The sequence below is a fragment of the Podarcis pityusensis genome (genome assembly GCF_964106645.2).
Source record: "Podarcis pityusensis genome assembly, chromosome: 5".
Lineage (NCBI taxonomy): Eukaryota > Metazoa > Chordata > Lepidosauria > Squamata > Lacertidae > Podarcis > Podarcis pityusensis.
This window is the reverse complement of record NC_138032.1, coordinates 84856822-84928910: the sequence shown is the minus strand read 5'-3', so window position 1 is coordinate 84928910 and position 72089 is coordinate 84856822. Positions and strand designations below refer to the sequence as shown.

General features: G+C 42.6%; 2 long non-coding RNA genes across 4 annotated transcripts; one reads left to right on the top strand and one right to left on the bottom strand.

Annotated features, from left to right (window-relative positions):
- Positions 1-21560: 21560 nt before the first annotated feature.
- LOC308478249 lies at positions 21561-25379 on the top strand. 3 transcript variants are annotated; one of them, XR_013986969.1, is made up of 4 exons: positions 21561-21718; positions 22080-22373; positions 23286-23724; positions 25321-25379. It is a non-coding gene; the product is annotated as an uncharacterized lncRNA (long non-coding RNA). The 3 variants fall into 3 exon arrangements; XR_013986970.1 differs by lacking the exon at positions 25321-25379 and adding an exon at positions 22761-22865 and having other exon boundaries at positions 23286-23389; XR_013986971.1 differs by lacking the exon at positions 25321-25379 and having other exon boundaries at positions 22761-23380.
- Positions 25380-42844: 17465 nt separating this feature from the next.
- On the bottom strand, positions 42845-45123 carry LOC308478273. The gene is made up of 2 exons (XR_013987009.1): positions 44364-45123; positions 42845-43203 (listed from the first exon to the last, which is right to left on the bottom strand). It is a non-coding gene; the product is annotated as an uncharacterized lncRNA (long non-coding RNA).
- Between the last annotated feature and the right edge of the window lie 26966 nt (positions 45124-72089).

Sequence of the window (72089 nt, the reverse complement as noted above, 5' to 3'; positions counted from 1 at the left end):
ACTCCTTCGGGTAGTGATAAAGCAGGATATCAAATCCAAACTCCTCCTCTTCTTCTTCTTAAAGCCTATGGGCATCCCCTGTTTCTGTCTCTGAGAACATTCTAAAATAGCTTCTCAGTGAGAACCAGGAAGTGACCTATCAGACAACTAGATGATTCCATCTACACTGTTTATATCTCCGTGTCTCTGCAGTTCTTTCTAGACACTCCATTTCAGTCACTTCACCCTCCCAGTTGTCATGGTTCCCCTCTTATTCCTTCTCAGTCGCTCAGCATTCTGTGTCCTAGAGTCCTTACAGGGCTATTTTGCCCCATTCCTCACAGTTTATTCTCTGAAGATGGTTTTGTTTATTCGTTTGTTTGTTGAGCAACCTTACCCTGAGTCTGTCGATATCACTCTCATGTTCATGGCTGTGCAGTTTTTGTTACATTAGCAAAAGCACAATATCAGTATTAGAAGGAACAATGTTGCAGTGTGGAGTTCTTCTGTTTAGGATCCTGTCCAGTCCATTTCATTCCTCTTCTTCTTGGGTTTTCCCATCCTTCCTTCTAGCTGTCAGCCAGCATCCTGTGGTCACTGAGTATGCTTAGTCCTCATTGGGCTATTTTGACTCCTGCCCCTCCATTTTGGTTTTTGGGGTGGTTGGTGGAGGAGTCCCCATTCTCAGCTACATTAAAGCCACAGATTTTCCCCACTGATTTCTTTTTAAAAAAATAATAATAATATTTAGTTGGTTTTTCAAATCACAGTTTTACAATCACATATCCAATATAAAACATAAAGACAAGATTCCATAGAATCTCCTGGTCTTCTCTCCTCCCCTTTGTGGATCCTATTGTTAATCATTTCCTCCTACATCTTTTATAATAATCCAAATCTTTTACATCTCCATTATATCCAAAATTCACCATTAAACTACAAGTGTTATTCCAATCCTGCTAACCATTTTAACTGTTTACAATGGTTTTTAAGATAAATTATAAATTTCCCCCATTCTTTATTAACATTTTGGTTTTCCTGATTTCTGATTCTCCTGGTCATTTTTGCCATTTCGGCATAATCCATCAACTTAATCTGCCATTTTTCTCTGGTAGGGACTTTATCTTCGTTCCACCTGTGTTTTCCCATTGATTTCTATGGGTAGCTATGTCTTTTGTCCCTGGGGACATCTAACAACAATTTAGCAGTGGGAACCAGGAAATGACCTAATCAAACAATGAGATGGCTTTGTCTACCATTTTTATTTCTGCGTGGCTCTCCCTTTGCTTCCTTCTCTAGCCATCCCATCCCATCCCATTCCCCCACCCATCCAATTGTCATGGTTCCCTTCCTCACCTTTTCTCATTCATTTATAATATTAGAACTCAGCCACCCACAGAAATTTATTGGCAGGTGTTATTAATGTTGAATTGACTGCTGCAATATGTGTTTGATGGCCACTGATGGCAAGACATGATTAGTCAAATTCATGGAGTATTGTTCTATCAATGGCTATTACCCATCGCAGCTAAATGGAACTTCTGTGTACAAAAATAGGCTACCTTTAAATACCAGATTTTTGAGACAAACAGCTGGGGCAGGTCGCTATCTCTGTGCATGATGGAGCACTGTTGAAAATACAGTGTTTTACAGTCAAATCTATAACAAGTCTTAGATTCGTCACCATCCAAAATTCAAATGGTTATATGGATTTTCCTTGGAAAACCACTATTCAGGGACAGAAAAACTAGACAGAATCTGCATTGTGGAGTTCTTACATAATCAAAGTGCAATCCGAAACAGACTTGCTTGAGTGTAAATCCTACTGAGCTGAGAGAGATTTACTTCTAAGTAAGGATGCTTGAGCTGCAAATGTAACAAAGAGCAAAAAGTGCTACACTTTAACAAAGTCCATCCTAAAGTTATTCTTTGGGGGTAATCTGTGCTTCGATGGACAGCAAGAATGTGGCGAAGGTCTATGGAGATGTTGAATTTTGCCGTTTCCAAGGGAGAGAGATCTAAGCATTTGGCACAATCCAGCCTAGTTCAACGATTATCTTATAAAAGGTAAAGCTATCAGATGTTCTCATGATGAGCAAATTTGAATCCAAGATTTAAGAGCTAATCTTGGTTCCCTTGCCTGGGCTGAGTACATTCTGTTATAGGGCATTGTGGGGAAATCTTGAGATGTTATATGCACCGTGTTCTTCCTGATATCCAGCAGAGGGTGATATTTTACAGTGTGTAGATTGAAAATCTATGAAGAGCAATGCCATTGAATGCAGCCTTTCTTCTTCTGGAGAAAAAAAGGTACACCACTCTTTAGATTTTTATTTAATAGAATGGTGCACCTAGTGGCAGCAATCAAACATAGGCTGGGGTCCGCTAATACCCATTCAAATTTAGGTTTAAGTTGAGATATAACTCCACATGTCATTGTCCTAGTTGCAAATCAGGGAGCTTAAGTGCATACTTATACCTTAATTTTTGCCAGTGGGTGTCTTTTCAGGGTATTGTTTGAAAGGAATGGCAGGAAGATAATCTGCCTTGAAATGATCACAGACGATATCAGGTGGCTATGAACCCTGAGTAATTTTCAAATTGTTAATTTATTATTTAATTTATAATAAATAGTTGGGGTCCCTTCCAACTCTACAATTCTATGATTCCATCCTGGTTGCTGATTGGTGGAAGGAATTGCAAGCAGTTTGAATGAGGATAAAAATGACACCATGTCCCAGAATCCTCCTGGTACTGGGACTCAGGTGATTCCAGAGAACCAATTATATGCCTCATCCTGCTATATAACTCTGCCTGCCCCTCTCATTTTCCCCAATAACTTGCTGACTCTGCAATTGTTGGTGACTGGCGCCTGCAGCCCGTTTAAAGGGCAATGCCACAGAGTCTGGAAATATAGAGTGCATTGTTCAGAAGCTTACATCCAGCCACATCATGAGAGCTGTTTTTTCATTGTGTGACCTGATGCCACATGGAAATATGCATGAATCAGTTTTGCAGACAATCAATACGGAAGTTATTCCAGAGCCTCAGATTTCTCACTTTTTGTTCACGACTGTCATCCTGGGGAGAGGAGACAATAATAATAATAAAAATCATTAGAATATTTATTTCAAATGCAATGGGTATACAGTGGTACCTCGGGTTAAGTACTTAATTCGTTTTGGAGGTCCATTCTTAACCTGAAACTGTTCTTAACCTGAAGCACCACTTTAGGTAAAGGGGCCTCCTGCTGCCGCCGCGCCGCCAGAGCACGATTTCTGTTCTCATCCTGAAGCAAAGTTCTTAACCTGAAGCACTATTTCTGGGTTAGTGGAGTCTGTAACCTGAAGTGTATGTAACCTGAAGCGTATGTAACCCGAGGTACCACTGTATTTCAAGGTTGTTGCACTGAGAGAAATCTGGACAGTATTTATAGCATATACCTGTTACATTTCATAGCAAATAACCCGATCTGAGCAACACTTTTGTTAGAGTAGTATAAACAAAAGGACCATCCTTTGCTCTGAGGAGTTTACACTCCAAGTTTCAACAATGATTTGAGATGGCAGAGGGATGTGAAGGATGGAAAAGGCAACAATTAGAAGGGATAAATATGAACACACGGATAAAGCTTTATTTTGGCTCAGTAGAGAGACTAATTAGGATCAGCTCAAGACGTATCAGTGCCTGAGGCAATAAAGCCCATTTCCCTCCAGTAGAGGTATTATATGATAATAAACAAAATAACTGAAACTTTCCTGTTGCCTGAAGTGGGTCACCTCTCCCACTCTTATGGCATGGCTGCCTTTGGGTCTGAAGGGCTAAATGGAAGAATTTCCAGAATAGGTGGGGTTTGCAACATCAACTGCAGCACAGAAAGCCCTGAGCCACCTTCCATCCGTTTCTATTCTACCTCCCATCAAATCCCCTTATATTGGTCTCTTAAACACAGGTCAAAGACTAGCTAAACACAGCCAAAACACTTGAGGTGCAGAGAGACTCTAAGTGGTCCTATTGTGTGCAGAGCCTTCGTAAACGCAACGCATGATTCCAGCAGAAGAGTTTCAAGGTTATTGCGCTGAGAGAAACCTGGGCAGTATTTGTAGTACATACCTGACATATTTTACAGCAAATAGCCCATTCCAAACAGCCTCTCCTTTTTAATTATACCTTTAAAATGGCATTCAGTGTTGGCTCCGTTTGTTCCAATTGCTGTTCTGTTGTAATCACTGCAAGGGCTTTGCACTCATTGGAACATCAATTCCATTTTCATAGATGCTTGCTTTTATGTTTGGGAGGGAATTTGAGAGCACAGCGGATGAACCAGGACAGATTGCTGAGGCGCAGGGGCGATAAATATATCCTTCTGGATATAGAGGCCAGTGAGCAATGCAGGTTTCTTCTCTTCCATTCAAGGTCTTCTTTGCTAACATTCACATGGAAGGCTTTCCAGTTCTGTACTTTCTTTCTACAGCATGTTTTAAAATGCCACCTCTTCTCATTTGTGAGCGAAATACAGGATTCCAAAGTGTCAGACAATTCCTTCCTTTTCATTCCAGACACTTGGAAATACATCTCTTGGGGACTGGGGAGAAATGTGCTTCATTGGATAGGCTTCTTCCTTCTAAAGTTTTACAAGGAGCCTAGAATTCAGGCTTATGGGCAACGTAATGTTCCAGCACTCAGCAGTGAAAACAGGTGTCAAAGTCTTTGCCGAAGCTGGCATAGCCAAAGGTGGATAAAGGGAGCTGCAGCTTGCAACATCTTGAGGGCACTGTGTATAGGCTGAACAGTGTTCCTGTTTTCCAGGGAAAGTCCTGGATTTACAGAGGCCGTCCCAGTTTCTGATTTGATCCTGGAATGTCCCACTTTTCCTTAAAAAAAGGTAAAGGACCCCTGACAGTTAAGTCCAGGCACGAATGACTCTGGGGTTGCGGCGCTCATCTCGCTTTAAAGGCCGAGGGAGCCGGCATTTGTCCGCTCCGCAGACAGTTTTACTGGGTAATGTGGCCAGCATGACTAAGCCACTTCTGGCACAGTGGAACTCTGAAACCAGAGCAGCGAATGGAAACACTGTTTACCTTCCCACCAGAGTGATACCTGTTTATCTACTTGCACTTTTTGGGGTGCTTTCGAACTACTAGGTTGGCAGGAGCTGGGACCGAGCAACGGGAGCTCACTCCATTATGGGGATTTGAAGCGCTGACCTGATCAGGAAGCCCGAGAGGCTCAGTAGTTTAGGCCACAGTGCCACCCGCGTCCCTATTTTCATCGGAGAAATGCTGGAGGGTATTTGTGACCAAGGAGCCAAGGAGCCAAGGAGAAAAGTAACTATACAACCTTTAGAAGACATCTGTAGGCAGCCCTCTATAGGGAAGTTTTTAAATGTTTTATGTTTTATTATATTGTATGCTGGAAGCTGCCTAGAGTGGCTGGGGTAACCCAGTTAGATGGGTGGCCAATAAATATTATTATTATTGTTATTATTATTATTATTAAATAGGATGTCCCTATTTTCACTGGAGAAATGTTGGAGCGTATGGAAACCCCAAAATGATGGTGAGCCCAAACTCTTATTTGTTTACTTGCTAAAGCAAGACTGAAGAACTCGGGGGAATGAGGGCAATTTAAACTGAATACCAGAAATCAGGGTTAAAAGTAAAAAGGGGAGACCTGGCTGATTTTTTTTTTTTTAATCATTCTTATTTGATTTTTCAAATATAGATTTATAACAAAACCAAATACATTTCCATATAAAGAGATTACTCTGAATCTCGAGACCTCCCCCCATCCCCTCCATGGGTCTGAATGTCTATGTTTTCAACTGCATATTATATCATAGTCTATATTTTATATCTATCCATATTATTGATAGTATTTGTTACATTACAAGCGAGATTAAAATCCTGCTAATGTTTTCATCTGCTTACAGTGGTCTCCTAAATAAATTATAATTTCCCCCCATTGTCCTCTTGGTTCCTGAGCTTTCCCTTCAGTTTTGCCATTTTTAGCATAGTCCAACAGTTTGATTTGCCATTCCTCTCTGGTAGGGACTCTTTCTTCTTTCCATCTCTGGGCTAGCTGGCTGATGTTATTTAGTCCAGGAGAGCCCTTGACATATTTGGTCGCAGAAAACAGACATACGACTTTTTAAAACAGGAGATGAGCACACTCTGTCTCCAGCTTCGAAGGTGGCATCGATGCCAGTGGCTTAGAAGGCAGCATTTGCCGATGTGTCCCGATGTTGTGGCTCGCAAAAGTGTTTTAACTCACAGTTTGAATAATCCCATTTCCCCCCTCTCATCGTTTCCCTAGCAATTTTGTTCTTCAAAGTCAATGGACAGTTCACAGCCACGAAAACCAGAGGCTTAATAATACCCTGTAAAGGAAGGGGAGGGCAGTGGGTCTGAGGAGAGCAGGCCAAAAGAAAGTTGCTTGGGAAACCATGGAATTCCTGTTCATTTATGCCAAGGCAGGTCTGTCGTGAAGGCTCATAAACCAAGGCTACCCATAAAATTAGCACAGCTGGAGACAGCCTCCAAAGCAGGGAGGGGGGGAACCTTCAGGAATAATTACAGACCTCAACGTCAACTTGATGGAAAACTTGGTTTGACTTCTTACATGTTTCAAACCAATATTGATTAAACACTCTTTTTTTTTTTGGTAAGCTCTTGCCACAGAAATTTTAGAAGAGGATTGCAGAGGATGTATAAAAGATGGTGAGCCATAAAGTGTCTGGGGACTCCTGCAATTTTGGCCAAGAATGAGGTGATTGATGGAGTAACATGTCAGCAATAAGCAGGAACCTCAAACCTCCAGCTATAATTTGCTTAGAGACAGCTCCCCAGAATGTACCTTGATCACATCTTGATAACATGTGGCCAGGAAGAAAGAAAATGGAAAGCTGCAATTTTGGCATATGCTAAAGAACGTCTCTTGTCTATTCCAAATTGCTGTGCCTAGGCCAAGTTCTCATGGCCCTCGGCTTGATTCTTTATTTCAGTTCATTTTGGTGAAGAAGATGATGTGTCGTGGACTCAGATTCCAGCCACAAATACGCAAAGGGCAGATTAAGCGCACATAGTACAATTAAGTCCGATAAGCTGTGTTAAGCAGGGTATGCTTTCACAAACACTTTTACTCCCTGTGGAAAGCTTCCCCTTACAGTGATTTTTTGCTGAGTGTTGCAAAAAAGGAGGTGGGGGAGTCTTTACTACAGTGCAGGGCAGTCCTCATTCTGAACAGGGAGGGGGGAAATGTCCCCATTTGCAAGGAACTGGGCTGACACTCCTGGTCTTGCTGCACTGTAGTGGCAACAAGGCAAGTGAAGTTGTTGAGTGCTGAAAACCATGTCCACTGTCCCCTTAAGGTAAGGGTAAGGGGACCCCTGACCATTAGGTCCAGTCGTGACCGACTCTGGGGTTGCGGTGCTCATCTCGCTTTATTGGCTGAGGGAGCCAGCGTACAACTTCCAGGTCATGTGGCCAGCATGACTAAGCCACTTCTGGCGAACCAGAGCAGCACACGGAAACGCCATTTACCTTCCCACTGGAGCGGTACCTATTTATCTACTTGCACTTTGACATGCTTTCGAACTGCTAGGTTGGCAGGAGCAGGGACTGAGCAACGGGAGCTCACCCCGTCATGGAGATTCGAACCACCGACCTTCTGATTGGCAAGTCCTAGACTCTGTGGTTTAACCCACAGCGCCACCCGTCTAAAACCATTTTGGGATTCAGGAAGGGTAGCCTCGGATATTGTCAACAGACGGTTTGCTAAGATGCTTGCCAGAATTTTGCTGGCCGCAGCTAATAAAGAGATACCTCAATAGTTTCCACAATCCATTCTGCCACCTTTTTTTAAAAGAGATTGATAATTTTGGCACCTGAAATCTGCTGGGATTTCCTCTGTCTCCCAGATTTTTTCGATGAGCTTGTGAAGTTGTTGTGTAAGTTCAATTCCGCCCACTTTGAAGACTTCAGCAGGTATCCCATCAGGTCCGCTGGCTTTGTTGTTTTTCATTTGGTTAATGGCTGTACACAGCTCTCCCAGATTCGGAGATACTGCAAGCTCATCTCTAATTTGTTTTTGCGGAATTAGTTTAATTCACCCTCAGTTGCATCGTCACATCCCTAAACCTGACTATGTGAGGTTATGACACCATCATATTCCACTGGCTATTTTCTGATTGGCTCACATTATGATACAGATGCCAAATTTGGGGGAGAAATGGCTCTGAAATAACAGGAGATCAGCTGCACAATGACAGCAAAACAGATGTGAAAAAAGGGGAAAGTTATTGATTCTCTAGTCTCTGCTTAATAACTATAAGACTCTAGTCATTATAACCTATATTGCCACAATACACCGAAGGGTGGACTGTTAATTGTTTGAGCCAAAAACAGGACTCAGAAGGAAAAACTTAGGGTAGGGGGAGATACTACAATCTAGGAAGCTTAAGCATTCAAGAGTATTTAACCAGCTATTCCCCATTAGTTATCTCCTTGCTAGTGGCAGTGAGATAATTAGGATAGACAGAGAAAGAAAGAAAACCTAGTCATTGAGATATAGCAACCTGAGATTTCAGTCGTCTCAAATTTTCTACAACCTTTTTCATGATACTAGGGCATTTCACTGCAGAGAAAGCAGTAAACCTGGGACATGTCAATCTAGCTACCAACAATACATCCTTAAGATATCAATGACTTCCCTTCTTCTCTTTCCCTGGTTCATTTTACATATCATAAATCCCTGCATATTTTAGAAGAACGAAACCATTCAGTATTCCATTGTTACATCCATCAAATCCTATTTACACTGTTGAATTTATCTTAATGCTGCCCGCGTTTTCATCTGTACACAGTTATTTCCCATATATTCAATAAATGTTTTCCAATCTTCTCTAAATGTATGTTCTTCTTGTTCTCTGTAAGTTAAGCCTGCAAGCTGCACATATTCTGTCAACTTAAGTTGCCATTCTTCTTTAGTTGGGACCTTGCTTGCCTTCCATTTTTGGGCCAGCAAAACACGGGCCGCGATAGTAGTATACATAAATAACCATTTTTGACACCTGAGAATTTCAGTATGAATTATCCCCAACAGAAAGGACTCTGGTTTTTTGCGGAAAGTACTTTTAAACATTTTTTCCAATTCATTATGGATCATTTCCCAATACTCTTTTAACCTTTTAGAAGTCTACCACATATGAAAGAACACTTATCTGATCAGTCTTATCTCTAACACTTATCTGATTCAGTCTTATACATCTTAGCAAGCCTAAAGGTAAAGGTAAAGGGACCCCTGACCATTAGGTCCAGTCGTGGCCGACTCTGGGGTTGCGGCGCTCATCTCGCTTTAGTGGCCAAGGGAGCCGGTTTACAGCTTCTGGGTCATGTGGCCAGCATGACTAAGCCACTTCTGGCGAATCAGAGCAGCGCACGGAAATGCTGTTTACCTTCCCGCTGGAGTGGTACCTATTGATCTACTTGCACTTTGACATGCTTTCAAACTGCTAGGTTGGCAGGAGCAGGGACCGAGCAATGGGAGCTCACCCCTTCACGGGGATTCGAACCGCTGACCTTCTGATTGACAAGTCCTAGGCTAAATACTGTGAGGGAGGAGGTGTTCCCTTATGTGATCCTTAGTAAGGTGTTGAAATGTAGCATAGGTTGGCCACAATGTCAGCTGGTGAAAATGATTATTGTTGCTGAGATTAGTACACAGTCTGTCCAAAGGTATGCACTTCTAAGTCAAGCTGATTTCAATGGGATATATACATGTGTGTTTAAATATTTCCTGCTGAAAATGTTTGAACTTAAACATGCTTCGCCTGTATAATATTTCTACTGAGTTGGATTAACTGAGGAATTGGCCAGAACAGGCTAGGGCTCTGCCAATTTTTTTTTTTTATTTATTTATATAAATATTTCTACCCCATCCTTCAATTGCCCAGGCAGCATTCAGGGTGTCTTGCAACAATTGGAAATCAAAAAAAGAAGAAGTTGATTTGGGGGGCAAAGATGGGGTGAAATATTCCATGGAACTTCTGTTTTTCGCCTTGTCCACTGGCTGCTCCTTCTCTGATTGGCTGCTGATTTGGTATCATTCTTTCATACTGAGCTGCCTTCTTCCTGGAATAGTGATCTCAGCTAATCAGGGATCACATAGCTAGCGTGATAATGTCAGAAAGCTACACAACCAATCAGATTTAGCTGTGTGTTGAAGCCAGGAAGTGAAGCCATTAAAAAAATCACCAAAGAGGAGGAACATATTTCGCTGCTTCCAAAAGCGTTCACAAAAGGTGACCTAGCATTTATGATCCGCTGTGCTTGCTTGTCCAAAGCCTTTCTGTTCACATAAGAGCAAAGCCATGAAGGGTTTGCATAGATCTGCAATCCCTTCCTCAGACCACTGTTTCTAGTTTTGTGTTAGAAGAGCTTCCCCTGAATTGTAAGGAAACACTGTCCTTTTTACACACACACACACACACACACACACACACACACACACACCAGAATGCCAACACAGTAAGACCTATGCCAGCAAATTTATTGGATCTAAAGCCCTATCTCGTTTTGAAAAAATGGATGAAACATTTTATGGCTCCTGGTAATTTCTACTGAAAGGCAAAGAGGCAAAGGTGTAAAATGGTGCTTTTCTCTCCCATCAAGCCGTACAGAACAAAAGAATAAATTTTCCTTTTTTCATGTAAAACTGTAGGTGACTTTGAGCATCCCTTCAGACAGAGGTAAAGTACTTTTCTGTACTTCAGTTTCCTTGACACAGTTTGCTCGATGCCACCTAATATCAGGCGAGGGTGTGTTGAATGCTTTATAGATTTGTTGTGAGAGTCAGATACTTTATAGATTTAAGCAGCAATTCGGTTTTGTGATAAGACCGATGGGCTTATTAAAAAAACAAGCATGGCGTGGAGGCGCACTGTTGCAGGGAGAAAAGCTGCCAATCTGGGTTTGGCTCTCATAAAATGTAGGCACAAGACGCTTAAATACAGTGGTACCTCGGTTTCCGAATGTAATCCGTTCTGGAAGACCGTTTGAGTTCTGAAACGTTCGAAAACCGAAAACTCAATAGCCGACAGCTAGGCCTCAGGATGTTGTACTCAGCAGAAGCCGCGTGGCATGTTCGACTTCCAAGGTGTGTTTGAAAACAGAAGCATTTCCTTCCGGCTTCACGGTGTTCAAAAACCAAAATGTTTGTCAAGGGAGACGTTCAAAAACCGAGGTATGACTGTGTTTCGCCTAGGAGCCAGCTTCTAGGAGCCAATGGTCAAGAACGGGTTTTTTGCATGTACAGTGGTACCTCGGGTTACATACGCTTCAGGTTACATATGCTTCAGGTTACAGACTCCGCTAACCCAGAAATAGTGCTTCAGGATGAGAACAGAAATCGTGCTCCGGTAGCACGGCAGCAGTGGGAGGCCCCATTAGCTAAAGTGGTGCTTCAGGTTAAGAACAGTTTCAGGTTAAGTACGGACCTCCGGAACGAATTAAGTACTTAACCTGAGGTACCACTGTACTGTAGTGGGAAGTGAGGGGAAAGCAGCCTCTCTAGGAGGTGGAAAACTTTGATCCTAAACTTCCACTGCCTTGCGGGATAACTTCAGGCGAAGAAAAGGCTAAGGAAAAAACCCGCCACAAATCTGGAGTCCCTAAGACGGTTGGATGGTGCCTTGTACGCCTCCTTCTGGCAACTCCTGCAGCCGAGTTGGTGCCAAACATATAGTTCTGCTTTCATTTGGACCACATCAGCGAGGCCAGGGGTGGGGGGTCTTGTAGTCTAGACACCCTGGGACCTTCATACACACTGCCCTGCGTAGGTCACTTTGGTGTTGCTAAGGCAGCGGTTTCACTTCACCCTTGGAGTCAGGTGGCAGAGGATCTGACCCCCATGGCAGGTTGCCAGGAACAGATAAGACAAGGAAAAGTTCTTCCCAGCTGCTCTTTATTCAATATTCACAGAGAGAGGCTTGGAAATGCCACCTCTTGGAATAATGGCATTGCCCCCTCCCTTTCTCCCTTCATGCGTCATCACTATGGGGGCTGAGAAGTGCCCTCTGCCTCTGAGCTCTTTGCTCTCCTACTTTCAATGCTCGCCGGGCTCTGGGAGTGGGGGGCCTGGGATGCTTTCTAAAGACACTGTGTCCATCAGCTGTCCCCCCTCTAGTGCTTCTTCTTCTTCCTCCTCCTCTCCCATTATTTCCCAGCTTTCCCCCTCATCTGCCTCTGAGCTGTGACCTCCCTCAAACCCCTGTTGTAATTCTGAACCGTCTTCTTCTTCTCTGGAAGGGTCAGGCTAGGGAGGCGGTCTTCACCATTCCTCCTCTGCCCAGACCCTGACACCTGGAGACACACTCCATAGCCTCTTGAGACAGATGGATGCCAACGTATCATACATTTGGTTAGTGGTTAGAGTGTTGGTCTAAGCTCACTCTGTCATGAACCTTGGGCCGGTCACCACCTCTCAGCCTATCCTGCCCCACAGGGTTGCTGAGGGGATAAAATGGGGAGGAAAAAAACATGCGTACCATCTTGAGCTCCTTGGGCAAAAGGTGGGTTGTGTTGTTGTTGTTGTTGTTGTTGTTGTTGTTGTTGTTGTTGTTTAGTCGTTTAGTCGTGTCCGACTCTTTGTGACCCCATGGACCAGAGCACACCAGGCACTTCTGTCTTCCACTGCCTCCTGCAGTTTGGTCAAAGGGTTGTATATGTAGGAGCAAATCAATATTTACACACGTCAGGGATTGGTGCTGGGCTAATGAATGTGGAACATGTTTTTATAAGCATAAAATACTTTGTAAAAAAAACCCCACACTTTATACTGTACATTGAAGTCAGATGCACACCTTTAAAAGATGTAATGTGGGCAGTAGTCCGTAAGCACGATAGCGAAGACTGAGGAAATGTGGTGAATCTTAAATAAGAAACAGCAGGAGACTGCAAAGTATTAATTTACAGCCACTGTTAATACGTTTGAATACATTTGTTAAAAGTTGTAGCTCAAATGCTGTTTGTCTCCCATTAATTTTAATAGGGGGGTGTTAGGTAATTAAAAGAGCACCAATTCCATTTTAACAGTTCCTCCTCACCATCAGTGTTTATTATGGCAAACAGCCAGCTTACCGTTTAAACAATTTCCTATTCTGTGCATACTTTTATAATGCTTTATCCTAGTTTCTTTTTATAAGAATCTTATTGTCTCATTCCCTTTTCTGATAAAGCACTTCTGGTGGTTTTTTATAATAATAATAATAATAATAATAATAATAATCTGAAATGCTATACAAATTAATAAAATATTAATCACACTAACTGTAACGCCTAATTGCCACAGGCTTTGGATCTCATGGTTCCAAATTGATATTTAGGGCATAGCAGCGGATCAGCAGATGTGTGACGCTAAATGAGTGACTCTGAACATAAGGCAACTGAATGTCAGAAAAGTACACCTGGCTGTGATTATTAATGGCCTTGTAATAAATGGGCATCTCAGGCAAGTCTGCCTTTGCCATGGGCACGAAACTGGGTTTAGTATCTTACAGCCTCCTAAGTCCAGCAGTTCCCCATGGTTCACATTACTTGCATTCCCATTTTAGTTTGCCTTTTAAATTTCAAACACTGTACAAATGTGTAACTGGAGGGTTAACATGGTCACTCTGCATACAGTAGAATGACTAATTGCTACTCCGGCATTGTTGTTAATTGTCATTCTAGAACCAGAATTTTAAAAAAATAAATACTAAAAATATTTGTACAAGGCACTGGAAATCCTTTTCATTTATTTTATTTTTACATTTATAGCCCACCTTTTCTCCAAGAAGCTAAAGGGGGCACAGCTCTCCCTCTTCCCATTTTATCTTCACAATTGCCTGAGGCCATGACTGGCCCACGGTTACCCAGTGAGCTTAATGGGGAGATGAATGCTGGTCACCCATTATTCTCCTACATTAATGGCCAGTGTTTAATGGTCAGTGCTGTAGATGTTGAAGCTAGTATCCAAGTTTAAATCACGGTGGAACCAAAATCCTGCCAATATTTTTACAGCGGTGTGTTCAGTGGCAGAGGTTTTGCTCTGTGGATAAGGAAGCTCCTGGTTCAATCCCCACTCATTTCAGCTGAAAGATCTTCTCCTTTCCAACAGAAGGGCTGTCTGAAACTCTGGAGAGCCACTGTTAGTCCGAGGTGACAATACTGAGCCACATGGACCAAGAATGTGACTTAGTGGCTTTGTAATGTTCAATGCCAACACTAAATATTAGGGGGCAAAAAATTGAGCCAGCCTTCTGTTCTTTGTAAGCAGGGACATGGAGCTATTCTTCAGTTTATGCAGAAGGAAGGCAGTATGCTAACATGGTAGAATTCTGAGTAGAACCAGTTCAGATTGTAGATGAGGGTAGTATTCCCTTTCCCTTTCCCTTTCCCTTTCCCTTTCCCTTTCCCTTTCCCTTTCCCTTTCCCTTTCCCATAGTTCCCCTTTGGTTTCCTGTTGTTCTGTCCCAGCTCCTGCCAACCTAGCAGTTCGAAAGCATGCTAGTGCAAGTAGATAAACAGGTACCACTGCGGCGGGAAAGTAAACGGCGTTTACCTGTCACAGTGTTTCATTGCGCCAGAAGTGGCTTAGTCATGCTGGCCACATGACCTGGAAAGCTGTCTGCGGACAAATGCCGGCTCCCTCAGCCTGAAAGCGAGATGAGCGCTGCAACCCCATAGTTGCCTTTGACTGGACTTAACCGTCCAGGGGCCCTTTACCTTTACGCTTTTCACGTTTCTTTCCCTGTCCCTTTTAAATGGTTCCCCTTTAGTTTGTGCATGTAACAAAGAAAGAAAGAAAGAAAGAAAGAAAGAAAGAAAGAAAGAAAGAACAGAACAAAAAAAACCTAACAACAGCCACGGCAGAGAGGTCAGGGTTTTTGCCCATGCACTGAAAACCGCCCTCCAGAAACAGATATTTGCAGTAAATGGCAGCGTGACAGAGGGGCATCATTCAATGGGAAATAGCATTGGATAATGTTAAAAACCCTTTCCTTCTGTGCCATGATCTGGATCCCTTGTGGCCCCTTTGAAAAAGAATCCTAAGGAAAAGAGACAAAGATGGGGCCGATGCCACATCTAGCTTGGCCCTTGGTCTCCTCCTCATGAAATTGTCTTCGTCAAAGTCTGCCCTGGAACTTCCGCCCACTTGGGAAAGTCGGCCATGTCTTGCAAAGCAACGGAATGGACTTCACCAGAAAACCATTAACGCTCGCTTCATCATGGAGCTGAACTGAGGGGACGTCCAGCTAAAGGTGCAATCTGTTCCATCGCTGGAGAAGCCTTTGCACCCTGGCAGGAATTGCATTCATTCCCATTGTGCTGTTCTCCTCCCGGCACACAGGCACACAAACACTTTCCTCGCCATTTCTCTTTCTCCAGTTGCCAGACAACTAATTTAAGGGCTATCTCTAAGAGTAGGTTTGCTTCCTCCCTTCTGCCTTCTCTCCCCGCACCTTTAATATGGTGTCTCTGATGCCCTATAAATTCCAACAGCGGACTCCAGCAACTTGCTCCTTGGATTCCTTTGCCTCCTCTTTCTTTCCCAAATCTCCTTCCCCCGCCCTTTCCTTCTTTTTTACCTCCTTGCTTAATGTGTCTGAGGGGGATGCTGAGCCTGTGGCTTGAGACCGGTATATGTGCATTTCTCCTTTCTCCATTCCTGCCCTTGAAGGTTCTTCTTCTAGCTTTCCATTGATCATTCCTTGAGGCGGCCTGTTGATTCTCTCTCCCCTTTACAGCAAATGTCTTGCTGGCTTGTTTTATTTCCCTCCTCGCCTCGCTCTTCTGTGTGTGAGTCAACACGGAGGATGGATTTTTATACCGGCATCGTTTGGCTTGCCTCCTGGTATCTATCTTTTTTTGTGGGGCCTTAATAATGGCGCTGTGGAATTGCTGGGGGTGGATACAGCATCTGTAGCATTTGGCGTTCCTCTCCTTCCCCCAGTCCCTCTTTTGTCTTTGTTATCTGTCTCTCCTGGCTCTCTTCCTGTAGATTTCCCCCCTCCGTTTCATTTGTATGCTGGAGTTACCAAAGACGGCGAGGAACTATTTAGGGGAGGTTAATGATGCTATAAAAAGAACAAAGATCCTGTCACACAGGATGGGGAACGGGATTAAAATGGCCCTCCTGTAGGAAATGCAGCTGGTACGACATGACAGACGTGCTATTTTTGGCTTTTGTGTTTTTCTTTTAATTCATTCCTCTGCGATTCTGGAGATATTCTCAAACACCTGAGCCGAACGTTGCACCAAGTTCCCTTGCAGCATTTGATTTCCCATAAATTGCATATGCCAAAAAAAGGGGGGGCTGGAATTTGGTGAGGTTCATTCCGTTCTCCTCAACCATTCCGGTTAATTAAAACCCTGGTTGGAAGATCCAGAAGCCATGGGCAGCATCTGGGCTGAGCTCAATAAAATGAAATTCAACAAGGACAAACGTAGAGAACGAGGGAAGTGAAAGGTGCACAGGAAAGAAATTCAGAGCGTACATCCGTATACGATACAGGAAAAGCAGCTGGTCTAGAGCATTGCTGAGGAGGACTGGACATTTACACTGAGCCACAAACTGATTGTATTAACAACACAGCGCTGAGGCATTAAATGTGGTGGTTGTTTTTGTTCATGAGGGAAAAGAACTCCGTACAAACTTAGAAAGGCTCCCTCAAAGATCAACACCAAAGCATTCCCTGCTAACTACGTGGGAGAGTCAGGTCTGAAGACAGCCGAAACCCTTTTGAGGGGAGCAACCAAAAAGTAAGGGGGCAGTTTATCTGGTCTGCAGACAAAATTGTGAACTGCTTTTATTTAGCCTTTATTTTTGCAGCGTGTGGCAAGTTACGTATATACATACTGATGTTCCTTCTAAGAAACTTGGACAATTTTGCTTTAATTGTCACTAATTAACAAAACAGGTAAAACATCAAGAGTAATGCACTTGTAGAAAATAAAAAACAAGCTAGAAGAGGGGTATTATTATAGTTTATAGCAAATGTTTTCTTGTCTTCGATGCTGCAAGATGCAGTACAGATTTGTCCAAATCCAATGCTCCAGTAAGGTCCTTATATAAGTTAGAAGAACAAGATCAGCTTTACATTCAGGTACCATTGACATGGTTGGTTTTCTAAAATTTCTGTAATAAATTTAAATTTATTTGCCTGGGGAAAGGGGGATGTGACTAGATCAGTACTTTTCACGCTTTTTTCATTCAAAGAATCTTTTTCATGCCAAGTTTAAAAGGTAAAGGTAAAGGACCCATGGACGGTTAAGTCCAGTCAAAGGCGACTATGGGGTTGTGGTGTTCATCTCGCTTTGAGGCCAAGAGAGCCAGAGTTTGTGCACAGACAGCTTCCCGGGTCATGTGGCCAGCATGACTAAACCACTTCTGGTGCAGGGGGACACAGAGGGAGACCAAAGCGCATGGAAACGCCATTTGCCTTCCCACCACAGTGGTACCTATTTATCTGCTCACACTGGCGTGCTTTCAACCTGCTAGGTTGGCAGGGGCTGAGACAGAGCAACGGGAGCTCACCCCGTCTTGGGGATTCGAACCGCCAACCTTCTGATCGGCAAGCCCGAGAGGCTCAGTGGTTTAGACCACAGCGCCACACACATCCCTCATGCCAAGGTAACAGCCAAGGAATCACTGCATGGCTGCAAAAGAGTCCCACCACATTGCAGAGGATTATGTGGCATAGACTAGGCAGACCCATGGAGAACCAGCTGTGGCCAGTTAGGCACCACTGTCTCGTGGAGAATGCATGACTCTATGCCAATAATAATAATAATAATAATAATAATAATAATAATAATAATACTTTATTATTTATACCCCGCCCATCTGGCTGGGCCTCCCCAGCCACTCTGGGCGGCTTCCAAAAGAATATTAAAATACTGTGATACATCAAACATTAAAAGCACCCCAATGCATTGCAGGAAAGATTGGAAGCCATGGACAAGTGGTGTCTCCGGAGAGCCTGTCCACCATTATTAATCATCTCCTCACAAGGGAGAAGCCCAGGGTTTGTTTGCACAAGGATGTGACCCAATTTCACAAACTGGACATCTCTTTCCTAACCGTTGGTACTGTTTCAGCTCTCCCCTACACCCTCTGGAAGTTGTTCCTCTCCTGAGCTTTGCCTTTCGATCCCCAAGGCAAGAGAGCGTCCCTCACACGGCATTCCCTAGAACACTGCTTGAAAAATCGGTTGTCAACTCAGCAGGGCGTGACGAGTGGCTTGTGGTGCAAGTGAGGGTGGGCCACGCAGCTGTAGCACCCCCGTTATTTTCTACCCCTCTCTTTGGGGGATTCCTTTTGGAGAAGGAAAATGACTGATTGCGAGAGAGACAGCAAGGTGAAGAAGAAAGGAAGGAGTGAGGAGGTGCGCCGAAGAGAAAAGACAGGCATGTGCAGTAGAAAATAATAATAATTAAAACATGAATCTCGTGTTGCAGATTTGTGTTAAAGATGGATCCTGGGTTGAAGGCTAGAGGGCTGCATGACCTACGGTCAGCACTATAATCCTATGATTCACCTCTTCATTTATTTAAGGGTAGTTTAACATGCACCTTCTTTCCCAAGCGAATTCACTGAAGGCAGGAACTCCTGGCAATTTAAGATTATTGCTTTTGAATGCCAGGTGCTTCCTGTTCCTTCATAATAGAAGTAGTCCTTGTTGGCTGTTTTTTCTCTCTCTCTTTCTCTCTTTTCATTTACATGCAGCTTATTCTAGGCTGGGCTACCTTCTCCCACATTAAAACTACTCAACAAAATGGAATAGATGTATACATTTCAGCCATCTGTGTCCCTGACAACAATGCGCTGGTGTCTCTTTCCTGGATTGATAGTATCCTGAGGGCAAAAGAAAATGATGTTTATGATATAAGCAGGCAAAGAGCCTTTTGAAGTGGCTGCTCAGAAATGAATTGGAGGTGGAAGATAAAAGAGCTGAGGAAACCCTGAATGTTCTGAATGTTATTTGTGCACAGAGATGGAAGGACGGGGAGACACAAAGGGGGAGGGGGCGGCCCCTTGGAAAACATTATCTCAGCCAGCAATAATCATAATTACAATGCAAGGTGTTAATTGTCCATGATTTTTCTAAATGTTTTCCCCTCCAGTACAAAACATGTCTTTGTTTCATATGTCTAATTTATCCATGAAGGATGCTCAAACCCAGATTTTCTCAGCCAGGAATGTTGTAAAGGGCAGAGCTAAGGATATGCTGTGGGGAAGAGGGTCTGAAATTGGTCTGAAATCAGTCTTAAACTTCCAAATCCTAAGTTATATTTTTTAATAAAAAAATTAATGCAATTTTTAAAATGGAAGGAAAAATAATGCCATGATTCTAGTGCCTTTGCACATTGACCAGAGTGCTGGAATTTGGAAGCAACTGGACCAGAATGATAACTGTTGCACATTGCCCCCTTTGTTGTAGTTGTTGTTTGTTTGTTTAGTCGTGTCTGACTCTTTGTGACCCCATGGACCAGAGCACGCCAGGCACTCCTGCCTTCCACTGCCTCCCGCAGTTTGGTCAAACTCATGCTGGTAGCTTCGAGAACACTGTCCAACCATCTCATCCTCTGTCATCCCCTTCTCCTTGTGCCCTCCATCTTTCCCAACATCAGAGTCTTTTCCAGGGAGTCTTCTCTTCTCATGAGGTAGCCAAAGTATTGGAGCCTCAGCTTCAGGATCTGTCCTTCCAGTGAGCACTCAGGGCTGATTTCCTTAAGAATGGAGAGGTTTGATCTTCTTGCAGTCCATGGGACTCTCAAGAGTCTCCTCCAGCACCATAATTCAAAAGCATCAATTCTTTGGCGATCAGCCTTCTTTATGGTCCAGCTCTCACTTCCATACATCACACATTGCCCCCCTTTAGTTCCATAAATAATAAGACTGGATCTCTCTTTCTCCATCCTCTCTCCCCATAAATGAAAGCTGAACCTTCATGGAAGGGTTATGGAATTAGGGATGCCCAAAGGTTTCGTTTGTGCATTGTGGAAGGTGCACGTTTTAAAATGAACTCTCCTGATTCGTACCTCCTGGACTATGATGTAGATGAGAAAACAAGCTTGAATCCAGGGAAGTCATTGGGTAAGCAGAACAACCTTCTGCTCATGCAACAAAATTCCCTCTAACTCCTCTGACCTCCACGTGTCCCTGAAACCTCAAAAAACAAAACAACAAAAGCTGCTGCAGTGGGTTGTGGGAAAACATACCCCAGAGCACTTTAGTGGGCATCCCCCTACTCTTTTTTATAATTTTTATTAAATTTTCTGTTTTACAATTTTGAATACTCATTTAAACATCCTTAAAATATCAATGACTTCCCTTCTTCTCTTTCCCAGGTTCATTTTGAAAAACCATAAATGCCTGCATATTTTACATAAACTAAACCATTCAGTGCTCCATTATTAACATCCATCAAAACTTATTTACACTGTTGAATTTATCTTAATGCTGCCAATGTTTTCAAGTGTACACAATTGCAGTCGTTAACAGTCGTCAACAGGTTTACCATACCCATTGAGTCAATCACCCATCTCCTACTACCCTCCTGCGAAAAACCCCACCCCACCCTCCCACTATATATAAGGGTCTGGTGACTCCTGTTTCAGTGTGCATGCACACGAAAGCTCATACCAAGAACAAACTTAGTTGGTCTCTAAGGTGCTACTGGACAATTTTTAATTTATTTAATATAATTCAGTTTTTAGTCAATTAGTTAAAAACACATTTAATGTAACATCTAGTTTGGCCCATGGGTTATGGAAAAAGAACATGCCACATCACAAGTGATGTGAATATGGAGGGAGTAAACAGATCGGGCACTTCATCCTGTTTATCCGATGGATCTATCAATCTGGCTTATTTATTTAGACAAAACCAGTGATCAGAAATGGACAGAGTACATTACCCAAATTTTTAAACAAAGAATCATCTTCCTCAAGGGGAGGAAATACTATGCAGTAATCTTCTCCTATTCCTCCGACTGTTCCTTTGAACAAAACTTCTTCTGTATATTACAATGCAGTATGTTTTTAGGGCACTGAAAGATAGTGTTCATTTTTCATTTAAATCTATTAACTCTATCTTCAAAGTCATCCATTCAGGATTCCAAAATGGCAGCATGTAATCAATAGCATAATCAGTCTTGTAGAAGCCTATTCACAGCCGTTCATGTGCGCTGTTGAGATACAGAGACGGATCTCTGTGCAATTTTTCACATAAACAATAGGCGAATGATATTTTGTTATAGTTAACTACAGCTGAACCAAGGCCAGCCTTAGGTTGAGTTATTACATTTCGCAGCATTTTACTTACTGGTGGAATCCCCTTCAAAAAGATTTTCTTTTAATGGTTCCCATTAAACTCCTCATTCAAATCCGTTCCCTTCAGCCAGGGATTTATTGTTAGCTAATGAATATTTACATGAGATTAAAGCACTGGGGCTGCCAACAAAATCAATACTGTAATGTGCTGTGGGGTTTGTGGTGGCCACAAAGCTTCTAGCATCTGTTGGATGTCACACTGATGATGTCACAAAGACTTAGTGGCAGAGGAGGCGCTTAGCAACAGGGTCTCCCATGACCAAGTTTCTGAGGGAAGAGAGAAGAGTTTGTAGTGGGGCAAGAAACAGGACCATGAGGAAAGATGGTCAGAGTTGCTGGAGTTGAGGCAGAAGCCGCAGTAGCAGGTAAGTGAGGCAATTCACTGCCAGATTTATTCCAGACCCTTCAAGTGTCCCTATTTTCCAGGGACAGTCCCAGGTTTACACAAGCCATTGTGGTTTCTGATTTGATCCTAAGATGTCCCATTTTCCCTTAGGATGTCCCTATTTTCATTGGAAAAATGTTGGAGGGTATGGAATAGGATGTCCCTATATTCATCAAAGAAATGTTGGAAGGTATGCTATTCCACTGCCACTGTGGGCCAATCATGGGGCCCACATCTGCTCTGGACCAGTTAGTAACTACAGGCACATGCAGTGCTGATGGAACTGTCCCCCGTTGCCGCTACCACCTTGCTAAGAATGAATTTATTTCCCCCTCCCTCAGTTGCCCCTCAATAGCAGCAGAGTGTACCAGAGAATCATCACATCAGCCACCGCAGAGGGGAGGAAAAGGTCTAGGAAAGGAGGTAGCAAAAGGCCCAGAGAAGGAGGAGACTTGGGCGAGGCAGGATGGAGAAAAGAGAGAAACGCACGGAGGAGTCTGAAAGAGGGTCATCACAACCATCAGCTGACAACTTGCCAGGACTCAAGGCAGCGCTGTGTCAATTAAGGAATGTGTGCACTACCAACCATGCAGCTCTGGACAAAGAAGGGAATTGCGGGGAGACCAGTCACCCCGGTAGGAAGCCTCTTCTTACAAACAAGGCGGAATGGATCAAGTGGTGGTCAGAGAGTTTCACCAGAAGCTCCTAGGGCAGGTTTACCTGCAGCCCCAGCTTTTTAAAATCAGATGTGGGGAACCTTTGGTCTTCTAGAGGTTGCTGAACTTCAACTCCCAGAAAGCATTGCCAGTGGCCAGGGAGGATGTGAGCTGTAGTTCAGCAATATCAGGAGGTTCTCCACACCTGGGATGGATCTTCCCTCATGGTTTTTAATGTTAAGGAAGGGTTAGAGAAGGGTTTTGATAATGTAAATGGACACATGGCGCCCTACTTTTTATGTTCATGATGCATTATTACCTTGTCTTTTTTAATCCCCTTATGCTGCTAATTGGTGAAACATGAAGGGGAGGAAGGAGGAAGGAAGAATTAAAATGTGATACCAGTAGGTGGAGCAGAACAACCAGCGACCAACAGCAGGGAAAGAAACAGTGTTTTGGGAAATAACGTGGGTGGGTATTACTAACATTTGACGGAAAAAAACCAAGGTAAAAAACATTTTAGTTAACAAGTATGCCCTGTGACATTTTAAAATGCCATATCTAATATTGTTCCAGTAAGGGAAAATGACGTTAAACGGGTCAGCGTAGATCCAGCCCTGATTTCAATGGACTCAACGCTTCCTCTCGATTGTGGAGATGTTCTGGAATGATTGGGCTGAATCCAGACTTAGCCATACGGACGTAGAGCAGACCCACTGAAACCAAAGATACTTGAGCTTAACTCATGACTGAGTTAAGACCCATTGATGACAATAGGTCGATTCGTGTGTATGACTAAGTTTGGCTCCGACGATTTGCACCAAATGAAACTGGGTTGAAAGTCTTTTATGTGCAGCAGCATTTAATTGATCTTTTTTTTTTCTTGAAAAGGCTACTCGAGGAGCCTCAGAAGACTGATGGCATCCAGTTCTTTCCTTTGGCGCCTACCACATTGTCTTTTCTCAATAAAATGCTAACCCCCTGAAGGACTTCAAGCTTGTTTGCTCCCCAAGTACCATTCTGTTCTGTGATTTGCTGTGTTTAACTCTTGTAGCAGGAGTGATTTCATTTTTCTTAGTTGCCTCAAACTTCCCCCTAGAAATATGTTTATTTACTAGAAAATTCTTGGTGTTCAGCCTGTCTTTCCCTCCCTCCAGGTCTAAGAAGACAGTTAATGGAGAATCTTGATGCCATTTCCATTGGCTTTGTTTTTAATGCATTTTCTAAGGACTTGTGCTTTCTGCTCCAATGACTCACTTGAAGGTTTTTGATGAAGATACCTCATCAATCATTAGCAAAAGCAAAGTGACCAGCTGCAACTAAATCCAAGGTAAGGCTGCTTGAAATTTTAAAACAACAGTGAACACAAACAATGCATTTCCCCCCCTTCTGTATCAATTTCCACCTGTCAGGTGCCTTGCAAAATAATATACTGGGGAAGAAAGGAGTCACATATTTCTACAGTGCTGCACTGCTTTTCAAGATACATTAAATGTTATGATTGGCATTACCAGAAATCTCACAAAAGTATGTGCATATGAGCAAGAGAAAAAGTAAAAGGCATAAAGCTATTATTTTCCCAAGGAAACACTCTGGAGAGACGAAACTTCAATGAAGCTCACAGAATGTCTGTTGATGAGTCACCAACTCTGAGCCTAACCTACATCATTGGGTTGTTGCTGGAAGAAGAAGAAGAAGAAGAAGAAGAAGAAGAAGAAGAAGAAGAAGAATTCATTATTTATACCCTGCCCATCTGGCTGGGTTTCCCCAGGCACTCTGGGTGGCTCCCAACAGAATATTAAAAACACAATAAAACATCAAACATTAAAAACTTCCCTAAGCATGATTGCCTTCAGATGTCTTCTAAAAGTCAGATAGTTGCTTATTTCCTTGACATCTGATGGGAGGGCGTTTCACAGGGCGGGCGCCACTCCTGAGAAGGCCCTCTGCCTGGTTCCCTGTAGCTTCACTTCTCGCAGGGGAGGGAACTGCCAGAAGGCCCTTGGAGCTGGACCTCAGTGCCTGGGTTGAACGATGGGGGTGGAGACACTCCTTCAGGTATACTGGGCAGAGGTGAAGGAAATAAACAACTTTTTGACATTTAGATGACATCTGAAGGCAACCCTGTTTATGGAAGTTTTTAATGTTTGATGTTTTATTGTGTTTTTAATATTCTGTTGGGAGCCGCTCAGGGTGGCTGGGGAAACCCAGCCAGATGTGCAGGGTATATATAAATTATTATTATTATTATTATTATTATTATTATTATTATTGCCTCAATGGCACCCTCTGGTGGCTTCACCCCAGGCAAAATTCCTGGCTAAATAGCCCTGCCAAAACACAGCAGAAGTTTCACGCATTCTGAACATGCATCCATTTTCAGTTTTCACTCTCCAGCCTTTAAATGTGGAAATGACAGCTCTGACCACTAGAGGGTGAAGTCAAACAAAATCCTCTAAATTCCTTACATGCAGTTTGGTCACCTGGTAGTGACTTTATTACGTCACATGAGCATCAGATCAGGGGTTCTTTTGTTCCTTGATTTTACATGCTGGGAGGGATCAACTTTGTCTGGCTTCAACCCAATCGAAGAAAATTTGGTTGATTAATTAATCAGTAGACCACATTTGCATATGTATCTAATTAAGATTTAAATGGGAAAATATGCAGGATTTGAAACACAATAGTCATTTATTTGGAGAAAAGCGATTTCATTTACACAATAATTACCAGATAATGTATTACTGTTGGGCTAACAACTGGGATTAGGCATTGCTATCTGATTCATCAAGCAGGGTGGAATAGTCTGGAGATTAATATTCTGGCTGGGTAGGCCTGAGGTTGCATTTACAATGTTTAGTCTATTGTTGTTGTTGTTTTTACCCAAAGCTGTTTTTCAATGAAGCATCATTTTATTGTACTTTAGTGTTGTTCCTCACTCTGGGACTGCGCGAACAGTGAAGAGCAGGTTGTATATAATGTGAATAAAATTGATAATAAATGAAATATGTAAATGTTGGGAACCCATTTGCCTTCTTAAATGCTAAATGCTGTGGGAAGCTGCAAATACTTACAGAATCGTAGAAATGTGGAGTTGGAATGGACCACATCTCGTCCAGGAGTCAGCAAACTTTTTTAGCAGGGGCTGGTCCACTGTCCCTCAGACCTTGTGGGGGGCAGGACTATTTGGGGGGGGGGATGAACGAATTCTGGCAAGCGATGGGCTGCACCTCACAACGGTTGGGAGGAATGTTTTTGCCAAAAATCTCAGAAACCTCATCAGGAGGGCTTTAAACTGACTAATGTGGGGGAGGGAGACAGTGCTCCTGAAGGTAGGAGTCTATCAATTGATGAAGATGATCATCCAAATGTCATTGACCAAATGGAGCAAACAGCACGCAGACCTAGTGGTGGGAGGAAAAAATCCTTAAATAAGAGACACGGGGGAATGATTAATGGACTTCAATGTCTGTACACTAATGCGCAAAGCATGGGAAATAAACAAGATGAGCTTGAGCTCTTGGTACAGCAAACTAAATATGACATAATAGGCATCACTGAAACCTGGTGGGATAAGTCCCACGATTGGAATGTAATAATGGAGGGATACAATCTATTTCAGAGAAACAGACCAGACAAGAAAGGAGGAGGAGTGGTGTTATATGTCAGGGATGTGTATACCTGTGAAGAGATCCAAGATTTAGAACCTCAAAGCCAAAGTGAGAGCATTTGGGTCAAAATCAAGGGAGAGAAGAATAACAGTGACCTCATTATGAGAGTTTACTATAGATCCCCAAGCCAAACGGAGGACATAGATGATGCCTTCCTGGAACAGATGGCCAAGCATGCAAAAGGAAGGGAGATAGTAGTAATGGGGGACTTCAATTACCCGGATATTTGTTGGATGTCAAACTCAGCCAAGAGCATAAGGTCAAACAGATTCCTCACTGGCCTTGCAGACAACTTCATTGTCCAGAAAGTGGGAGAAGCAACAAGAGGAACAGCCATTTTAGATCTGGTCCTAACCAATGTTGATGACCTGGTTAGTGGGGTAGAAGTGGAAGGATCATTAGGCGCGAGTGATCATGCTCTTCTGAAGTTTACTATACAGCGGAAAGGAGCAGCCAAGCATACTAGGACTCAATTTCTTGACTTTAAGAAAGCCAACTTCATAAAACTTAGGGAAGTGCTGGGTGAGATCCCATGGACAGTAATACTAAAAGGAAAGGGAGTTCATGATGGCTGGGAGTTTGTTAAGAGGGAGATAGTAAAAGCACAACTTCAGGCAATACCAATGAGACGGAAACATGGAAGGTGCCTAAAGAAGCCAGGGTGGCTATCTAAAGAACTTTTAACTGAGTTAAGATTAAAAAAGGATGTGTACAAAAAATGGAAAAGGGGGGAAACCACCAAAGAGGAATTCAAACAAATAGCCAACACGTGTAGACACAAAGTCAGAAAAGCTAAAGCACAGAATGAACTCAGGCTTGCTAGAGAGGTTAAAAGCAACAAAAAAGGCTTTTATGGGTATGTTCGTAGCAAAAGGAAGAACAAAGAAACAGTGGGGTCACTCAGAGGAGAAGATGGTGAAATGCAAACAGGGGACATAGAAAGGGCTGAACTCCTCAATGCCTTCTTTGCCTCAGTCTTCTCCGATAAAGAAAACAATGCCCGACCTGAAGAATTTGGAGCAAATGATTCAGCAAAGGAAACACAGCCCAGAATAACTAAGGAGATAGTATAAGAATACTTGGCTAGTTTAGATGTATTCAAGTCTCCAGGGCCAGATGAACTGCATGCAAGAGTATTAAAAGAACTGGCAGATGTGATCTCAGAACCACTGGCAGTCATCTGTGAGAATTCCTGGAGAACAGGCGAAGTCCCGGCAGACTGGAGGAGGGCAAATGTTGTCTCTATTTTCAAAAAGGGGAAAAGAGAGGACCCAAATAATTACCGCCCAGTCAGTCTGACATCAATACCAGGGAAGATTCTGGAGCAGATCATTAAGCAAACAGTCTGTGAGCACCTAGAAAGGAATGCTGTGATCACCAATAGTCAGCATGGATTTCTGAAAAATAAGTCATGTCAGACTAACCTGATCTTGTTTTTTGACAGAATTACAAGCCTGGTAGATGAAGGGAACCCAGTGGATGTAGCCTACCTTGATTTCAGCAAGGCATTTGACAAGGTGCCCCATGATATTCTTGTAAAGAAGCTGGTAAAATGCGGTCTTGACTATGCTACCACTCAGTGGATTTGTAACTGGCTGACTGACCGAACCCAAAGGGTGATCACCAATGGTTCCTCTTCATCCTGGAGAAGAGTGACTAGTGGGGTGCCACAGGGTTCTGTCTTGGGCCCGGTCTTATTCAACATCTTTATCAACGACTTGGATGATGGACTCAAGGGCATCCTGATCAAATTTGCAGATGACACCAAACTGGGAGGGGTGGCTAACACCCCAGAGGACAGGATCACACTTCAAAATGACCTTGACAGATTAGAGAACTGGGCCAAAACAAACAATATGAATTTTAAGAGGGAGAAATGTAAAGTATTGCACTTGGGCAAAAAAAAATGAGAGGCACAAATACAAGATGGGTGACACCTGGCTTGAGAGCAGTACATGTGAAAAGGATCTAGGAGTCTTGGTTGACCATAAACTTGACATGAGCCAACAGTGTGACACGGCAGCTAAAAAAGCCAATGCAATTCTGGGCTGCATCAATAGGAGTATAGCATCTAGATCAAGGGAAGTAATAGTGCCACTGTATTCTGCTCTGGTCAGACCTCACCTGGAGTACTGTGTCCAGTTCTGGGCACCACAGTTCAAGAAGGACATTAACAAACTGGAACGTGTCCAGAGGAGGGCAACCAAAATGGTCAAAGGCCTGGAAACGATGCCTCATGAGGAACGGCTAAGGGAGCTGGGCATGTTTAGCCTGGAGAAGAGGAGGTTAAGAGGTGATATGATAGCCATGTTCAAATATATAAAAGGATGTCACATAGAGGAGGGAGAAAGGTTGTTTTCTGCTGCTCCAGAGAAGCGGACACGGAGCAATGGATCCAAACTACAAGAAAGAAGATTCCACCTAAACATTAGGAAGAACTTCCTGACAGTAAGAGCTGTTCGACAGTGGAATTTGCTGCCAAGGAGTGTGGTGGAGTCTCCTTCTTTGGAGGTCTTTAAGCAGAGGCTTGACAACCGTATGTCAGGAGTGCTCTGATGGTGTTTCCTGCTTGGCAGGGGGTTGGACTTGATGGCCCTTGTGGTCTCTTCCAACTCTATGATTCTATGATTCTATGAATTCCTATGCCCCACAAATAACCCAAAGATGCATTTTAATTAAAAGCACACTTTCTACTCATGTAAAAACATGCTGATTCCCAGACCGTCTGCGGGCCAGATTTAGAAGGCAATTTGGCCAGATCCAGCCCCCGGGCCTTAGTTTGCCTACCCATGATCTAGTCCAACCCCCTGCAATGCTTTCATCTAGAATATTCTAGTAGAATAGAAATGAAATCAAGATAATAAATATATAGCAAGGAGAGATCACCTAGAGAGTTTCTTTTCTCAGGAGCTTGTGAAAACATTTATTTTGCTTGAAATGTTAAGGGTGCTGGGAATTGTAGTTTTGTGAGGAGTGAACTATCGTTCCCAGGATTCCTGGGGGGAAATCAATAAAATATTCTAATTTACATTTCAAAACATTCATTTAAACCACCTTAAGTCAATGGCTTCCATTCTTCTCTTTCCTTGGTTCATCTTGCATACCATACATCCTTGCATATTTTACATGAACTAAACCGTTCAATAATCCATTGTTACATCCATCAAAACTTATTTACACTGTTGAATTTATCTTAATGCTACCAGCGTTTTTAAATGAACGCAGTTTTCACCCATATATTCAGTAAACATTTTCCAATCTTCTTTAAACGTATATTCTTCTTGTTCTCTTATTCTATATGTTAAATCTGCAAGCTGCGCGTATTCCATCAGTTTAAGTTGCCATTCTTCTTTGGTTGGGACCTTGCTAGTTTTCCATTTTGGGGCTAACAAAATATGGGCCGCAGTAGTAGCGTACATAAATAGTCTTTTTTGACGCCTTGGAGTTCCCCTCTGAATTACCCCCACAAAAAGGACTCTGGGTTTTTTTTTTGGAAAGGTACTTTTAAACTTTTTTTTCAATTCATTATATATCATTTCCCAATATTCTTCTACCCTTTCACAGGTCCACCACATATGATAAAAAGTATCCTCAACCTCATTACATCTCCCACACTTTTCTGATTCAAACTTACACATTTTAACAAGTCTACTCGGAGTTGGAAATAGTATAAATGTTCTTCCATTTCATGGTGTGGATGGGCATTTGTTCTGGTTTGTTTATGGGATGGTTATATGACTTTCATTCTGTATTCATCCTGATTTGCTTGTGGAGTGTTCATTCATTTTCCTATCACTTTCCAAGCTGCAGAAAGTCCATTTAAAAATGGATTTGTTGTGTCAGGGTGACAGAGCGGCTTAATCCACTTAAACTATACAAACGTAAAGTTCCATTACATGTTTGAATTGCTGCCACAAAGTACTGGTGATCTGGAAGCACCCAGGGAGATGGCATTAGGCAGTAAGGGCCCACAAAAGCCATATATACAATGCAATCTGTTTACGTCTCCAGAAATTTGCAAAACATGTTTGACTAGAGCTTTTCATGGATTGAAGGGGTCGGGTTTTTGTTATGTACTTCAGGCTGTAGTGCTGGGCTATAGGGGTGGATCTACACACAGGGGGAAAAACACTAGAAATAAGTGAGAAATTAAACTGTTATAACAAAAGAAAAAAAACGCTATGGAAAATCTTTTTTTGCTCTCTGGCGCCATCTGCTGTTGCACCTTCATAGTGCATACAAAAAGCTGCTTCTTGACTAATGTCGCTGAGTTCTAGGTGAAACTATATATTTTCCTGGCCAAAATGAGTTGTCTCTGGCAGGTTCTTTTTCCAGAATAGGAATCCAAAGAATAATTTCTGGTTGTTAACATTTAGATTAATAATACTTCACAAATATTTATAATCAATCACGCATTGGTTGCCTTTCTGCACTGCTACCATCTTTTCCATCTCCTAAAAAAGGAAGACCGGCTGAGATCTGCTGATGTGACTGAGCTGATTGAAGAGACCAACTAAAATTTCCATCAATTGAGAGGAAACAAATTATTGAGAGGAAACAACTACGACACAAACCTTGGAGAAATGTCTAGTAGGGCAAAGCCCAGCTTTCTTTTGGGTGCACTCCAAAGGATCTCCAGAAATGTTTTGGCTGTAAATTTCTGCAAAGTCATAGCTGACAACTGCATAAATATATCTTAAAGAGTGTAGCAAATATTTCATCATAGGGCGGCTCAAGAACATGGTCATTTTTTATTATTAAAGCTGAAGTCTAAGGTTTGCAGCATGATGTTTAAATGACAGTAATTCCACACGAAACAATTCATCTTAAGTGTCAATGGCTTCTCATGCCTGCTGCAAGTTCTGTAGAATAAGAGAGAGATCTGTGCCATTGAAAAAGTGCTGCTCAGAAGCAAGTCTACTTAATATTGATTCCCAATCATGTCGCTTTAATCCATAAAAGGTTGAGGAGGGGCCGGGCAGAGCAATAAAGAAGGACTGGATAGCCCTTTTTACCATCTGAGGTGATGCAGGAATTGCTGTCTCCTGCCCCTGCCCTGCCACTATGCCCCACACTCTGCCCCTGACAGAATGCCCCAACTCTCACCAGACTCGGTGAGAGCTGGGGTGCTTCACAAAATGTTACCGCTCAGCTTCTTCACCCAGGGACAAGGAAGCCAAGTGGCAATGTGGCGCTCAGGAATGCCCCAGCTCTCACCCAACTCAGCCAGAACCGGGGCGTTCTGTAAAGTGTTGCTGCTTGGCTTCTCTGCCTGGCGACGGAGAATACCAGCCACAAGACTGCACACCAAATCTTCTTCCTTTTGCCCCTGCCCGCAGAAGCAGTGGTTTTCTTTTCTTCTTCTTCTTCTATTTTATTTATGCTTTTCAGGTTTATACATTTCACTAATGTTACAGTCATTTTAACATTTCAAAACTTGACTTCCTTCCCCCTCTTTCTGCGGATCCTTAAATTTATTTTTAAATATGCAGAGCACTTTTTCTTACGTTTCCGCCATATCAGGCAAGCACTTCAGGACAGGCCAGCTCTGAAGAAGAAACATGCTCTTTGCTCATGCATTTACAGTGGTACCTCAGTTTTCGGGTGTCTCGGAAGCTGAACGTTTCGGTTTTTGAATGCCGAAAACGCAGAAGTAGTTGCTTCCATTTTCAAGCGTGCCTCGGAAGTCGAATGGCTTCCACTGCGTGTTTTTCAATTTTTCCAGTTCAACTTGTAGCCAGCCCTTTGCGCCTCTGTTTTCAAACATTTTGGAAGTTGAACGGTCTTCTGCAATGAATTACATTCGAGAACCGAGGTACCACTGTATATGGTTCTTTGGGAAACAAAAAGAACTGTGAAGATTTCCTCTCCTGAGCGACGCCCCGCCATTTAAGTTTTTCTTATTTCCCAAAGAACTTTGTTTTTTTAAGTCTTTCCCGTTCTTCAGCCCTATACGATCTCCTGGGGATTACACTTTTAAAGGAGCAATCAAACTCCCCCACCCACAGCATGGCTAGTCACCCTGACGGGGGATGGGGGGGGAATCCGATTCCGTTCCCATTTAAATGCGAACCTATCGAATTTGCATTTTGCAGAACAATCCACAAACTGAATCACAAGTATCCTCCAAGATTTGCACTTCTCCAAATTTTGCAGTGCAATTCTTCAACTGCAAAAGTGCATCGAAATGCTTATGTTCGTGCAAGTAACATATACAAAGGCATTGTGGGGGGGGGGGGAATTGTTGGCGTCCTTCTGCCTCAGGAGACATTGAAAAAATGTGCCTTCCAGGGTAAAGGCAAGTCATTGGAGAATTACAGCACCTGCTGTATCTGTAGAGACCGATAGAGGAGAGACATGTTTCGTTGCAGCCAGGGCTGATGAAGGCATTCGGTTGTGCTGCTGGAGATGCACCTAGGCATTTGTTCTCTCTGCGCTCCTCCCAGCAGCCATTCCTCCAATTGCATACAAAATGTGTGTATTAGGAGAAAAGTGCATGAGAACGCTGACAAAATTTTGTGATGCCTTTATTTATTTATTTATTTATTGCAAATTGACGCAGAAACCTAATACTTGAAAAAATGAGAATCCAAAATGGACAAATTTACCCCTGCTCCCCCTCTCCCATTACTTAGTACCAGGGCCACCATAATGGTAAGGTTGGGAAGGGGGGTGGCCTCTGAAAATGCTGTACACAACCCCCAATCTCTGTGGCCAAGACAATATGCATGTGGTTCTCTCACACATGCCACTAACGTAATGTTTGGCTCCTTGGATTCTTCTCTCTCCCCCCCCCTCCACTTCATAACCTTTTATAGAGCCTTGCAAATTAAATTTTATAATTGAAATGGACAAGTTTCTTTAGCACAAATTATAGCCTGTCTCAGAATGCATGATCTGTTTCACAGCCATTACTGTGACTAAGTGGGCTGTCTGGCGGGAGACTCAGGACTCCAGCTTCATAAATCACAGCTCGCTTGGGCAGCTTTCGGCATGAAAGAACAAAAGCATAATATAATTTCTGGTTCAAGTAAAGGATTATCCAGAAAGATTTGTGAGTTGTGTGTAGGCCCCCTAACCTTCTGGGAAAGGAGGGAATCTAAGGCTCACTTATCTTCCCATGAATAAATAATACACTCGGGCCAATTAAAGAATTCTTTATTGATAACCCGCAGATTTATTTGGGGTGTAGGCAGCTTGCGGATCTCTGGGAGCAAAGTTTTAGTTCAACTGCACAGATCTCCCTGAGGGACATCAACAGTTTGTAAAATGCCCCCTGACTGCCTCAGCACGTGCTGATTTGTAAATGCAGCCCTATTTCACAAGCATGGTTAAACCCAATTAACATTTGTCAGAGGGTTTTTAAAGGCCCATGAAAGCCACCGTTAGATGTCTAGGTTAATGAATAAGAGGCGGGAAATCTTAATCTTATCAATATAACTGAGGGGTTTGCGGGAGTGTTAACCTTCAGCGCTCCAAATTATAAATCAGACACTAAACAAAAAAACAAAAAAAAACCCTCATGTACTCAATTTTAAAAGAAGATGAAAACCCCACACATATGACATAGCCTAAAACTTGTTCATTTTAAAATGTAAAGGACAAAAGAATGTAATTGCACTGAGATGCAGTTGTCAATGACAGATATAGTAGGGTTGCGCAAGGTTGATTGCAAAGTTAAACCTTGGTTGACTTGGTTTGACTGCACTTGGTAACAAATCCAGGTCTGTTGTTGGGTAATGTATACATTGCCCCCCCCCCAAATATGGAAATTGTTTCTTTTGATTTTGGGGTGTTCAGGAAGGACGTAGCTATATTTCATTTTCCTGCAGTTATTCACCAAAAATTGTATCTGAATCATTCACTTTTCACTGGAATTTGGAAAGCTTATTTGTTATGTACTGAAATTCTCACCCTGGGCCAGCAGGGGGATACTGTAGATAGTTATGCAAATGAAGGATCGAAAGTGACGTTCAGTGATTGGATAGTTTGTATGCAAATGAAGGATCGAAAGTGACGTTCAGTGATTGGCTAGTTACAGAAAATGGTTACTGTTGCATTCTAGTGGAGCTCTATATAAGCAGGCTGACTGAGCTCCTCAGTTCAGTTCTGCTCCAACTTACAAATAAAGAGCTGCTTTGGAAGAATCGCTGTGTCGTCTGATATGTTCGCCCACAACTTAACATTATTCATCTATAATCTGAGTAAGCACTCCTGAGTTTTGTCAATGGCTATAGAAGGAGGAGTGTTTTCACAACTCTGCAGATCCAAATGTGGACTATGTTTCCTTGTGGAAACAGAAATAAGTAAAAATCTTTCCTTGTTAGTTTCAGAGATGTCAACAATGTGGAAGAAAAGGGTGGGGAGACAGTTTCTGAATATTTATACTAAATATAAATCTTCATTGAAAAGGATGTTTAAAATAACTTGTAAAAACAAAACAAAACCAGAAGCTTTTGGGGGGGAATTATAGGGGCAGAACAACCGAAACTGTATAGAAACTTCTTCATGTATGCGACTACAGCGGCAAGAATGTTACTTGCCCCCAAATGGAAAGAAGCAGACGTCCCACAAAGGAACAATGGATACAAAAAGTTATGGAATATGCAGAAATGGCAAAACTTACCAGAAGAATAAGAAATTAAGACAACAAACATTTTATAAAAGAATGGAAATGGTTTATTGAATGTTTAGAGATAAATTGTAAACAGATAAGAACATTGGCAGGATAATAACCTGCAGTTTCATAAGAGTATATATTTAAAGTAGATGAATAAATGAGCAATTTAGATATGCAGAAGATACTAAAAATAAATTTAAGGAACCGCAAAAAGAGGGGGAAGGAAGTCAAATTTGGAAATGTTAAATGACTGTAATGTATAAACCTGAAAAGCATATATATATATATATATATATATATATATATAGGGAGAGAGAGAGAGAGAGAGAGAGAGATCTTCATATGGATTAGTGGCTAGCAGCAAATACGCTTGGGTGTAATCGTTGTGGAAAGTCTTCTGCAAAACTTCCATTGAACTGAACGGGAATCCTGAAAGCACAGGCACACCCTACTTTGCAGCCTTTCCTATAGACAGCTCTATTTGTCCCCAGGCCTTGCACACCGACAGTTTATTTTAAAATATATGAACTGCTGGAACGTTCATAAAACAGTCCATAACACCTAGGCTCCTGAGTCAGTGGCCAGCGAGGGCTCATTTCAACCAACCTGACACAAGAACTCCCGGAGCCAATAGCTTTCAAAGATTATGCCCAGCATTTTCCATTTTTGTTTCTTTTGTCTTTACGATTTAGGCAGCAAATTGGCAAAGCACTCCGTGTGTGTGTGTGTGTGTTTGTGTTTGTGTTTGTGTGTTTGGAAGATCTATGTGCTCTGCACTTTAATTTGTTGTTGTTTTTTAATATAATTTTTATTAGTTTTTTTTTAACATATGATTTTCAACAGTAATTAAACATACGTTTACATCTTATTCAAATTTTTGACTTCGATCAATCCTGGCTGAAAATTTTCCAATCTAATCTCTCAGTATGCATTTCTTATCTTCCCTATTACATTTCAAACTCATAACCAATATCTCTATCTTTTTCTACTTTGTAACACTTCCTATATTTCTCCTTAGAAAACTTCTTGTAGTCCTACTAGCGTAATTTGTTGATTACAGTTGCTCTTCAAATAATTCATATACTTCTTCCAATCTTCTGTAAATCTCTGGTCCCGCAGGTTTCGAATCCTTCCTGTCATTTTGTCCAATTCTGCATAGTCCATTAATTTCGTCTGCCATTCTTCTTTCGTCGGATTTTCTTCTTGTTTCCATTTCTGGGCTAACAATACCCTTGCCTCAGTTGTTGCATATAAAAACAATTTAACATCTTGCCTGTTAATGTCCTGACCTATAATACCAAGTAAAAATGCTTCTGGTTTTTTTAAGAATGTATATTTCAACATTTTTTTCATCTCATTATATATCATTTCCCAGAAATTCTTTACTTTTTTACATTCCCACCACATATGATAAAATGTTCCTTCTTTTTTTTTTTTACATTTCCAACACTTATTATTTGTCTTAAACATTTTAGCTAATTTCACTGGTGTAATATACCATCTATACATCATTTTCATCATATTCTCTTTCAAATCATTACAGGCTGTAAATTTTATCCTTTCATTCCACAACCTTTCCTATTCTTCAAACTGTATATTATATCCAAAGTCTTTATAATTTAGGGAGCAAATTGGCAAAGCACTCCGTGTGTGTGTGTGCTTGTGTTTGTGTGTTTGGAAGATCTACGTGCTCTGCACTTTAATTTGATTCCTCATTTTTCTCTGCATGACCCTAGCCAATGATTTAAAGTTAACTTTGGCTGCCAGCTAGATGTTCACCAGACATCATATAGAACATCCATGCCCTGAATAATCTGGGCTCTGTGTACCTGAAGCAGCACCTCCTCCAATATGGACCCACCACACCCAGATGCCAATCTGCATTGGCCAGTTACACAGTGACAAAAAAAGAGGACACACATTACCAAAAAGAGGAATGCCCTCCGTAAAGTAGGACACACAACCACCCTTCTGACATCACAACCCGGTTGTGGGTTGTGATTAGGTACAGGGTCTTCTCTGTTGTGGTCTCTTTTCTGTGGAACTGCTATTCAGTCTCACCAACTTGATTCAAGGGGAGTAAGACATTCTAGAAAGGCATGTACATTCTTGATTCTCTGCTGAGAATATTTTACTTGAATTTGACTATCCCTATCATCTTCTGCTGTGGTCTGTTCTTTACTTTTAGATGTAAATTTCCCTTTTTATGGTACTTAAATTACTATTTCCTGTACGTTGCTTTGTGCCCTAATTTTGGCTGAAAGGCAAGCTAAAAATCAATAGTAAATGGTTATACAAGACTGGAACATGCCTATCATTATGACAGGCCTTTGTAGATATTTATGGTAAATATTCTATAGTGTTCCTAGTATTTTTTTTGCACAGATGTTTGATATTCTACATCTCCCCCTCCCCTTGCATCTGAAAGTTTTTCAACAATTGACAGTATCTGACAGCTGGCATGCAATCACTGGCATTATTTTGATAGCATCTGATATGTAGTGGTCAACATATCAAGTATTAGCAAATATTAGATAAGATTTGAAAGCTGACAACATTCAGTAGCAGTCAAAATTTGACAGTATGTGATAGGTGACTTTGCAGGAAGAATTGCTGGATCTTTGTTCCAACTGGCACATTTTGCAAAATTGAGTTTTAATTCAGGTTCCACTGAGTCCAAGTGTGCCTTAAGGTAAAGGGACCCCTGACCATTGGGTCCAGTCGCAGACGACTCTGGGGTTACAGCACTCATCTTGCTTTACTGGCCAAGGGAGCCAGAGTACAGCTTCCGGGTCATGTGGCCAGCATGACTAAGCCACTTCTGGTGAACCAGAGCAGCGCACAGAAACACCGTTTACCTTCCTGCTGGCGTGGTACTGATTTATCTCCTTGCACTTTGACGTGCTTTCGAACTGCTAGGTTGGCAGGAGCAGGGACCAAGCAATGGGAGCTCACCCCGTTGTGGGGATTCAAACCACCAACCTTCTGATCGGCAAGCCCTAGGCTCTGTGGTTTAGACCACAGCGCCACCCACTAAGTGTGCCTTAGTTCGGAGCAAAAATGGCTAGGATCGGGCTCCAAACCTTCTTCCCAACCCCTGGATAACTCAAGTCAGTAATTTTCTGCATAGCCCCTCCCCTCATTTGCATACCCTTATCCTGGTTCTGTTTCTTCATCATGCTAGAATGCGATGGAGCACTAGGAAGTTATTATCTCTAAATATAGATCTATATGATGATATGGGCTAAACTGATGCCAGAATAAAACAAAGGCCTTAGAAATAAACAAAAACTGTACTCCATTTCAACTAAGTATAAGAAGAAAGCTCCTATCAGCAATTTCTGCCACAGTTGCTTAGAAGACTTTTCAAGGAATGCTTGCCAGGAAAAGCACACAGGTGAAAAAGCTGGAACACATGTGTTTTCTGACTGTCATTTGACCCATGTTCAGGCATGTAAATCTTCCTTTATTCCCATCCTGCATAATCCTTGGATAAAACTGAAGGCATCAAACGGAAACAACAGCCAGAACTATGTACCACTGACAGTGTGCAGATCTCAAGTCTTCTTTCCTGGCTTTCATTGTACTTTGCACTGAGCGAGGAGTGAAATAAAACAGCCGCACTGAAGTGTGTGAACCCTCAAGTACAACAGAATGATGTGTCCCAGCGAAAAAAACAGGAAAAGATGAAACAGAAGGAAGATTAGCATTGAAGCCCATTTGGCCTGAGACAACCCAGCCATATTGCTCTGTTCCTGCCAGCCCATGGGGTTGATCAGATGGGGTGAGCAGCACTGAACTGAAATATTCCTGCTTTCCTCCTTACGCCTGCCTTTGGAGACTTGGATATCCACAAGGCTATTATGTTACTAATGTTTTTTTGTTGCTGTTAAAAAAAAAAAAGGCAAAGCCAAAAAAAAACACCCAGTCCCTTATGTGACGAGAAGCAGAACTTTCAGGGTGAAAAATAGCCTATGCTTTCTTTCTGATTCAAGAGAGAACATAGAGCTGATGTGTGTGTGGTGGGAGGAATCCTAATAATTTAATCCAGTTTTCCTCCCTCAGTCTCCACATATCCATCAACTAGAAAATTAAACACATGATAGGGTTTGCTTAGCATTTTTCTTGCATAGCAAGGAGGAAACAAGCAGAACTCTTCTGTTGGAGAGTCATATGATTGCTACCCAGCAATGTCGCTCAGTTGATGAGATTTTTAATCACAGGGCTGTGGGTTCAAGACCCATGTTGGGGGAAAGGACTACATTTCTATTATTCTATGGTTTTATGGTTCTGCTAGAGCTACTTTTGCTAATACAGATAAGCTACACGGTAGTTCTGTACTAGTTCGGCTGATCGCCAAAGAATTGATGCTTTTGAATTATGGTGCTGGAGGAGACACTTGAGAGTCCCATGGACTGCAAGAAGATCCAACCTATCCATTCTGAAGGAAATCAGCCCTGAGTGCTCACTGGAAGGACAGATCCTGAAGCTGAGGCTCCAATACTTTGGCCACCTCATGAGAAGAGAAGACTCCCTGGAAAAGACCCTGATGTTGGGAAAGATGGAGGGCACAAGGAGAAGGGGACGACAGAGGACGAGATGGTTGGACAGTGTTCTCAAAGCTACCAACATGAGTTTGACTAAACTGTGAGAGGCAGTGGAAGACAGGAGTGCCTGGTGTGCTCTGGTCCATGGGGTCACAAAGAGTCGGACACGACTAAACGACTAAACAACAACAACAGCAGTTCTGTACTCTTGATAACAAGTTCTGCTCTGTTTGTTCTTCAGTTTGTTTCCTTGTGCCAGATTCCAGTCCTGTGCCTTCAGTCCACAAGCTGCCTTTCTGGAACCAATGCTGAAATGGAACTCAACTTCTGATTATTATCACGGGAGATAAAACTGACACCTGCTTAGGTTCTGTGGCACTGACAATTCGACTGCTCTTATTCTAAGCCCAGAGAAGCATCTGATATCTGCTTCACAAAAGATCTCAGCTTTCTTGTTTGTTGGGCCCATTCCTTAAAGGCATATCTAATAGAGTTGTTTCATACACCAAAAATGATATCTAAATGATACAAAAACACATGGGTCTGGATTTGCAGCCCACTGGACCACCTTCATTTCAAGCAGCTATTCTTTCTTTTCATCTGGACAAACCACAGCTCAGTGATCGAGCACAGAAAAGTCCCAGTTACAGATAGGTAGCCGTGTTGGTCTGCCATAGTCAAAATAAAAAAAATCCTTCCAGTAGCACCTTTAAGACCAACTAAGTTAGTTCTTGGTATGAGCTTTCGTGTGCAAGCACACTTCTTCAGATACACACAAGTGTGTATCTGAAGAAGTGTGCTTGCACACGAAAGCTCATACCAAGAACTAACTTAGTTGGTCTTAAAGGTGCTACTGGAAGAAAAGTCCCAGATTGTGTTGTTGTTTAAAAAGCCTTTATATCTTTAAATGTAAACCATAAACCACAATCATCGACTAAAAATAAGCAAGTGTTATCATATGAACAATATAGTGGTTTTTTAAAAAATTAGCTCATAACAACATCACATAGACATTTCATTTAATGTATAAGTATATTACCATATTGGCCTGAATAGAAGCCTCACCCCCCCCCCCCCCGAATTCTGACCGTGAAAAGTTAAAGTGCGGCTCAAATTCGCAACCTTACAAAAACGGGCTTTGACACTATCGCTTGATTAAACAGACATACGGAAAAACGGAATGGGTGTGAGCGTCTGTGAAATTTTAAGGGAGCGGCTTATATTCAGGTATTGACTTTTTCTCTCTCCCCCCCCCCCCCCGAATTTTAAAGGCGCAGCTTATATTCAGGCCAATACGGTACTGTACTGTTGAGGCCTAGGGCTGGTTCCAGATGGCATATCCTCCATAACTCGGACAGGAATTATACTGATATATATGGATAGAGCTTCTCTATGCCAGTAAGAGCTCGTTCATGCACTGGCCAAATGCACAGAGGGCTTGGCCATGGAGCAGGGGGCAGTTCATGCAGGTTCAAGTGTGCTTGTGTGAACTTTCAATGCATGCAGGCTGTGGTCTGAATTCCCCAGTTCTTCATTTCTACACTAGACCAGCTCTCATTAAACACTTCCTTCTAATAAAGACGTAAATTATAAATATGCACGTTGCTTTTTTGTTGCAACTGTTCAGACATCAATCTTCAGGAAGAAAACTGGAAACGACAACTAGAAATATGTTTATTTTGAAATGAAGCAACTTCGTTATTTTTTAAAAAATAATCCCGTTGCTTGACATATCAAAACAAAGGAAGTACTGTATAAGCAATGCAGTCACAATCACTGTCTGTCTGTCTGTCTGTCTCTCTCTCTCTCTCTCTCTCTCTCTCTCACACACACACACACACACACAAACAAACAAACACATAATACATACATTTCAGCAAGAAAAAACAGTAACCACAAACCAATCAAGTAAAACTGCATATATAAAGACTCTGGGGAAATCTTATAGCTAATTAACGCGCAATGCCCTCATAATAATAAAAAAATCCTCATTTTGCCTAATGTTAGTTTATTCATTCATGCTGTATTCAGCAAACTGGTCAATGTACATGCAGGGATAAGCAAACGAGTAGTTTAATGGTAATTCTGAATCAAAGGATAGCATCACTATCTTCATCCTCCAATATTAGCCTTGCACTTTAGATGAAATAGCAGTTTGTGGCTATTAGCTTAGACCTAGTTTGTTTTTATTTTAGTTGAAAGCATTTATAAACAGCTTCCCCTCAAAAAATTAGCTTAGACCTAGTTTATTTTAATTTTAGTTGAAAGCATTTATAAACAGCTTCCCCTCAAAAAAAGTTCTTGCTGGGGTGGTCTGGGCGGTGTCAATTTCAGAGTGCAGATGTGCATTCGCTTGTTTGAATCTTCTATGCATTAAAAGCTAGGCTTTTGGAGAGAACTTGGCTAGATCCCTTCTCCCTGACCCCCAGTTTTCTGTGTGCAGGGAATGTTCAATCATATGAGGCCCTTTGTGCATTGTGAAGCAGGGCAATCCACAAACAAGTTTATCACCTGCAAGAAAACCTGGCCCTTCCTTCCAGTTTTAAGAGATGGGCCTCTGAACATTCTGTAGCATTGTGGTGCCAATCTCCCCCTGCTGCATTCTAAGGAAGCTATCTCTCTCTCTTTCCCCCTCCCCTTTAAACTGGAAATAACCCAATTCCTCGGTGTCAAAAAAGCTTATTTATGTATGCAACAACAGCGGCCCGTGTTTTGTTAGCCCAAAAATGGAAAATGAGGGAGGGCCCAGACAAAGAGGATTGGCAACTTAAGATGTTAGAATGTGAAGAACTGGCAGGTTCAACACATAGAGAAAGAGAGCAATAACATATAGTCAAAGAGGAGTGGAAAACGTTTATTAAATACCGTATTTTTCACTCTATAGGACACACTTTTCCCCCTCCAAAAATTAAGGGGAAATGTGTGTGCGTCCTGTGGAGTGAATGCAGGCTCCTTGGCTTCAGCGATAGCAACGTGAAGCCTCCGAAGCACAGAGGAAGCACTCCCTCCGCGCTCCGGAGGCTTCGTGTTGCTTTCGCTGAAGCCTGGAGAGTGAGAGGGGTCTTCAGGGATGGCCGGCTGCCTGAAGCCTTCGGAGCGCAGTGTGAGTTCCCGCTGCGCTCCGAAGGCTTCAAGTTCAGCAAAAGGAACCAAAGCCTGCGGAGCGCAGCAGGTACTCTCGCTGCACTCTGAAGGCTTCAGGTTCCTTTCACTGAAGCTGGGAGAACAATTCTCTCCTGGCTTCAGCAGAGCGGGAGAGCTGCGCAGTGCCCCTTCAGCCAAGCGGGAGGAGAAATGGAAGGGGCTCCGTTTCTCCTGCTGCTTCGCTGAAGGGGCGCTGAGCAGAGAGGGGGAGATTTTTTTCTTCTTGTTCTCCCCCTCTAAAACAAGGTGTGTCCTATGGTCCGGTGCGTCCTATAGAGCGAAAAATACGGTATATGGGAAATGACCGTACACAACTGAAAACGTTGGCGGCATTAAGATAAATTCAGCAGTGTAATTAATGTTTGGTGTAAAAATGGAAAACTGACTTGAATGGTTATAGTAAAATATGCAAGAATGGACGGTATGTAAAACAAATCACAGAAAGCGAAGAAGGGAAGGCATTGGATATTGAGTTTGTAAAATGTTTATTTCAAATTGTAAAAAAAAATGAAGTGTGTGTGTGTGTGTGTGAAGCTTTATCTTGGTTGATACTCCACAACATCTTTTTCAGAGCTGCAGTGCTTCCAAATATAACAGAAGCCTTGAGAATGTGCTTATCTGGCACTGCTGTGACCCCCTCCTTTGTTCCTTGCTCCCTTCTTCCCCTGCTTCTCCAGTCTACTTAAAGCGTTCCTGCTGAAGTAATCATCCTCTCTCGTCTCTTGTAGGCGCACACCTTTACCCATCTTGAACTTGGTTTACTGCTCATCTCCCTCCTTACATCATCTGCTTGGCTGCTCTCAACCCCCACACAGAGTGTGCCGCTTCTTTAAAAAAATATAAATTTATTTATTTGGTTTTCAGATTAATGTTTTACAATTACATATCCAATGTACAACATAAAAACAAGATTCCAAAGAATCTCTGGGACTTCTCCCCTTTGTGAGTCCTATTGTTAATCATTTTCCCCTGCATCTTTTATGATCATCCAAATCTTTTACATCTCCATTATGTCCAAAACTCATCATTAAACTACAAATGTAATTCTAATCCTGCTAACAGATTTAGCTGTTTACAATGGTTTTTAAGATAAATTGTAAATTTTACTCATTCCTTATTAAAATTTTGGTCTTCCTGATTTCTGATTCTTCCGGTCATTTTTGCCATTTTGGCATAATCCATCAACTTAATCTGCCATTCTTCTCTGGTTGGGACTTTGTCTTCTTTCCATCTCTGGGCCAATAACATCCACACAGCCAGATAAAGAGTGTGCTGCTTCACTTTGTTCCACCCCGCTTCTCAGCATGGGACAATGCCCCCCCCCAACACACACAAACACAAACACCAGTTGGGAATTCAGCCCGGACACTGAGGTCCAGCTCTGAGGGCCTTCTGGTGGTTCCCTCCCTGTGAGAAGTGAAGTTACAGGGAACCAGGCAGAGGGCCTTCTTGGTAGTGGCGCCCACCCTGCGAAATGTCCTCCCATCAGGTGTCAAGGAAATAAACAACTATCTGACTTTTAGAAGACATCTGAAGGCAACCCTGTTTAGGGAAGTTTTTAATGTTTGGTGTTTTGTTGTGTTTTTAATTCTGTTGGGAGCCGCCCAACAGATGGGCGGGGTATAAATAATAAATTATTATTATTATTATTATTATTATTATTATTATTATTTCCTCATGTCAGCAATGTGAAAGGATCCCACAGCCGGATAAAGAATGGAGACAGTGAGAAATTCATTGCGCTCATCCGTTAGCCAGAGATGACAATACCCTGAACTCAAGGGGCTGTCGTACGTGTCCATCACGTGATATCTCTACATAATCATTGTACCTTAAAAATAAGGAGCTGAATGTGAGAACTAACCCTGTTGAAGTGTGTTGCAGTTAAGGTGCTTTCAGACACCTCTGTATGATGGATTCATCCTGATTTGCTTATGGGGAGGTTAGATGACATTGCATCAGAGCAAATATCCCACAAAAAGCCTACCTTTTTGGAAGTAGACTTGTTGTACAAGAACTCCCAGTCAACTATGGCGCCATCTGTCCTCCACATTCAAAGCAGAACTGTACAACTTTTTAAACAATTGTGACTTTCCCCAAAGAATCCTGGGAAATGTTGTTTACTAAGGGTGCTAGGAGGTGCCTTTTCTCCTCGCAGAGTTACAGTTCACAGAGTTCCATGGGAAAAAGAGGGATTGGCTGTTAAACCACTGTGAGAATTCTAGCTCTGTGAGGGAAATAAAGGTCTCCTAGCAACTTAGCACCTTTAACAAACTACCCTTCCCAGGTTTATTTGAGGGAAGCCGTGACTGTTTCAAGTGGTGTATTGTTTTAAGTGTCTAACAAATTCATTTAATTTTTCTCCCACCTCCAAATCCCTTAATTTCCTGTCTGTAAAACTGAGGCAGTCTTTCTGCAAATATTCAAATATGTGCAAATGCTGATTGTTTAACCTTTAAAGCCCTAAATGGCTTCAGTGCTGTATACCTGAAGGAGCATCTCTACCCACATCATTCAACCCACAAACTGAGGCTCTGAGGGCCTTCTGGTGGTTCCCTCATTGTGAGAAGTGAAATATAGGGAACCAGGCAGAGGGCCTTCTCAGTAGTGGCACCCACCCTGTGGAATGCCCTCCTGTCAGATGTCAAAGAGATAAATAATTATATGATCTTCTGTAGACATTTGAAGGCAGCCCTGTATCAGGAAGCTTTTAATATGTGATCTTCTCTTGAGTTTTTGTATATTGTGTTGGAAGCCACCCAGAGTGGATGGGGCAACCCAGTCAGATGGGCGGGGTACAAATTATCATTATCATTATCATTAGTGTCATTAGTATATTATATCATACTTCAATATTAGATATTTGTCTGTTGATATGTGACAATAATAACTGACCTGTAGATTATAACAATTAAAATGCTCATTTCTCCAAATTTTCATAGCAGTTTGTGATACATCTTTTAAAAGGTCTGTGTGAAAATTCGTCTGCCTTTTAGTACAAATTTATCTGCGTAGGCCAGGGGTCAGCAAACATTTTCAGCAGGGGGCTGGTCCACTGTCCCTCAGACCTTGTGAGGGGTCGGACTATATTTCTGAAAAAAAAATGAACGAATTCCTATGCCGCACAAATAACCCAGAGATGCATTTTAAATAAAAGCACACATTCTACTCATGTAAAAACACCAGGCAGGGCCCACAAAAAACCCAGAGGTGCATTTTTTTTTTAAAAGGACACATTTACTTGTGTAAAACACACTGATTCCCGGACCGTCCGCCGGCTGGATTTAGAAGGCAATTGGGCTGGATACAGCCCCCGGGCCTTAGTTTGTCTACCCATGGCGTAGGCACATTGTAGTCTGCAATTTCCCTTCCTATGTACATTTTTGCAAAGCCATTTCCCTGAATGTAATGCATCCTTGTGTTATTTTCACTAATATATGCATTCATCCTGGTATATACCTCTTTGTACACATTGTTTGGCAGGAGAACTACACTGCAAAATTCAGAGAAACGTGAATTTCAAAGGACGGCTGTGTTTCGGTCTGTGTAATATTTCAGAAAGTGAAAATTTGATAAGTTCACATTTAAATGTGAACGTAATTGAGTTTCTCTCCCAATCCTACTCAAAAGTAAGTCCTTCCAAATAGAAGACGCCTTCATCCCAGTATGGTTCCCCTTTATCACATATATAACAGCCCAACAAGAGAAGAACAAGAATCCGCCAACAGCAGACAAATCAATCTGGCTAACCTGATCCAAAAAAACACACACACATACCCCACTCACACACAAAAACAAATCTCACTACAGCCAACCAAAGACAACCAACCACACCCTACGCCACTCCCAACCTCTCTCACCACCAAGGAAATACAACAAGCGAATATTAAGAGAACCCACACGTGACAATGACACAAAACCCCACACATACACTAAGCAGAAGAGGAATATTGCCACTCGACAACATTCACCATTCCCCCCTTCCCATCTTTCCCCTTCTTTTCTTCCTAACCTAACACTGTATGCAACATTAATGTCTCACAACAAATGAAACTGATCTGTAGAAAACACAACTTGAAAAAAGAGACAATGCATGTATTTTTGTAAACTAAGAAATCTTTACTAAAATATATATTTTAGAAAATTAAGTCCCTCTGAATTCAACAGGACTTGCCTTCCTAGGACATATGCTTGGGATTGCAGCGAATGACATGAACGGTGCGCATCTGAGAGAGCTTTGTAACTGTGGCTCTGCTTTGCCTAGGGCTGCCTCTGAGCAATTTACGTTTACTTCTTCCCAGCGTTTATTTGGAATGGTCTCTTTTGTTACAGCCCTCCCCTTCTTGGAGTGACTCCGCTTTAAATCTCATTCACAGTCCTCCTTCAGTGGGTTGTACAATTAGCTTGGTCAAGTGAGCTGCAGCTTGCTAATCAATAGGAGTTGAAATGGATGGCAAAGGCATGGCTTTGTTGGACTATAAATTGTTTGCAAGCTCTCGACAGTGTCTTTGCCGGGGAAACTCTATGCCTTTTATTTGATCTGGTTTTGGTCAGCATCTTGAGCCCCATGGCTAAGTGCACTTTATTTTCTTTAAACAGATGTTTTATCTGTCACACGTAATGCCTATTGGATTAGGTAATTCCAGGTGATCATGTCAGCTTGTCCTACATAATCCTTTACAGGAAAGGCAACCTAATCAGAATTACTGAGTCAATCCAGGAAATGCATTTGTCTTCCTTTCATTGTCATATTTTTGCTGTCATGGAAAATCATTTATCACCATAAACTATGTGCTTGAATCCTTCTGCTGCATGATATATCACGTTAATTTTATATTGGCTAACTCCTGGTTCTTTCACTCTGAAATCAAAAGGGGGGGGCATTCTATTTTATTTTTTTTACAGACAGAAATATAGCCTCCTCAAAGTCCCCTCTCCGAACTGCAGCAAACATTCCTTCCGCAGCCATATGCTGCTGTTGAAATTTGCACTGTAGCAGCAATTAATTCATTGTGCTAGGCCAGTGATTTTCATACCCAAAAGCTGTGGGTCTGATGCTTCTGAGAGCTGAGCCAGCCATGGGGGGGGGGGCAAACACATTTGCCTGCTGAAGGGTCCACTCTATTTACGTACAAAGTGTAGGATAGGGTGGTTGGGTGGGGATGGAGAATAGAAACACCCTCCTCACCTGCCTTATACAGTGGTACCTCGGGTTACATACGCTTCTTTTTATTTTTATTTTTTATTTTTTATTTTTTTAATAATTTTTATTAAAGTTTAAAACAACATAACACAAAAAAAGAACAGAAAAACTCACATAAAAATAATACAAAACTTAACAATAAAAACACAAAACACAACAATTAAAAACGAACTCTCTTTTCCATTTCCAATTTTACGTGACTTATTTTCTAGACTTCCTCAAACCTCCCTCCTTTGTATTCCAGTCCACATTGTTTGTTCACCAATTTCTTTTCCACTTTTTTTTTATACTCCCAATCTTTAATTTAATAGAATGCTAAAATATATAACTTCAATTTTTTTTTAACCTAGTCCTTGATCTTAATATCATATAACTTTAAAGTTTTCCCTTTTAATATCAAATTTCCATAACTTTAACCTGTGCAGCTGGAAACCACTTGTTTTCAGTCCAATATCACTCTAACATTCCTTAATTTTGCAGTGTTTCTGAAGATAGTCTTTGAATTTCTTCCAGTCTTCCTCCATCGACTCTTCTCCCTGGTCACGGATTCTACCAGTCATTTCAGCCAGTTCCATATAGTCCCTAAGTTTCATCTGCCATTCCTCCAGCGTGGGAAGTTCTTGTGTCTTCCAATACTTTGCGATGAGTATTCTTGCTGCTGTTGTTGCGTACATAAAAAAAGTTCTATCCTTTTTTAACACCATTTGGCCGACTATACCCAGGAGAAAGGCCTCTGGTTTCTTAGGGAAGGTATACTTAAATACCTTTTTTAATTCATTATATATCATTTCCCAGAAGACCTTAATCTTTGGACACGTCCACCAAAGGTGAAAAAATGTACCTTCAACTTCTTTACATTTCCAGCATTTGTTATCGGGCAAGTGATAGATTTTCGCAAGCTTGACTGGGGTTATGTACCACCTGTATATCATTTTCATAATATTCTCTCTTAAGGCATTACATGCCGTAAATTTCATACCTGTGGTCCATAACTGTTCCCAGTCAGCAAACATAATGTTATGTCCTACGTCCTGTGCCCATTTAATCATAGCCGATTTTACCGTTTCATCTTGAGTATTCCATTTCAGCAGCAAGTTATACATTCTTGACAAATTCTTAGTATTGGGTTCTAACAATTCTGTTTCTAATTTTGATTTTTCCACCTGGAAGCCAATTTTCCTGTCCAGGGAAACCTGCCTTATACAGTGGTACCTCGGGTTACATACGCTTCAAGTTACACACTCTGCTAACCCAGAAATAGTGCTTCAGGTTAAGAACTTTGCTTCAGGATGAGAACAGAAATCGTGCTCCGGCGGCGTGGCGGCAGCAGGAGGCCCCATTAGCTAAAGTGGTGCTTCAGGTTAGGAACAGTTTCAGGTTAAGAACAGACCTCCAGAATGAATTAAGTACTTAAGTACTTACTTGAGAGCCAGTGTGGTGTAGTGGTTAAGAGCGGCAGACTCGTAATCTGGTGAACCGGGTTCACGTCTCTGCTCCTCCACATGCAGTTGCTGGGTGACCTTGGGCCAGTCACACTTCTTTGAAGTCTCTCAGCCCCACTCACCTCACAGAGTGTTTGTCGTGGGGGAGGAAGGGAAAGGAGAATGTTAGCCGCTTTGAGAATCCTTCGGGTAGTGATAAAGCGGGATATCAAATCCAAACTCTTCTTCTTCTTCTCTTAACCCGAGGTACCACTTTATTAACCTTCCTGTGCTCTGCTGCTTCAAGTCTTTTTTCTCCCAAACCAGCAATGGACTAAGGGAGGTGTGGGGCTGCGAAGTGGGGTTCGGGTCACATCATTCATGCATCCCGTTTTGACAGCATTCGGAGCAGGGAGATGTGTGGTACTGGATGCAGGACAAGCCAGGCAAGAGGAATCAGACAATTGTGCCCTAAGTAGAAGTGTAGTAAAGCAACATTCTCCATTCTGCCCCATGGGCACTGCAGTGAGCGCCGCAGTGAATCTTACTCCCCAAACTACATTTTCTGTCTCACTGTCCACTGTGGCAAAACGATGTCAATTATGCAAGTTGCATAGTCATTATGTTATTCTACCCCGTTCATTTCAGTGCAAAGGAAATGCCATGCAAAGGACGGTGGGGCTAGCTCAGTTGCTTAGAGCGTGGTGCTGATAACGCCAAGTTTGCAGGTTCGTTCGATCCTTGGATGGGACAGCTGCATATTCCTGCATTTCAGGGCATTGGATTAGATCAGAGCTTTCCAAATTTTTCATGTTGGTGACACACTTTTAACACATGCATCATTTCGCAACCCAGTAATTCAGTTTTGCATCATTTCGTGACACAGTAATTCAGTTTTACGAGCAAACCAGAGGTTAAACTAACCCCTTATAAAAAATACGGACACATATTACATCACAGACCTACACACTGCAGCCAACACACTAACATGTCACAACACACAGTTTAGAAAACTCTACACTAGATGAACCCCAGGGTCCTTTTTAACTCTACAATTATATGGTTCCATGATATCATTTGCAGACTGAAAACAACAACAGTGAATACTGATTGTATTGATGAATTGATTTCTATTCCATACATGAGACAAATAAGAAAACATGGGTGAAATATACTCTTTATTGCAGCTCGTAAAACAGTGAATGAATTTTCCCCCCAAAGCTCTGGCTTTGTATACATTATTTACACGATGGGTCCCGTCTGATTGGCTGATTCTGCATCCTTCCTGAAGCCTGATTGGGCTGCTCCTGCAGGCCAATCAAGCTGTTGCATTCTAGGATCCTACCTGCCTATTGTTCTAGGATCCAAACTTAGTACATAACAATGGGCAATTTCTGCTCCCTGTTTTCGTTGGAATTCTCTGGCATTCCTAATCCTGCTATGGTCCTTCCTCCAGACTTAGTGATCCTCACTGGACTATCTGTAATCTATCAGATCCACTGTTGCAGTTACTGAATCATGTTGGTGAATGGATAGACATTTGCCAGGTAGGAATCATACTGGACTAGTAGGAGGGCCTGGTGCAGATGGTAACCTGGTGTCAGGGACTGGACTGAAGAGGAATGGTGGAGACTGCCCCACCTTCTCCTGAACCTTCCCAAAAGGAGGAGGACAGTATAGATTTACAACAGTGGTTTGCAGAAGGTCATGACTCTGAGACAAAAGAAGGACAAAGGTGGGAGATAATGGAAGAAGGGGAGTGGGGAGCAGCAGTCAGAACAGCTGACTGACAGAACAGCTTTCTCATTAGAAAGCATTCCAGACCCCCCTTCTCCTAGGACCAGGAGGGCAGTGAAAGCAGGAAAGCAGAAAGCGAATACAGTGGTACCTCAAGTTACATACGCTTCAGGTTACAGACTCCGCTAACCCAGAAATAGTGCTTCAGGTTAAGAACTTTGCTTCAGGATGAGAACAGAAATCGTGCTCCGGCGGCGTGGCGGCAGCAGGAGGCCCCATTAGCTAAAGTGGTGCTTCAGGTTAAGAACAGTTTCAGGTTAAGTACAGACCTCCGGTACGAATTAAGTACTTAACCCAAGGTACCACTGTAGACGTAAGGCCTTACACAGCCACCACAAAAGGGGTGGAGCTGCTGACGACTGAGAGTAAAGTGGTGGAGGGGAGATTACTCAGAGCAACGCCATTATCGTAGAGACGGCATCCTGCATCTCTCTCTGTGAATATTGGATAAAATACCTTGGTAAGAGCTTCTTGTATTTCCATTACTGGCAACTTGCTGTGAGGGAGGAGGATCAGATTCCCTGAAGTCTGACACCTGGTTGGATTAAGAAGATTTAGCCTCTCTCAGAGTTGCCTGCCACAGTTATTGCTAGAACATCAACATGAATATCATGCAGAAGCTTGGTCACTGTGCCTTTCCATCTCCCTTCCAAGTTCCCTGTCTGACAACCTTCTAATTTTGAATGTATTTACCTAGTGTTTCTGCTGCCTAGAATCATAGAATCATAGAATCATAGAGCTGGAAGAGACCACAAGGGCCATCGAGTCCAACCCCCTGCCAAGCAGGAAACACCATCAGAGCACTCCTGACATATGGTTGTCAAGCCTCTGCTTAAAGACCTCCAAAGAAGGAGACTCCACCACACTCCTTGGCAGCAAATTCCACTGTCGAACAGCTCTTACTGTCAGGAAGTTCTTCCTAATGTTTAGGTGGAATCTTCTTTCTTGTAGTTTGGATCCATTGCTCCGTGTCCGCTTCTCTGGAGCAGCAGAAAACAACCTTTCTCCCTCCTCTATGTGACATCCTTTTATATATTTGAACATGGCTATCATATCACCCCTTAACCTCTTCTTCTCCAGGCTAAACATGCCCAGCTCCCTTAGCCGTTCCTCATAAGGCATGGTTTCCAGGCCTTTGACCATTTTGGTTGCCCTCCTCTGGACACGTTCCAGTTTGTCAGTGTCCTTCTTGAACTGTGGTGCCCAGAACTGGACACAGTACTCCTAACAGCCTTATTTCCTCAGCTTGCAGAGCGGGTCTTGGGATACACCTTGAATTATTGCATTGCATGCATGCTAGAGCTCCCTTGCCTGGGGGCACCCCAGAAATTAACTTTCATGACAACCCGTGGAACTTTTATGACAATATAACTTTTCCTATATGGGATGTTTGTTCGTTTTATGAGTCACCTGTTTAAAAACAAAACACTTGTTCCTTGTATCTAAAAGCAACAGTGTTGTAATTACATTTTTTAAAAAACAAACAAACCAGAAAATCAAACTGTGAGGGCCAGTGCCGGATTCACGTATAAGCTGAATAAAGCTATAGCTTAGGGCCCCATTTTCCTGGAGGCCCCCCAAAAAATTAAAGAAAAAACAAACCTGGATGTACAGTTTCAAAAGATGAGATAAAAAACAAATAAAATAAAACCTACATACAGCAACAGTGTTTTGTGTTGTGGAGGCTCCTATTTGTTATGTGCTTTCGATACCTATTAGGTCCATAAATTACCATATAGCATATATTCAACACATAAAACAGCAACAATTTGTTGTTGACAAAGGACAGCTGGACATATCAAGGGCCCCATCACCTTCAGTAGCTTAGAGCCTCAAACCTAAATCCGGCCCTGGTGAGGGCAGCAAAAGGAGTGGATGGCAGGCCTCACTCCTGAAGCTTCACTTCCAAGGGAACATATGGGAGACCATGTCAAGACTGTTCCCCACATCTGTTGTCCGCTCACAGAAGGCTTGTAATTCATCCATCTCTGCATACAGTTGCAAATTTGGAACAGGTCGCCAGTCAAGGGTAACGACTTACCAAAACAAGAGAAGACAAGGAAGCAATCTTGGTGGTTTCCCAGGAAGTATGCTTTGTTTACAACACGCCTTTCCCCCGCTAAGGAAGATGATTTAGTTACGGCTTATCCAGCTGCAGTGTCAGAAGTGTTCAGTTTGATTTAGTAAAGTGAGAGGAGAAAATGCCCATCATTCATTCATACTTTGTTAGCAGCAAGGAGAAACTGGCTGCAGCTATAGGAAGGGCAAAAGGTCGGTGTCCCCCCTGTCCCCCCAGTTGCTATTAATCTGCATGCAGGAGAAATCGAGGCAGTGAAGGAAGATGGTTTGCAACACTACAGGCAAGAGGGAAAATTGAGCAAACTAAATCTGTTTTTTCCCCTTTCCTCAAACCATGTTAATTATAGCAACTTCTAATATTATTCTGTCAATACTGGTGGCCTGAAGGCAAGCAAGGATGGGCAGCCAAAGAGAAGCTCAGCCTAAAGAGCTGGGCCAGAGTCAGCATATAAAATTGGCCTTGTGGGATCCTACTGGTCTCTTGAGTCTCCTGATCTCTGTTGACCTGATAGCTGCAACACCACCCTCTAGCCATCAGAAGTGGTGGTTCTGAAGTATAGCAGAAAACTGGCCAGCAGCATCCCTCTATTGACTATACACCTGGATTTTCCCGGACATTTTGCCGATTTCTGCCTGGACACTGTTTCCGACTGCAGTATTCCGCATATGTCTGGGAAATTGGCAGAATGGGGGATAATGCAGGCTTGCCATGTGTCCAGGAAATTCCAGACATACGACAAGCCTACATTATCCCCCATTCTGCCAACATATAATTCATGATTGAGGTGTCATTTTGAAATGGCTGCCTGGGCTGGCAATTGCATTGAGTGAAAATAATATACAATGTACACGCAAACAATTTTATTTTATTTTTTACTTCATGATAACCAAAGATACATATTTTGGAATGTGGATGGTGTTGTTTGTCTGGTTATGTATGATTATTTTCATAATTTTCTGGTATATTTGGCATTTCTTTTACAGAAGTTTACTGCCTTACTTTTCAAAAAAACTGCATGGGTACAAATTCAATGGCCTAATTTTTCTATCTTTTTTGTGAATCAGTGAGCATTTTTCAAAATGGTTCTTGTGTTCATAATATTATTTTCAACTTTGTTCAGCCTTACATATTCACAGCAATGTTAACAAGAAATTATTTCATTACCAATGAATGAAGCCATGTGTTCACTATCACTCCGATGAGTTTATAAAACTGCTCTGAGTTTTGTTTAAATAAGAATGGTGGGCTACCATCCTTAAAGAATAAAATAATTAGAATAATAAATAAACTGTGAATCATAGTCCATGGAGTAAACATGGAAAGGTCTAGATTGAACTAGCTGGATTAAGATAGGTTGGCGTTGTCAGCAAACTCAACTGTTAAACCCGGGGCTTAAAGAGTATTCAATTTCTTCACATTCTTTCTCCGCAAAATCTGGCATAAATATATACATATATATGCTCCAGGCTTAAAATGGATTGGGTTTCAATGGCATACTTTTCTCCTCTAAATTCCTGATAACTTTCCCTGAGGAGCAGGGTTCTAATTCCCGTGCCCTCCTTGGAGATATAAGGATATAGAAGGATATATAAGAGATATAAGTTAGATGGACTTTGATGAACTTTTGTTGTTTCTGGGAGCTCTCCCAAGTCCCACAATATGTGCAACCAACCAGCTGCTTGGAACCGGCTCTCTCTGTTATCTGAGACCTGCCCCTTGCCACCAGTTGCTACTGGTCCTCTGCTTCGGGTCACTTCATCTCACACCTTGCCAAGTATCCTGAGGACTCAGAGATTGAAAAGGCCAGATAGTGCCATTGCACTCACCCCACCTGTCTTCAGCCATTGAGTTTTCCTTGCAGGTTTGCCCCAGAGATCGTTGGGGTGGATTGAGCAGAGGCGCTTTTTGAGCCAATTATGTTATGGCCAAAGATGTCCCACATTTGCCGAGACTTTCCCTTCTACATAAGGCTGCTGTTGTCCGAAGTGCTCTGTGCAAATCTGTTGTTGTTGTTGTTTAGTCGTTTAGTCGTGTCCAACTCTTGTTTTTTTTTTTTTTTTTTAAGAATAATTTTTTATTAACCGACCAATCACATCAAATCAAACCAAATTACATAAATTCCAAATTACACAGCCGAATTTTAAATTTTTGTTGGGGGTACCCATATTTCAAGTTCCGAAGGGATCCAATCAACTTCTTGCTTCTTACTGCTGTTTTAATGTCCATAAATCTAACCTTATGATGTTCACAGTACTATCCAGTCCTTTCTTATTATTTTTCCACATCTCTTGTTGTTCTTTTCATATATTTTCCCTTTCTCTTTGTGACCTCTGATAGTCTCTGCAAGCTGGTTAGAACAGTTTGTAATCCTGCGTGGATATTATTTTTTTTATCCAGTAGCTACATCCAGACGTTTTCCATATAACATCACTTCCATACATCAAAACAGTCCTAGCGTCATTAATCTTCACCAATCTGCCTCCTTTCTCAAAACCTCTGAGGAGGTTCACTAGGAATGCAGTCTGAAAACAAATCCGTTCTTCCTCCTGGCTATAAATCCTTTGGCAAAATGGCGACTCCGAATTAATTGCTGCGCCATTCCCAAAAGCTCTTATTGCTTCTCGGTCTCCATAAAGCATACTTTTGGTTAAAGTTTATCTCCACACAGACCTTTATCATCCTGCTTGGGTCAGTTCAACCGACGGTTCTAATGAGGAGGGGTTCTTGTAAATCACATAGAAGGAAAGTAAAAAAGGTTCCCCCCCCCCATTCAGCCCCGTTGTCAACATACCCCGCCTTTGGTGTATCTTCATCGTAAAATATTCCTGTTTCTCCAGCCCGTCGTCTTCTTTCGCAGAGGTCACTTAAATTAGCAGACTTCACTCCCCTTCTTCACTTGAAATATGTGCACGACATAGCTCATAGCTTCTCTGAGTTATTCACACCCCTTCGCCACGGCAAGGCAGTGATCCATGAAGGGGGTGCAAATCTGTAGTTTTCTACTAATGCCCGTTGTTGTTTATTGTTGTTGTTGTTTAGTCGTTTAGTCGTGTCCGACTCTTCGTGACCCCATGGACCAGAGAACGCCAGGCACTCCTGTCTTCCACTGCCTCCCACAGTTTGGTCAAACTCATGCTGGTAGCTTCGAGAACACTATCCAACCATCTTGTCCTCTGTCGTCCCCTTCTCCTTGTGCCCTCCATCTTTCCCAACATCAGGGTCTTTTCCAGGGAGTCTTCTCTTCTCATGAGGTGGCCAAAGTACTGGAGCCTCAGCTTCACGATCTGTCCTTCCAGTGAGCACTCAGGGCTGATTTCCTTCAGAATGGATAGGTTTGATCTTCTTGCAGTCCATGGGACTCTCAAGAGTCTCCTCCAGCACCATAATTCAAAAGCATCAATTCTTTGGCGATCAGCCTTCTTTATGGTCCAGCTTTATGGTCCAGCAAATCTGTAGTTTTCTACTAATGCCCTTTGTTTTTTATACATTTCCACTAAACTTTTGCAACTAAAGCATCTGGAAGTTGCTGCCATCGGCAACTGCGCCGACTCTGGATCTGATCCATTAATGCTCTTCTCCCATTCTTAACGGTGGTTGGTCCATGAAGGTTGAAATGTATTGGCAATAAGCTTCAAAGCAGCCTAAAAGGAAATCCTCGTTTTGTAGACGTAAGGAAGGATGTAGGTTTATTGAGATGTCAGTCCAGCGCCATTAATGAGCAATAAATGTAGAAATGCGCTGGCCAACTTTCCATTGCAGACTTGCTTTTTCATAATCATGTTAACGTTGACCCCTTTGGTTTACTTCAATCTGTCCTTTAGCATTACCTCCATGCGGACGGGAGCATATGCATACCAAACGGCTGAATCTCACAGAGCATATGATAAAATTCAAAATCACAGTGAGCCTCTTTAATTCAACAGACCCACCATGCTTGATTGGAGGCAAGATTCTAAGTGGTTGTCTCATAATTGCTATACACAGAAGCAATTGGCAATGTAGGAAGCTACCTTAAGTGAGTCTAACTATTGGTCCATCTGTCCAGAATCAGCAGCCAACAGACGAGGCGCTTACCTGACCTGGCAGCCAGGTTGCTGCTGCTTACTGAATGGCGAGGGGGAATGGCGAGGTCAGTGTGATGAAAATGTCTTGGTGGAGCCAATCTGGCACTCCCGCTGGGGTGTTTGCATCATGCTGACCTTGCTACCACCTCACCCTTCCCTGTCTACCTCCTGGTAAACTGCAGAACATGGGCAATGGGAGGTCAGGCGATGCCCATGCTGACAACTACTGCACAATATTGTTGTTCTCTGTCTAGTAATGCCTGGTTTTTCCCAGCCGTGGTACCGGAGATGCTTTAACTTGAGACACTAGCAGTTGAACCCAGGGCTGTCTACCTTCTTCTTCTTCTTCTTCTTCTTCTTCTTCTTCTTCTTCTTCTTCTTCCTCTTCCTCTTCCTCTTCTTCATCATCTTCTTCCTCTTCCTCTTCCTCTTCCTCTTCCTCTCCCTCTCCCTCTCCCTCTCCCTCTCCCTCTCCCTCTCCTTCTCCTTCTCCTTCTCTCACTTGTAGCTGAGTAAGATTGTCTTCCATATACACGGTTTTAACAGTGAGTCCGTAAGTGACTGTGGAGGCCAATTCTGGATCCACACGTCCTTCCACAGTGCGGACATAGGTTTTTGGGTGGGAGATGATCATGGTGAGGGTTTGCCAAACATGCCTAAGCATGTTTCCCCCTTTTGTCTTGAGTTCGAGTGTCTTCAAAGCCCATGACACCTTTGGTAAAGGCTGTTCTCCAACTGGAGCGCTTGCAGGCCAGTGTTTCCCAGTTGTCGGTGTTTATACTACAGGGGTACCTCGGGTTACATATGCTTCAGATCACATACGCTTCAGGTTACACACTCCGCTAACCCAGAAATAGTGCTTCAGGTTAAGAACTTTGCTTCAGGATAAGAACAGAAATTGTTCTCCGGCGGCGTGGCAGCAGCAGGAGGCCCCATTAGCTAAAGTGGTGCTTCAGGTTAAGAACAGTTTCAGGTTAAGAACAGACCTCCGGAACGAATTAAGTACTTAACCCGAGGTACCACTGTACTTTTTTTTTAGATTTGCCTTGAGAGAGTCTTTGAACCTCTTTTGTTGACCACCAGCATTACGCTTTCCATTTTTAAGTTCTGAATAGAGTAATTGCTTTGGAAGATGATAATCAGGCATCCGAACAACATAAAAAAAGCTAGGTGGTCTACGCACCACTAAGTTGGCATCTGTCTATCTCAGGAGACGATGGAAGAGTGCACCTTCAGTGCACCTTGAGAAAGTCATACTGTTGGAGAGTTACAGCATCTGTTGTGGCTGGAGAAACAAATACAGGAGAGACATGTTTGGTTGCCACTGGGACAGACAAAGGCGTCCAGTTGTGCTGCTGCAGAAGTACCATGGGGTCTCTTCTCCCTGCGCTCCTCTTAGCGGTGATTCTTCCTCTGGTCACTGCTATGGATACATGACCTCATTGATTGACTGGATCTAGCACTGGGCATGTCCTATTTAAAGCTAGAGAAATGAGCATGCAATTCAGCATCTTATTAGTAAGACAGAGGAGAAGGAGCAAAAGGGAGTCTTCATCAAATATGATGCACAAAGGTTGTAGAAACATGAAAGGATAACTGATACCAGGGAGTGAGGGGAGGGATATAGTGACAAGTTGCCGAGGATAATAGACTGGTGCTAATGGGTAGAAAAATACTTTCAGAAGAGATTCCTACATTAGGTTTTATATTTCCCACAGCTGCCCAGTGATATCACACTGATTCATACCGTGAATCAGTGTTAACATTGGTTAACATTGCGGAACACTTAGCAATACCACACCCGCCATTTCCCGAATAGGTATCTTTGTGGATGAATGTCTGGGATAAACCAGTGGAAACTGGTTAAAAAGTGTCAGGAGCAAAGATGATGATAATTGCAAATATGCTGTGCCAACTATATAAGACAGAAGGGAGGCGGGTGGCACTGTCGTCTAAACCACTGAGCCTTTTGGGCTTGCTAATCGGAAGGTCAGAGGTTCAAATCCACTTGATGGGGTGAGCTCCCGTTGCTCTGTCCCAGCTTCTGCCAACCTTGCAGTTTGAAAGCACGGCAGTGCAAATAGATAAATAGGTACCACTGTGGTGGGAAGGTAAACGGCATTTCTGTGTACTCTGGCTTCCATCATAGTGTCCCGTTGTGCCAGAAGCGGTTTAGTCATGCTGGCCAATGATCCAGAAAGCTGTCTGTGGACAAATGCTGGCTCCCTCGTCCTGAAAGTGAGATGAGCGCCATAACCCCATAGTTGCCTTTGACTGGACTTAACCATCCAGGGGTCCTTTACCTTTTACCTTTATGCAGTGCTTTTTTCTGGGGGTTCACAGGGGTACACATACCCCTAAACATTTTGTGAATCTTTGTACTTTTTTACATTTACTGTATTTATTTCCCCCAATTTGAACTATAAAATTGTGATTTTTCTTGAGTCAAAATGAGAGTACCCCTAAACTTTTTTTTAAAGAAAAAACAACACCTTTATATAAGAATGAGGGAAGATTTTATCTGTGGTTCCCACCTCTTTGACCAGTGGATCACAAATCTTTTCAAAGGATGTTTTGGTCAACCCCTTAGGAGTCTTATTAGCTGTTCTAAGGTCCGCTTAGTCTTTTAAGAACTGTTTCTAGCTCTTCAGGTTAGCTAGATAGCATGGTGATGGTTGCATTTGTTGAAACTACATCTGAAAATGGTTAGTAGGAAATGAGGCTACCAGGGACATAGGTCATGGGTACAAGCAGACCACCATCTTTCTCTGCAAATGGTTACCCAGAAAGAGACAAAACAGCATAACATCACTCTGCTTCCAGAGTATTTTGAGACGCAAAGTGTGTAAATGCCATATACAGTACTTAAAGCACATGAGGCCTTGCTCCCAAAAATCCAGAGAACTGTAGTTTTTAAGGGTGCTTGTATTGTAGCTCTCGGAAGGCTAAACTACAGTTCCCGTGATTCTGCTTGCTTTAAATTTGCTTTAAATGCATAGTGTGTTCGCAGCTGTTGTGTCAAGAAACACAGCAAGCTCTCACTGTCCAAATAGCTGTTTTCATAAAGAAAAGGGGCAGTTCACCATGTCAGTACTCATATCATTTTGAAATATTTTAAACTATTTAAGAATAGATAAAAATTTACTGGTACTTAAAAGATCCACACACACACCCAGAAAAACCAGGACTGACATAAGACAGAACAGACTAGCCAGTCAACATGTGTGAAATGGACACAACGCAGATCAAGATTATTCTGTCCATTCCTAATTGGAAAGGAACGTCATAAATGTTGCTGAAATATTAATAGTGGAGAAAGGGCAGAAATTGACGGATTGATTGTGTAAGTGTGTGCATGTGTGTTTTTGTGCTTTATTCTATTTGCAGAGGTGGAAGGATGTGATGCATTTCCTGTAATGGTTTGAATTAATATCTAGTGGCTTTTTTCTGCATAGTATTCCCCCCCCCCCCATTAGTGATCTGAGGAAAGAAATAGCATTTGGAATATATGAAACAACCAGGATATGTGAAACTATTGTGCATTTTATCTGTTTCATTTTGGGCGATTTTTCATAAAAGCAGAAGCAACTGGTGGATTTGTTACAACGTGTAAGGACAGCTGGATAGATGGATAGATAACAATGACATATTTATTAGCAGGAATCCCCATCTTATTGGCCATGTCAGTACTGTCTTAACTCGACTTTATTTATTTGCTAGCAGAAAGTGCCAGTGTTGCCTGAAAATTCTAAGAAACAAAAAATAATAATGAGATGCATAAATGGATGCCATAATTTGTTAGTTTTTTAGGTTGCGCACAGTGGCCCCCCCTATAACCCAGGCTCCCAATGAGACCAAGAGAACACATGGCCCAGATCTAGTCCCAAATGAATCTGGGGATAGGGCTAGTGTTTAATTGGGGCTCATGAAATCCTATACAGTCAGAGGGGGGCTGGGGAAGGAGACACCACATATACCCCCACCCACCTTGTTTTCAGTGCAGCGTGGATCCATCATGTCAAATTGGTTACCAATATCTTCAGAGGCATCCAAATCAGCACAGTTTAGACTGGTTTGGCCCACCATCTTGATTCCAAACAGTGTTTTATGGTATCCAAGCCAAGGCCAGAGCTCCATGCTTTCAGGAACCATTGCACCAAACTGAACGGTGATATATTAAGAGACGTCCAGATTGGTGCGGCTTGAACCATCATGCCAGTCTGGTCAAAGTAAAGGTAAGGGGACCCCTGACCATTAGGTCCAGTCGTGACCAACTCTGGTGTTGCGCGCTCATCTTGCTCTATAGGCCGAGGGAGCTGGCGTTTGTCCGCAGACAGCTTCCGGGTCATGTGGCCAGCATGACTAAGCTGCTTCTGGCGAACCAGAGCAGCACACGGAAACGCCGTTTACCTTCCCGCCGGAGCGGTACCTATTTATCTACTTGCACTTTGAGGTGCTTTTGAACTGCTAGGTTGGCAGGAGCAGGGACCGAACAACAGGAGCTCACCCCGTCACAAGGTCCAATCAAATTGGGCTATGGTATCTTCAGAAGCATCCAGTCTGCCATCAGAATTCAAAACAGGGTCTGGTGATATGCAAACATGGTCCCAAAATCAGCTCCTCGATCTCAGGAACCGCCACACTGAATTCAGTGATGATATCTCCAGAGGCATCGGTGCAGTTTAGGGTGTTTTGGTACACCATCTTTGATTCAAAATGGCATCCGGCACCCAATCATAGATGGAAACTGGCTCCTTTGCCTTGGGAACATACACACCAAATTGGGTGACAATATCTCAAGAGCTGTCTGAAACCAGACAGTCAAACCACTTTGCAAAATATATTGTTTGTTGGTTTGTTGGTATGCATTTATGTATTCAAATAATTTATACAGTCGTACCTTGGTTTTCAAACAACTTAGTTCTCAAATGTTTTGGCTCCTGAATGCCACAAACTCACAAGTGACTGTTATGGTTTGCAAAAATTTTTTGGAAGCTGAACATCTGACGGGGCTTCCACAGCTTCCGTTTGGCTTCAGGAGCTTCCTGCAGCCAATCAGAAGCCACGCTTTGGTTTCCAAACGTTTAGGGAGTCGAATAGACTTCCGGAACGGATTCCGTTCAACTTCCAAGGTACGATTGTACAGCCATTTTCACCTAAAGGCCACAAAGCATTTTCCTACAATCCTCAAAAGACACCATTATTAAAACCAAATACAATTCAAAACTAAATCCATGCAAACCAAGCCATAGTGTCGATGGGCAACTTGGAAATCCCACACAGTCCCCCCCCCTCCACCCCATCTATCATCAAACTTTGAACTAGGCACTGCAATGCTGAGATTAACTGTGCAATAGTGCAAGTGATTCCCATTGTGGTCCTCTCTTCACCTTTTATTTCAGTTTGTGTACATTGTTGGTTTTCAGGCTCTGTCCTTAGGCTCTCTGAGGTTTCTTACATTGAAGTTTAATGGATTTCATCAAAAATTATCAGTAATACTGGGTGACATGGAAGACTGAGAGTTCACACCAGTCAGGAAGCTATACAAAAAGTTTGTTATCTTTATTAAGCAAGAAAAGAACAGGAAAGACCTGACTCCATCCAGATTAAAATTAAGTTCAATGACTAAAGTATGTTATATTATATTATATTATTTACTTATTTCATAAAGTTCATAGACCGCTTGATTTAAAAAAAAACACAACAACATTCAAAGCAGTTTGCGAAAAATAAAAAAGTAAAATCAAGAAAAATTCGCAACCCTGCTTCAAGATAATAATTCTATTCTATTCTATTCTATTCTATTCTATTCTATTCTATTCTATATACATACCTCGCCCATTTGACTGGGTTTCCCCAACCACTCTGGGTGGCTCCCAACAGATTAAAAACAGAATAAAAACCCTGCTGCTAATGAGGGACAGAGGGAATAAATTTTATATATATATATATATATATATATATATATATACACACACACACACACACACACACACACACACACACATTTTTATTGGCCTTTTTAACATATTTCCAACAATCTTTTAACATAACTTCTTATCTTATACAATGTTTTAGACTTCCATCAAGAACCTCTGATGATTTTCCGTTCTGTATCACTTATTCTGCATTTCTTAATTTCTCTATTACTAATTCTCTTCATAGTATTTCTTGCAATATTTCGAATAATCCTCCTTACAGAACTTCTTGCAGTCCTACAAGTGTAATCTGTTCATTACCATTGCTTTTCAAATAGTTCATATATTTACTCCAGTCTTCTAAGAATCTCTGGTCCCGCAGGTTTCGAATCTTTCTTGTTAATTTATCTAATTCTGCATAGTCCATTAATTTCATCTGCCATTCTTCTTTCTTCGGTAATTCTCCTTGCTTCCATTTTTGTGCCAATAATATTCTTGCTGCATATAAAAACAACTTACAACCCTGTCTATTAATATCCTCTCCTACAATGCCAAGTAAAAATGCTTCTGGTTTCTTAATAAATGTATATTTCAAGATCTTTTTCATCTCATTATATATCATTTCCCAGAAGTTTTTCACTTTTTTACATTCCCACCACATGTGATAGAAAGTTCCTTCCTTTTCTTTACATTTCCAAAATTTATTCCTTACTTTATACATTTTAGCTAATCTCACAGGGGTGATATACCACCTATACATCATTTTCATCACATTTTCTTTCAAAGCATTGCATGCTGTAAATTTTAATCCTTCTTTCCACAGCTTTTCCCAATCTTTTAATTGTATGTTATACCCAAAATCTTTGGCCCAATGTATCATAACCGACTTCACCTCTTCTCTTAATTCTTAGCAAGGTGGTAGAGGCAACGGGGGGGGGCAGTTCCGTCAGCACTGCATGTACCTGTAGTTGCCGACTGGTCCAGAACAGATGATTGCCCCACAGTGGCAGTGGAATAGCATACCTTCCAACATTTCTTTGATGAATATAGGGACATCCTATTCCATACCCTCCAACATTTCTCCAATGAAAATAGGGACATCCTAAGGGAAAATGGGACATCCTAGGATCAAATCAGAAACCAGGACGGCTTCTGTAAATCTGGGACTGTCCCCGGAAAATAGGGACACTTGAAGGGTCTGGAATAAATCTGGCAGCGAATTGCCTCACTTACCTGTTACTGCGGCTTCTGCCTCAACTCCAGCAACTCTGACCATCTTTCCTCATGGTCCTGTTTCTTGCCCCACTGCAAACTCTTCTCTCTTCCTTCAGAAACTTGGTCATGGGAGACCCTGTTGCTAAGCGCCTCCTCTGCCACTAAGTCTTTGTGACATCATCAGTGTGACATCCAACAGATGCTAGAAGCTTTGTGGCCACCACAAACCCCACAGCACATTACAGTATTGATTTTGTTGGCAGCCCCAGTGCTTTAATCTCATGTAAATATCCATTAGCTAACAATAAATTCTTGGCCCATTCATCCCTTCTCCCTAGATAGGGAAATGCTGACATTGCCTTTCTCTTTTTTTAATGGGAACTGAGCCAATATACGGCTCCAGGCTGTGTCAGACTTACAGGGGAAGTAGTTAGTGCCCCATCAAAGCAGATGAGAACAGGACCGCGGACAGCTCCAATGGGTCCTGCCAAGGCAGAAGCAGAAGACCTTGTTTCTGCAGGGAGCTAGAGACAAATGATGGTTTTTTGTAGGCTGGTCAGACCTGGAATGTGGGGACCAGGGTTTCCCAAACTTGGGTCTCCAGCTGTTTTTGGATTATTACTCCCATCATCCCTAGGTAGCAGGAACAGTGGTTAGGGTTGATTGGAATTGTAGTCCAAAAACTGCAGGAGACCCAATTTTGAGAAGCTGTGATGGTGACCTTTGCTTCCTTGTAGTAGCTGGTGCGGTGGTTCAGGGGGCCTTGCCTTATTTTGCAGTCTTCTGCCTGGTTTGGAACATAGCAAGGGACTCACCCTCTGAGTCAGTAGATGGTTGCATGGCGGAGTCCTCTGGCTGGGAGGGTCTTGAGTTAGGCCCTACCAGATCTCCATCCGAGGAAGAAGACTGATCCTCATCAGATTCCTTCACCATGCACTGCAGCGTCCCCAGATCATTGCTGTGAGACAGAGAGGGGGGCAGAGCGGCTTATCAGATTCCTATCATGTCTTTCGAGGCTGTACTAGCAAGCATGTTTGTCGCTCCATCCTAGCCAGTTACCTGCTTGGATCAGAGAATTGTAGGATCTGACTCATGAATCTTCTAGTGTGACTTGTTAACCTCATCTTCAGCTGGCCACTAGAGGGGGACAAAGCTCCACACTGAGTGGATCTGCATAGAATGTTCTCATGTACTACTCACAAGTTAAATAAGTCAGTCTGCTGTGAATTGTGTCAGCTCTAAGGAACTTTCCTTTACGCAAGCATAAGATTTCGTTGGCATATTCTTTTTAGAAAAACAGTGGTAAATGGAAACCAAAAGGTCTGCCCTACACAGAATATCCCCGTAAGAGGTCAACTGTTAAATCCTCCATTCCCACAACTATTCCTGCATCATCTCCCGGCCACTCCATTGCTGACTGGTTTCAGGAGAAAGCCATCTGCTGCCACCTAGCAGAGAAATGTCAGAATGGGTCTCAGACTGGTGGACATAGGCTAGAGGTCACCTGGACTTAATCTCCTCCTCAAGGCATCCAGGCTAGACGTAGGTAGTTATGGATAACTAGATTTAATTTGGATTTATCGGGAGCCAGTGGACAGCATTCTGCCTCATAGTGCTAGAACTCAGAACCATACAATGAATGAAGCTGAATGTTTGAATATTCAGGACAGACAAAAATTCTCACAGCAGGTATTTAAAACCATGTCCTAAAATATGCAGTAATGGCCGCCAACTTGGAATGCACAAATTCATGGAGCAAAAGTTCATCAGTGGCTATAAACCTTGCTGGGAATCACAAGTAGGGAGGTAGAACATAGGCATCTGGTCTGTCACTGTGAGTACTGGATACTGAATTAGATGGTCTCCTGGGCTAATCTAGCAAAGCTCTTCTCGTGTTCTAATAGATTCAGTGGCTGTGGCTTGGCTTCTTTGTCCTGGTTTGTTCAGGCTGAACTGCTCATACATTCCTTGAAGCACCAGCTCAGTCTCTGCTGGGTTCACTGTTAGCTTACCTACATCATCACCACCATCACCACCATCACCATCACCATCACCACTGATATTGTTATTATTTGAATTTATATACTGCCCTATATACTGCTTTATAGGTCAGAACCAGCACTTTGAATTGGGCCCATAAACTAATTGGTAACCAGTGGAGCTGGACCAGGATCGGTGTAATATGCTCAAACCGTCTTGCTCTGGTGAGCAACCTGGTTGCTGAATTCTGCACCAGCTGAAGTTTCCGAACCGCCTTCAGAGACAGTCCTACATATAACGCATCACAGTCATCTAACCTTGATATTACCAGAGCATAGACAACAGCACTAAGGCCACCCCTGTCCAGTTAGGGGCATAGCTGGGCCACCAGCTGAAGCTGATGGAAGGCACTCTGGGCCACTGAAGCCACCTGCTGTTGTGTCTTCACTAGAAGGCGCCCAAGCACTGTGCAACAATTAAATAAAATACAAAATCAACTGCAAAACATTAAAGTTTGGAACTCTGGTTCTATGACAACTCAGCAGAAAAAGTAGCTTGAAATCACAATTAAAACAAAAGCCAGTCAGCAAAGATGGGCCAAAACATGATTGCCTACAAGGGTAGGAGGCAATGTCAACAGCCACACCCAAGCACATAATAAACCGGCAATAAAGCAGATAATAAAGGCGGTGGCAGCAAGATGAGCAGTAAAATGAGAGAGAAACAGAGCTGAGCTCAGTTACTCTCCTGTTGCATCACCGGAGAAAGCCAATGGGATTGGTCAATGGGAATAAACAGAGGGTACTTTTTCCTTCCCACAGATCCACTGTAAGGTCAAAGAGGAGTTGGGAGAGGAAGCTGGGGGTGGGTTGGAATAGTACCAAGCCAGTTCAGCAGGAAAGAAGCCACTTCCACAGATATCTGTAGTAATAACCATGCAGCCTGTGAGATGAAGAGCCATAGCAAAATAGAGTAATTCCAAAAAGTTGGCATAAAACTAGTCTGAGCAATCCCACGTCAGAAGTAGTGGTATCAACACAACACAATTGGGGATGAGTGTTGGGTGCATTGCGAAGAAGCAAGAAGTGATAATACTAGTAAAACAGAAAACAAAACACACAAAAACAGTAATATGACTCAGCTCCCTGTGTCCAGGATGGGCCTGGCTTGCTCTTTATACTAGGTTCTTTTAAAGGCCTCCAGAATGTGGTGAGTTTACCTTCTTGGCAGATCTGAAGACATTTACAACAGGAGAACATAAACAGGGCATAAGGAAGAAAATAGAGATTTTCAGATGGAATTTTTGTTGGGAGATGTTGAAGGTGTTTGCCTCTTTGAAAATGTGTGTGAGTGTGTGTATGAGAGAGGGAGAAAGGAATTTGTATTTGAGATATATCTCCACTTTCTAAATAAATTTCACTAATAAGAAAGCAAAGGAAGTAAAAGGAAAGCTGGAGTAGGGGGGAGCATGAAGACTAACAGGAGACAACATTAGGCCAGTCACTTCCAAAGGCGGAAAGAAAATCCTGCCTTGAAGTCCACATCCTTTAAAGTTCAAGGAGGCCCACATTGTTGGCCTAGCCTGCCAAAATGCGTCAGCCACTTATTATATGTGAATTGCACTCCAGGGATGGATAGGGGCAGCGCAGGGGGGGAGGGCTAGAGGGAGAAAATATGATTTAGCTAAAGCTCGTACCCAAAACACATCATTGGCCTCTGAACTCTGAACATTTAAATATTTCAAGCTTACAAGCAGGCCCTGTCACGAGAATGGACCCCAGTCCCAAGCCAGTTCCAGAACATCTGCTGAGGCATTTACCAAGTTAATAGATTAGCTATGAAAATCAGGCAGGTGTTTTTCACCAAAGCCAGAAAACATCAAAATCAGATTGCCCTCCAAGTATTTCAGCACAGGCAATTGAGCTGGAATGACTCATAGAGTCTAACAGATAATAAAACACACATAACATTTGCTTTAAGGTACAGGTGGGGATATTTTGTACTCTGCTTAGGAGAAGGGGGGGGAGCCGAACCCTGTTTGGGAACAAGGTAATTGAATACAGATGGGAGGAGGCAAATGAAAGAATTTTGCAAATATCTCAGTGGAATAGCTAATGGGAATGAGACAGAATAGGAAATTAAAAATTATTCGAAGCAGATGGACCATTCTTTGAGTTTTTTTAAAATTTATTAGTGCTGCGGAAAAAAAAGTGTCTGTTTATTTTCCATGGCCATGAAATTAATGACTTGGTGAGTTGTGCTTGTGCAGTTTTATGACTGCCATGTCATTTGTCATAATTTGGGTGCTGTTTGATATGGATTTATGAATGTTTCCTCTCTCTTTCCTCCCCCATCACCCCACCCCAGTGTGATTTATCGGCGTTGGTCATATGTGAATTAGACTGTCACCTTTAGTATACGAAAGTACAAATGACAGATTATAAAAGAGTACTCCAGTCCCGGGTAAATGAGAAGTTGGGGGGGTCGTTTTGCAGTCACCTCCTCAGCTTAGTTGTCAAGAGTTGTTCTGCTCACCCCCCACCCCACCTCACCCCCAATATTTAAAGCCGAGAAGGAAAACTTTGGATTAGACTCGAGCATGTGGAAACATTGAAAGGCCCTGAACAGAACTGAACTCATGTGAACTTCACCTGTGGATATAAACGTGACTTCTTTCTTCGTTCTGTCAGGTCAAAGAGATCCCCCCATGCCACCTGCTACTGCTTGCAGAGGACAAAATGCCAGAGTTGGGGTACATATGCATGGGTAGAGAGATAGAGAGAGAGGAATCACTTATCACCAATGTGTTGTTGTTTTTAATCTCTCCCTTCTTCCAAGGAGCTCAGGACAGCACAGATTCAGTTAACTTATTTTATCTTTATGCAACAAGCTCCATGTCTGAGCACTTTGTTGTTGTTTCTTTGGGCACCGCTTGCCCCATGAAAACCCGCTCTTTAACGCTGAATCAGAACAAATGGCAATTTGGGTTTTCCACAAATTGCTGTTTGGTCCCAGGCACAAGGCAGGAAAACAGCAGGAATCAAGAATCAGACAAATTTAGTGGTACCTCAAGTTACAAACGCCTCAGGTTACAAATGCTTCTGGTTACAAACTCCACTAACCTGGAAAAGTGACCTCAAGTTGAGAACTTTGCCCCAGGATGAGAATGGAAATCATGTGCGGTGCAGATGGTGCAAGAGGCCCCATTAGCGAAAGCACGCATCTAGTTAAGAACAGTTTCATGTTAAGAAAGGACCTCTGGAATGAATTAAGTTCATAACTAGAGGTACCACTGTACAGTGTATGGGGTTGGAGAACGTTACAACTTTATTGGTTACAGAACATCATATTTTGGCCTGGCCTGGGTCCCTTCAGGCAGCCTGCCTGCTGGCCCGTCTTTGCTCTCCCCACCTGTGTGGACATCCCTGAGAAGGATTTGCCACCACAGTGTGAGGCTGAGATGGTGGGTCCTGCAACAACCTGGGTGTGTGACCTTGATCCATGCCCCACAGGGCATTCTGCATGCCAAGACTGTGTCCTATCACCAAACTGCGGGTCTTCTCCTTGCCCATTCTTCCTTTCCCACTACTCTAGAATCCAGTACCATTTCTGCAATTGATGGAGTAACTCCAAGCTATTATGCCTCCAAAATACTGTCTGCTGATGCCAGACAGAATTTGTGGCTCATAAATCAAATCCGATCAAGTCACAACATTTGCATACATATTCTGCTTAAGAGGTATTTACAAATTTTCTTTATAGGCTTTCTTTTTGTTTGGGTCTGTAGAATAGCACCGATCAGCTCTTTCATTCTGTCATCGCCCTTATTTACTCACCCCCCACCTTTTATAGCATGGATAGCTGGAAATGTTGCTGGCCGCTCATCATCAGAACAGGATAGATGGAGGTGTTTCATTTAGAAGAAACACATTTGGCTGGTCCTGTCTTTGTCAAGAAAGCTCTTTCCTGTTCCAGCGTCAATTAGCGGGTGCAGCTTCCACAGAAAGGAATTCATAATATCCCAAAGACGGCTTGCAGGACTGCAAAAGAATTTCTCTTCTTAAACTGCAGCTTCAGTTTAGGCTGCTATTAAATTATTAGTGCAGCAAAAAGGAGGGCCAAGCAAGATGAGATGAGGTTGGTTATGTTTGCTTACTCCCATATCTTCCCCATTCAAAATATGAGGGCACCTAATTTTGCACTAGGGACGCGGGTGGCGCTGTGGGTTATCCTCCTAAATTATGCTGTCAGATTAAAGGCAAAAAGGTAAAGGACCCCTAGGGACGTGGGTGGCGTTGTGGGTTAAACCACAGAGCCTAGGGCTTGCCAATCAGAAGGTCGGCGGTTCGAATCCCCGCGACGGGGTGAGCTCCTGTTGCTCGGTCCCTGCTCCTGCCAACCTAGCAGTTCGACAGCACGTCAAAGTGCAAGTAGATAAATAGGTACCGCTCTGGCGGGAAGGTAAACGGCGTTTCTGTGTGCTGCTCTGGTTCGCCAGAAGCGGCTTAGTCATGCTGGCCACATGACCCGGAAGCTGTACGCCAGCTCCCTCGGCCAATAAAGCGAGATGAGCGCCGCAACCCCAGAGTCGGTCATGACTGGACCTAATGGTCAGGGGTTCTTTACCTTTAATTTTACACTAAGGGTAGCTGAACCCCAGCCTTACATTGCTTTGTTCAGGTTGCTTCCAGATGCTTGTGGGGAGGTTAGACAATGTCAGCTTACTCATTCCAAAGGAGATTGGGTGACATTGTATCAAACAACTGTTAGCCTGCATTTTCCAGTCCCTTTCCTTATCACAAAAAAGTCCAGTTTTGGGAGAGAAAGTGTGTTTGTTGCCAAAGAGTGCCAGATCAATTTTAATTGCACAACCTGAACTTGCTGGCAGGTGATTGAATCCCACCCAGAAATATCATCAGCCTGGGATCACCTTCAGTCGCTCCAGGTGTTTTTCTTCCAGCCTGGCTCTCTTCCAATGACAAAGCTGGCCTAAGAGGAAAATGTCTGGGACAATTCAGTGTAGGGAGTTAAAAGACTGAGGAGCAAGAGTGCCCTATACTCTTCTTCACCCACGCAGCCCTTTGATGTAAAGAAACTCAACTCTAACCCCCAGTTTATATAACTACAGAGCGGATATGTGAATAAATCAACATGGCTGCTTTCATCAAATTGTGCTGTGCTGAGACGCCATGTTTTTTGGAGTGGTCAGCATGGCATGAAAATTCCTTCATTGCCCCAATTGTGTGGTATATTAAAACAGGAATAAGAAAGAAGCAGAGGCGCTGGCTTCTCCAGCGAATTGTGGTGCCCAACGCACACATGACATCATGAGGAGCCAGGGAGTGGAGCCAAACACTCTCTTTAAATTGAGGGGGCCCAGTCTCCTCAAGAATTACATTCGGGGGGCCCGAAATTGCCTCAGCCCCCAGGAGTCAGTACCTATAGAGAAAAGCAAGGCAAAGTTGAATGTGAGCAAGCTTCAAGACACAGGCTTAGTGTTAGCTGGCTTTATGGAAAAGGAAGGATTTTGAAGAGGAGAGAAGGTGCACCAATAATAATAATAATAATAATAATAATAATAATAATAATTTATTTATATCCCTCCCTCTCCAGCTGAAGCCGGGCTCAGAGTGGCTAACAACATTAAAACAACATTCTAAAACCATTTCATTATAAAATCAATTCAAATCAGATTAATGGCAACCTTTGGGCTAGAGTTCTGTGTGGATTGCCAGAGGAGGGGGTCAGTCTGTGCCCTGGCCAAAGGCCTGGTGGAACAGCTCTGTGTTGCAGGCCCTGCGGAAAGATGTCAAGTCCCGCAGGGCTCTAGTCTCTCTGGAGCCAAGAGGGAGCTCCAGCGATGGAGAATGAGTAGAATCATGAGTAGAATATTTCATGGAGGGGTTTCAGCATCCAAGAGCAGTTGAGCAACGGTGGGATGAGAATTCCAATACTGAAGCTCCCTTTCACTTTTAAAAAGGTGGTTTCAGTCGTCCCTTTTAGGAAAGCTTTCGTGAACAGCTAAAGTGATGGCG